The 72,089-nt window shown below is 46.4% G+C and overlaps 1 protein-coding gene across 1 annotated transcript; it reads right to left on the reverse strand.

Moving 5' to 3' along the window:
• Window positions 1-1,299: 1,299 nt before the first annotated feature.
• Window positions 1,300-48,764, reverse strand: SERPINI1 (serpin family I member 1). Its single transcript, XM_056850005.1, has 8 exons — window positions 48,500-48,764; window positions 41,692-41,922; window positions 32,631-32,825; window positions 30,758-30,962; window positions 15,328-15,425; window positions 6,531-6,617; window positions 4,563-4,652; window positions 1,300-1,634 (listed from the first exon to the last, which is right to left on the reverse strand). Exons 1-8 carry the CDS (start codon window positions 48,747-48,749, stop codon window positions 1,558-1,560), a joined length of 1,233 nt encoding a protein of 410 aa, XP_056705983.1. The 5' UTR covers window positions 48,750-48,764; the 3' UTR covers window positions 1,300-1,557.
• Window positions 48,765-72,089: the final 23,325 nt, after the last annotated feature.

Here is a 72,089-nt window from a genome sequence, read left to right on the forward strand (position 1 = left end):
GAAGTCAGTGGGCTTAGAAGGGTATACCTCATCTCGATCTTCTTCTGTCCCCAAGAAACAAGACAAGAAGCCCGTGACTCACTGTGGAAATGGGTGGCATAACAACTAACTTTTAAGTCCTACTGCCTGTTGGTGTAGCGAGACTCATGAGCACAAATGGCTTATGAAGGGGGCTAGACAGAGTCATGGGTAGGGTGGCCAACCTCCAGGTGGGGGCTGGAGATCACCTGGAATTGCAATTGTTCTCCAGATAACATACATCACTTATTTATTTATTTAAAAACATTTATTCCACTTCTCCTGGAGAAAATGGCTGCTTTGGAAGGTGGGCTATAGGGCGTTATACCCTGCCAAGGTCCTTCCCCCTCCCTAAACCCCCTCTCCCAGGCTCCACCCTCAAATCTCCAGGCATTTCTGAACCCGGAGTGGGCAACCCTAGTCATGGAGTCAATCAATGGCTACTAGCTATGATAACCAAGGGGAACCTCCACATTCAGAGGCAACAAACCACTGAAGACCAGAAGGCCTTGATGTCCTCTTTGGTTGACATATGGGACAACTGTTTGGCCATTGTATGAAATAGGATGCCTGACAAGCTGGACCACTGGTCTCATCTAGCAGGGTTCTTCTTATGTTCTTGTGGGGCTTCACTTGGATTAGGGCTATCTAGCTTTTTTATTTATTTAACTGGATCTAAACACCATTGCAATCATTATTCTATGGAATGTTTTTTTGGGGGGGGGGTTGCATGAAAAATCCATGGCATCGCAGAAGGAGCATGTCCATTCCCGTAATCCGTGTGCAGGAAGGAAAGCATTAAAATCTGATAAATTATTCACTTCCCCCCATTGATTATGAAACTGTGCCATTTACAACAGCAACCAATTTCGAGATGGTATTGCCTTCAGACGTTAGAGCCGAGGCTCTCGGACATTTTGATCAGAGTTAGAGCCGGAGGCACTCTGATGTTTATACCTGGGAAGGTCAGAGTTAAGTATCTGGAAGCGACGTCACAGCATCTTTCTAGGAATTCCCCCCCCCCAAAAAAAAACCAAACCAAAACCAACCATAGAGGTTTGGGAAATTCCTAGAGCATTGCTGTGACGTCACTTCCAGGCATGTAACCAGAAGTGATGTTGTGGCACTGTGTGATGCTGCTCCCCCCCCCATATTTTGCTCTCGCTGTTCCACCAGTTTCTTCTTCCTGCCACACCGTGTATCCAGGACGTAATTTGGAAATGACTGCATCAAGAGAGTTCTGCACTAGAACTCACTGAATCAGGAAGCACAGCCGCTGACCGGGAGAGGGCTTTTATTTAAAGGACCATCACAACAATTCACAAGGACAACAACAGTTACTTGAATACTGAAAGCATTTCTTCCACAACCACGGCCTGCAATTTCTAGCTGACCTTAAATGGAACGTTTTCTTCTTTTAAATGGTGTCTCAAAGGTAACATTGCAAAAACAAAAATACGGCAACCCTTAAATACATCGATTGCAAACTCAGTGTGCTTATTTTCTTTGTGTTTGTATCTCTGTGCGCCCCTGTGGAGGTTAAAGTTCTTCGAAGTCATGGGCACTTGTATTCATAGCTTCTGGGTGCATCACTCTTCCTATGAAGATGATGGTGCCTAAAGAGAGAGACAGAGAAAGAGAAACAGAGAGAGAGAGAGGAGAATATATATGAGCAATGCTTGCTTTATAATGGATCTGACTAGCAAGAGTCTATTGAGCTTTCTACGTATGTGTGTGTATATATATATATATATAATTTGATTCTAAGCTGCCTTGGACAGACAAGGTATACATTTTTAATAGAAGAAATCATTCACAACTATGAAAGACGGAGGGAGGGGGCAGTCATGATGCTGTCTCCCCCCCTGGTGTAAAATCCAGTTCAATTATTCACGACCAGATAACTCATGGAGAAGACTTGTATCTCCATAATAATTTATTTATTTATTTATACTCCACTTTTCTTCCCAACAGGGATCCAAAGCACACGTCAATAGCATTTTCCCCTCCTCTATTTTATCCTCACAACAACCAGCAAGTGAAGCAGGTCTGGCTGACAGAGTATGACTGGCCCAAGGGCACCTAGCAAGCCCTTGGATTGGATCTAGGATTGGATCCCACAGATCTATCCCACTAATGGTGGAGCATGGAGACAGAGGAAAGCACTGCAGCTAGTGGAATATTTTATGGGTCATCTTTGTAACTGGCCCTAAAGCACTCATCAATCTAAACATGATCCACATGCTTGTATGTAAAGCAGAAAATGGGTGGTGTCCCTTGTTTCTGGTTTTTTAAAAAGAATGTTTTGCAGAAAGTGAAGTTCCTTGTTGAGAAGAAGAAGAAGAGTTGGTTTTTATATACCGACTTCATCTCCCTCTTAGGTAAGAATCAAATCGGCTTACAATCACCTTCCCTTCCCCTCCCCCAACAGACACGCTGTGGGGTAGGTGAGGCTGAGAGAGCTCTAAGAGAACCGTGACTAGCCCAAGGTCACCCAGCTGGTTTCATGTGGAGGAGTGGGGAAACAAATCCAGTTCACCAGATTAGTGTCCGCCGCTCATGTGGAGGAGTGGGGAATCAAACCCTGTTCTCCAGATCAGAGTCCGCTGCTCAAAACCATTGCACTACACCATGCTGAGGGAAGTTGAAGCCAACCTCCTCTTTACCACATGCTACTTGATCAATTCAAATCAGCATTTTCTTCCAGTCTGGTTTAACGGTGGAGCCAAAGCCAAGCTGAGCAAAAAATAATTCTTACTATGGAGCACAGCAACAATAAAACCAGGGAGGAGGCGGGGTTCAGCTCCCCTCGCACACACGCTTCAGTTTCTGTCAAACGGAAGAATAGACTCACCCACAGCTCTACATTTGAGAAGGTGGACTTATGGAGAAAACCACAGTAAGTCCTATCTAATTGGGCCTTTAAGTGAGACCATTATCAGGGAATTCCCCGCCCCCCCAGGACTGGTGTAATTTGTAGATCTGAAGCTGCCTTATACTGAATCAGACCGTTGGTCCATCAAAGTCAGTATTGTCTACTCAGATTGGCAGCGGCTCTCCAGGGTCTCAGGCAGAGGTCTTTCACATCACCTACTTGCCTAGTCCCTTTAACTGGAGATGCCGGGGATTGAACCTGGGACCTTCTGCATGTCAAGCAGAGGGTCTAGCACTGAGCCACAGCCCCTCCTCTTCAGTTAGAAAGCTCAATAGACTCTCACTAGTCAGATCCATTATAAGGCAAGCATTGCTCATCGGTCTTGTTCAGCAGATAAAGAATTGATCTCGCTAAGGCAATGCTCTTGCAGCATCAAAGACAAGGGGTACCGATGAGAGAAGGGTATCAGGGCTCTTTCATGGAGAAGGATGTGTGGCTCTGATTAATTATTGCAATTTTACAGCCACTCTCACCATCCTGAGTTAAAAGGGTTTCTCAAAAATCATTTTCAAAATATCAGATAATTGCAACTTACTCAAAAGGAATTTCAAGGGAAGTGCCCATTATCCCAGGCCCATGTCGCATTAATATTTTTTTCCCACTAGGAGATATCTGGAAGAGCATGCCCTTCAGTATTGCGTGCACAGGTGCATGGTTGTCTGGATGCACACACACAGGTTGGAGGGGCTGAAATGTGCAACAGTTTCCTGATCTGCGCATGTGCAGCAGCAAATCTGTGCCCTCTTTCCCATTTGCTGCAGAACTGCAGTTTTGATTGCCACAGCTTTCCACCTTACTGGAGAACAAGTCAGGGGACCCAACTCTTATGGGCAGCACAACGGCCAACTCAACATGCACCACAGGCAGAAGGGATTAAAAAAACACCCAAGTAGCAGAGTAGAGCAGTCAGGCTCATGGCTCCTAAGGTCAATTTTGCCTATAAGGTTCAAAGCAACTCTTGCTCACAATTGCTTTCCAAGGGGAAGAAGAAGAAGAGTTGGTTTTTATTATGCCAACTTTCTCTACCACTTAAGGGAGACTCAAACTGGCTTAAAATCACCTTCCCTTCCCCTCCCCACAACAGACACCTTGTGAGGTAGGTGGGGCTGAGAGAGCTCTAAGAGAGCTGTGATTAGCCCAAGGTCACCCAGCTGGCTTCATGTGTGGAAGTGGGAAAACCAACCCTGTTTACCAGATTAGCATCCACCACTCATGTGGAGAAGTGGGGAATCAAACCCGGTTCTCCAGATTAGAGTCCACCACTCCAAATCACCGCTCTTAACCACTACACCACGCTGGCAAAGCCTACATGGGCCAGAATGGTAATCCACATCCCAGTAGCCTGTCCACACCTTGATTTTCCCCACGATCACCAATCAGATAGTAACATAAATAGTGGGAGAGAGGCTCACTGCCAACTGAAGCATCTCCTTGGAAAAGGAGATGCAGTCCTCTGCATGCATACTTGAAGGGGAGACCTACTAAGCTGAAAGAGACTCACTGACTTAGGAGTATCTTTGATGAGCTGGTTCCATATCGAAAGCTGGAAGATTTTCGGGAGGATTTAACGGGGGGGGGGAAACGTGGATGAAAAGGACCGTGCGCTCACCTGTTCTTCTGTTTCTGACCACGAAGAAAAATGGATGATCCACTATAACCTGGGGGTACAGAACTGCCATCCGACTAATGGCTATCATTCCTGAGGGTGGAAGGGGAAGGCAAAATATAAAACAAGCAGGCTGCATCTGAAACATCCCAGCAGTCATTCTCTCTCCTACCCGATCACTCTTCATGACAACATGAAACACACAAACCAGAATTAAGAACCAACAGCACTAGCAGAGGTTGACTAGACATGCAGCCAGAAACCTAAGTCAAAGAGAAACAGGCCCAGAAACACCGTGTTTAGTTACACTCCAGGCATGACTCACGGCTGGTAGGTGTGCAATTTGTTTCTACTGCTGGGGGAACAGCTTGTAACTTATGAAGGGGCAGAACAAAACGACCGTTCCCGGGGGTCTCGTTTGGCAGTGTGGCCACCCATTTATGCTAGACGGAGTCCGAGTGCATTGGGCGCGACGTCGGTTTGACCATAATAACCGTAAGCTCATTCGTGCTTCCTCGGAACGCTACAGTCTGTGTTCGAGCAGACCTGCAAAGTCTAAATAAGCTATGCAAAACTTTCACGACTTCTTCGGGTTACTTCCAACTAGTAAAGTCCGGTTCTGCTGGATCCACCCCATAGGCAGAACTAAGTACATTACAGAATTATGAACTGTATTACATTGCCGAGGTGTCGGTCACCAAGCCATCCTAGAGTAAGCTGATTTAAATTTAATATCTGGTGTACAAAAGACTACTGGGGGCCAAACATATTAGCAGCGAGCCAAGACGTGGTTTTAATTAAATTTGGAAATCTTTAACGGCTTCCCTTTAGACGTTTATATTTTTGAAGTATTTTTATTGCACCAGCGTATTTACAGCCCTCCCCCCCCCACACCCCAAAGCGCTAAGCATGCCCAGGCAGGAGTCTAATGGGAAATGTGGTTTTCCAGCCAGAATTTAGGGCAGCAAACAGACTCCCCACAAACGCGATTACTTTTCTTCTGATGGAAAAATAGTAATGAGGGAGGCTCAGTTCGTGATACAAATCAAGATTTTTTTTTAAATACTTTATTTGCTGGTGGGAAAAGGCAATATTTGCATGCAAGAAGCAAATGGTTCTACCATCTGGTCCTTCCATCACAACTAGACACTTCCCCCTCCCTGCCCGTTTCTCTGTTAACGACACATATTTATGCACCCTTATCAAAATGCAACTGTGTCTCCATGCTATTTCCAGCCTTTTCGGAAAGAAGGTGGTGCCTGGAGATCTCCTGGGATTACGACTGATCTCTAGACAACTTAGATCAGTTTGCCTGGGGAAACTGGCCCCTTTGGATGGTGGGCTCCATGGCATTACAGCCTGATGATGATGAAGAAGAGTTGGTTTTTATATGCCGACTTTCTCTACCACTTAAGGGAGACTCAAACCAGTTTACAATCACCTTCTCTTCCCCTCCCTACAGCAGACACCTGTGAGGTAGGTGGGGCTGAAAGAGATTGACTTGCCCAAGGTCACTGAGCTGGCTTCATGTGTAGGAGTGGGGAAACAAATCCACTTCACCAGATTAGCGTCCGCTGCTCATGAGGAGGAGTGGGGAATCAAACCTGGTTCTCCAGATCAGAGTCCACCGCTCCAAACCACTGCTCTTAACCACTACACAACGCTGGCTCTCCTTTAAGTCCCTCCCCTCTCCAAACCCCACCCTCCCCAAGCTCCACCCCCCGAATCTCCAGGTGTTTCTCAACCCAGAGGTGGCAGCCCTATTAAAAGGAGATGCTGGGGATTGAACCTGGGGTCTTCTGCATGCAAAACAGATGCTCTGCCACTTATCCTTGACTCTTCAATCTGAACCACGACTAAGCTGGAATCAGAACCAGGGACTTCTGAAGCCATAGCTCCTGCTCTTCGTCAGCAGACGGTTCCAGGCCGGCTGTTAACATTGCTAGTACACAATTTTTAGGCAACAAATACCTGAAGCAGCAGCCGCTTCAGCACCTTCTTCATTAACTTCTAGGAAAGCCTTGTGGACCGCTTTGGAAAGGTAAAGTTCTTTGTTGTCTGGAAGAAAGAAAAGGGGAGAGAGGAAAGCAAAGAATAAACAGTCAATTTAGAATCCCCCCCCCTCAAAGAGCTGATGGTTTCCTCTGATGAATGTTAGAGGGAAACATGCTTTGGGCGTGATCTATAAGGATGGAAACTTCTGGCTTTCAGGCACTTTTTAAGTAATAAAGGGTTGGATTCGGTGACCAGGACCTAAGACTTCTTTCCAAAGGAGACTACCACAGTCAGGGGCAGGCTTTTCCATTTGAGGAAGTGGAAGGGAATCAATGGGTCCAACTTGACAGAAAGGAGTTGCTGGATCGGATCCAGCCAGCTTTTTCACTCAGTGTCACCAGTTTAAAGGTAAAGGTAAAGGTCCCCTGTGGAAGCACTGGGTCATTCCTGACCCATGGGGTGATGTCACATCCCGACATTTTCTAGGCAGACTTTGTTTACGGGGTGGTTTGCCATTGCCTTCCCCAGTCATCTACACTTTACCCCCAGCAAGCTGGGTACTCATTTTACCAACCGCAGAAGGATGGAAGGCTGAGTCAACCTTGAGCCGGCTACCTGAAACCAACTTCCATCAGGATCGAACTCAGGTCATGAGCAGAGCTTGGACTGCAGTACTGCAGCTTACCACTCTGTGCCACGGGGCTCTTGTCACCCAGTTTAAACTATATATTATTTGTTTTCAAATTATATAATTAGTCATGACAATGTAATTATCTATAATATCCATTATTATTATTATTGTTTATTCATTCTAACCCGATCTGCTTGCTCCCAAATACTATATTATTGAATTGCATTAATTTATTGCATTGTATGGAAAGAGATTCTGGATGGAAACTAGGATTGCCAACCTCCAGGTAGTAGCTGGAGATCTCCTGCTATTACAACTGATCTCCAGCTGAAAGAGATCAGTTCCCTTAGAGAAAATGGCTGCTTTGGCAATTGCACTCTATGGCATTGAAGTCCCCCCCTCCCCAAATCCCGCCCTCCTCAGGCTCCGCCCCAAAATCTCCCACTGATGGCAAAGAGGGACCTGGCAACCCTAGCCCTCTACCTCGAATGCTTTAAATACGTGACGAGTGAGGCAATAAGACAGTCGCATGAAGACCTGTCTTTTTTCCTTGCCAGATCTGTCAACAGCCAGGTGGCAGGGAGTTCTCTGCGCATGTGGATGAGTGAAGGGTTACCCCAGCATGGAGCTCCTAATCGGCATCAGCTGACAACGGACTTAACAGGTGGGAAACTGGCTGTGCAATCCCACACAGAGTAACTCCAGAGTTAGACTGCAGTACCTCTGTAAAGTTTTGCGCAGTCAATTACGCATTGAGTGGGTCAGATCCCTGAGCCATTTGGTCCAGACGAAAGATCTGTGTTGCATCAGAGCAACAGATCCCGAATAAACGTGTGAAGACACAAATAGTCAATTTATGCAATTCTTATTTTGCATGCCTGTTTAGACAAAAATTTATAATAATCTTGCTCTTCTGTTCTCATTGTCTCAACACTGAAAAGGGAGAGCAGCTTTTGTAAGGAAACAAACAAAAAACAAAGCGCCGTATTCAATGTGTCAAGTCGGAACTCCAGTTTATTTAAAGACGGTGCTTCAAAAATATTGCTGGGTATTTAATTTAATAAAGCAAACTGTGAACAACCTTTCCGGCACCACCTGGGACGTCGCCTTTATTCAATGAGAAAAATTAAGAGCTCTGCTGCAGAGCCGATTAATCTTCCTTCCGTATGTTTAATGCTTGAGGTTCCTCCATAAACAACTTAAGCTTTAAATGGTAGAAGAGTTCATTTCGAGCACGTAAAATTAGGTGTGTGCATGGGGAGGGGGGAAGGCTGCTCTTTGTCGGTTTGGGCGAAGGTACGGGAGCATAAACTACAACTCTGCTGGAAAACGTTCGCCTCGCAGATGAAACGCAAACGAATTTCAAGGCATCTGCCGGTTTCCCGTGCTTTATGGCCCAGTCCTATGGACTTGCTGCCTCAGCATTCTGCTGGAGCTAAATAAGGTTTGCAGGTGGTACAAGCACAAGAATGGCTCGGCTGGATCAAGCCAACCATCAATCAGACGTGAGCCTCCTCTTTCCGACAGCAGACGGCCGAAGCGGCTGCCTTGAAGCTAGTGCTTTGTATATGGCACTGGCAGGGGAAGGCAGGCCTTTTAACCTCAGTACCACACTGGCAGGCTGGCTGAGGAAAGCATAGCTCTCACTAAGAGGGAGACAGTGTGGAGTAGTGGTTAAAAGCATCCAGCCAGAAGCAGCTGCCTCGAAGCTAGTGCTTTGTATAGGGTTGCCAACCTCCAGGCTGGAGATCTCCTGCTATTACAACTGATCTCCAGCCGATAGAGATCAGTTCCCTCTGTGAAAAACACTTTGGGATGTGGAATGGTATAGTATAACCTGATCTCGTCCGATCTCGGAAGTGAAGCAGTACTTGGGAGTCCTCCAAGGAAGACTCTGCAGAGGAAGGCAATGGCAAACCACCTCTGCTTAATCACTGGCCTTGAAAACCCACCAGGGGTCGCTAGAATTCGGCTGTGACTTGACTTGACACACATCACTCGCACTTTGAATGCCACGTACCTTTTTTGACTGACCTTCTCGACAAGGGTAACATTGAATTAGGGAACAACAATCGGAAATCAGGGCTGCAGCCCCGATCAAGGATACCGACACACTAGGGTTGTGCATATTGATAAACCTGAACCGAAAATAATCCTGAAATCAGCCAAACAGGTATTTGGCTTTTTTTTGGCTTCAGCTTTACCCAGGCTATGGGAATTTTTTTTTTAATGAGCTCCGGAGGAGGCTATTTTGGTGGTAGAATTCCCAAATTTTCCGGGTAAAAGTTTATAATGCTTCTCTATGGAGGAGGGGGTGACTCCTTCCTGACCCCATAAAATCAGACCCCTGACCCAACCTTAACCAAACTTTGAGGTTCATGCAAGGAGAGTCCCTTGAAGCTACCCTGAAAATTTGGAAACTCTACCTCCCAAAATGCCCCCACAGGAGCTTCAAAACATCCCCATAGATTACAATTGACCTGAATTTTTTGGTAAACCAGGAAATAAAGCCGAAATACAAATTTACCAGTATGGGTATTCGGCTAATTCTGGGTTTACCAAAACAAACAAACAAACAAAAAAACCCGTCCCAATAAACCCAAACCTGATATTTACCATTTTTTTTTGCACAACCCTAAGATACACTTGCAAACATTAAGGAAAGCTTTAGAGGTATTACAACTTGTGTGACAGAATTAACAAACCAATCCTAACTTCATACTGTTCTTTTGATTCCAGTGAATCCTATTTGTAAATTGATGGCTTGTATTGACCAGATGTGTGTGTATGATTTTCACTGATTCTCCTCACTGGCTGCAAACCACTGATGACCCCCTTATGCTATTCCTAGGGAGCCCCTATCCACCAGAAGCAATATTGGGGGGGGCATTTTGGGCTGCAGTGGGGTGGGGTTGGGGGAATCATGCTCCATTGATGGAAAGCTGATCTGTCAGCAGAAATTACCATCTATTCCAAGCCAAGGTGTTCATTAAGTTTGCCAACCTCCAGGTACTAGCTGGAGATCTCCTGCTATTACAACTGATCTCCAGCCGATAAAGATCAGTTCACCTGGAGGAAATGACCACTTTGGCAATTGTACTCCATGGCATTGAAGTTCCTCCCCTCCCCAAACCCCGCCCTCCTCAGGCTCTGCCCCAAAAACTTCCCACCGGTGGCAAAGAGGGACCTGGCAACCCTAGTGTTTATAGGATTGCTGCATAAGAGTGAATACAAACAAAGTATATAAAAATGATGAGTGGACTAGAAACAACTGAGCAATCATTCTCCTTCTCATAGACTGCCAGAACTGCACAAGCGATGAATTAAAATGACATGAACTTGATTTAAAAACAAAAGAAAATACACATTTACACAGCAGACAAGAAGATATGTGGGACCTTTTGGTGCCGCACACAGTAATAAATCAGCAGCATGCTAATAAAAGGTCTAGCACAATGTGTGGAAGAGAAGAAAACAAACAGTGATTAGGTAGAGCATGTAGGTCACCCGCTGTAATTCTAAAGAGTTTTCACAAACCGCATTATCATAAATTATGAGAGCTCGTGTTTACTGGAGAGGACAGTCAATGTGGTAACTGTGGAAATAAGCCTTGGTTTTCTGCATACCCTTCCCTTCCTCCTTTCTGTGCACAGAATACAAACAGTTCTGAATGTGGATCTCTCAGAACTGGTATCAGTTACCTTTTCTATCCAGGGAGAGAACGCATAGGCAGAGATTTCCCATTGTGAATTGCTCCACAGCTTTAGAGCTAGGGCTGCCAACCTCCAGGTACTAGCTGGAGATCTCCTGCTGTTACAACTGATCTCCAGCTGATAGAGATCAGTTCAGCTGGAGAAAATGGCTGCTCTGGCAATCGGAATCTATGACATTGAAGTCCCTCCCCTCCTCAAACCATGCCCTCCTCTGGCTCTGCCCCAAAAATCTCCAGGTATTTCCCAACCCAGAGCTGACAACCCTATTTAGAGCCTCTGGGAAGTTCATCACGTAACAAAAATCCTGTAAGGCATGATGGGATTGGAAAGCAAGGAGAGGGAAGCAGAAGAGAAGAGGCGGGGCTGCAGCTGGACCAACAAAGAAGCCAGAAGGCTCTTGAAGCAACTGGGAATAAAGCTGAACTGAGAGCTCTCCTGTACAGAGGACATTGTTCAGCAAACCAGACATCAAAGCCATCAAAGGCTGCTACAGACATGTCAACAAGAAGACTGTTTAGTTCCTTAGCAAGGGTCACATGGTGCCTGGGGGGACTTGAACACATGAGCACAGTAAACTTGGCTCATATATGGGTGGGGTTGCCTGTTACCTGGCAGTGGCCCTCTACCGGACTGTGTTACCTGGCCACCCCAAAGGTACGTGTCGCCACCGTTCCAGACAGGCAGCAAGCCCCAGACGCTAAAGGGGAGAGCTCACGCACCGTCCCGCGAGACAGGCACTAAGGATCCACAGGCAGGACGGCCCCTCCGAGCGAACCAGAGGGAATCCATTTTCCTGCAATCTCGCCCGAGTGTCCAGCAGATGCCATTTCGCAAGGAACAACTAGACACGTAGCCAGCCCCCCCTTCCATCTGCATGACTAACGATCCATCGGAAGCCCCCGAGGTATCAGCACCAAGAGATCGCACCTCAGGCAACCAGGAAGTGACTCACCCCGGACGCAGCTGTTCGTGCCTTTGTGTCAACTCAATAAACCCATCAACGATTGTCTCCCGGGTCTCCCGGAATTGCGCAAAGTCCATAGGTTTACGTCAGCCCGTCTAAATCACCCATCACCCCACCTTAGTAGCCGACGATTAATGCTATTATCTGCCTTTGTTTGCCATGGGAACCACGAGGGGGTAAGCCCATCATCCCCCACCCCAAAAAGAGTATAACTGGGGTCGCTTTCCCCTCTCATACTCGGTGTCACTCTGTCGGTGTAGGCAGCAATGCTCGAACATGCAGGGGACCCCCCCTGCCCCCTTTTTATTCCTCTCTGCTGCATGGAGCCTCGGACGTCCCCTCTACAGAATCAGGTGCAGTATTGTCACTCTTCAAAGGGAAACCGGCCACATTGGAGAACGTCTCTACTCTACCACCTTTTATTTTCTAGGCTCTGTGTGTGCTTTGTAAGAATCTGTTTTGTTTGTGTGTGAACGTATAATCAAGTAAACACCTTTTAATTTTAATTCCATTGCCTCCGCCTTATTCTTTGAACCTCGGAATGGACCCCCATAGACATAGGTTTAGATCCTGTGGTTATGCCCATTGCCGGTTAATGATTTGCTAATTCCCCCATATAAATATTCATAACCGAGCAATTTGGCTAACATGCCAACCTCCAGGTGGTGGCTGGAAATCTCCTGCTGTTACAACTGATCTCTAGGCGATGGAAATCAGTCCCCCTGAAGAGAATGGGGTCTTTGGCAATTAGACTCTATGGCACTGAAGTCCCCTCTCCAAACCCTGTCCTTCTCAGACTCCACCCAAAATCTTCAGGTATTTCCCAACCTGGAGCTGGCAACCCTATATGTGAGTCATGTGAAGTTGATTTATAACGCATCTGGGCTAACCAGATCTGGAGTCTGAGGTCTTTCACAACACTTGTTACTAGATCCTTTCCCCTGGAGATGCTGGAGATGTGGGACCTTCAACAGGGAAAGCAGTTGATCTACCAATGAGCCATGGTGCCTCCCAACATCCTTACTGGTCTGAAACCAGGATAGCCAGGAGAGTTTTTTCCATGAGGCATTCAACTAACTCATTTCCAGGGTGTGCTGACATGCTACTTTCCTGTGTCCAGAGGAATGGAGGAGGAAGCAATTGGAAAACAGTAAGCAGAAGAAGAAGAGTTGGTTTTTATTTGCCAACTTTCTCTACCACTTAAGGGAGAATCAAACCGGCTTACAATCACCTTCCCTTCCCCTCCCCACAACAGACACTATGTGGAGGAGTGGGGAATCAAACCCAGTTCTCCAGATCAGAGTCCACCGCTCCAAACCACCGCTCTTAACCACTACACCACATTGGTTCTCAACAGGAACACTGAAAGTCTTGCAAGCAGGTCAGATGTCTCCTCTCCAGCTGGGGAGCTCTGGAGCGTGTGACAGGACACAAGACCTCGATAGTTGCAGCCGAAGAAGCAATTCTGTCCCAGTGTGGCACTGACGGCATAATGATCTGCTGTTGCTTGGCTATAAGCCAGTTCCCAGCAGCGATCTTATTGCTCATTTGAAGCCCCCAATATAATCCGGCATCGAACCTCAAGTGCGAAGTGCAGGGGGGACAAAGGGTACCATAACAAGCATCGCAGCCAATCCTAATTGGAGACCAGAGATGGAAACTTTACTCCAGACAGGAATGACTAATACCTTGTTAAAACTTAAGGTGAGGTAGGCGGGCTTCTGTTGAAATGGAGAGCTCTTATGACAGCTACCCTTCAGGAATCAGAGCAGCTCTGGAAGGGACGGCACTCGCTTCGGGAAATGAAAGGATGCCCCAGCTCGTAATGAATTACAATTCAGTCCACACTCTGGTCATGAGAAACAGTTTTCTTACCACATCAATGCCTTGGGGGATCTTTTCAAAATGTTCTTTAATGGCTATGGTTATTTATAAAGCCGTAACTGCAATGGACAGTCACTTTTGATGAAGTTTTAATTTTGTGTGTGCATTGTAAAGCCACTTTGGAGCCCCTCCTGATGTGAAAGCAGTCTACACACGTACATTTACTGAAAAGCATAACTGTTTCAATTTATGCCTTCCTCCTGCACATTCTGTTTATTAATTAAAATGTTTACATCCTGCCTTTTCCAAGGTGACTAACAAATGTATCTCAAAAAGTGGCCAATGGCAAAACAATCAACAGCAAAAAAAAAACCCTTTTGTTGCCTCCTTTTAGAACATTTTTTTTAGAAATACACTGACTTTGAACATGAAGATTCCATGCAGTGTAATCCTAAGGAGGTAGGGTTGCCAACCTCCAGGTGGTGGCTGGAGATCTCCTGCTATTACAACTGAGCTCCAGCCGATAGAGATCAGCTCACCTGGAGAAAATGGCTGCTTTGGCAATTGGACTCTATGGCATTGAAGTCCCTCACCCCCTTCAAACCCCACCCTCCTCAGGCTCTGTCCCAAAAATCTCCAGGTATTTCCCAACCCAGAGCCCTGTCCCCATCCCCCTGATAGAACAAGGACTGTCAGTGGTGGAGAAGTAACTTGCCAAGGCTGGCCAAGCCAGCTCAGGTAGTGGTGCATCTTATTGAGCTGGATGGGCAGCGTTGAAGTTTGCCAGGGCCAGCCAAGCCCCCCATCCCATACTGGCTGGGCCTGGGAAGGGGACACAGGAGATACGGGCTGCGGGGCCATTGGCCCACTGGAGCTTTTCCTGGGGTCATAATTAGGTTTGCCAGCCTCCAGGTGGTCACAGGAGATCTCCTGCCATTACAACTGATCTCCAGCTGATAGAGATCAGTTCCCCTGGAGAAAATGGCCGCTTTGGTAATTGGACTCTATGGCATTGAAGTCCCTCCTGTCCCCAAACCCCGCCCTCCTCAGGCTCCGCCCCAAAAACCTCCCACTGGTGGCGAAGAGGGACCTGGCAATCCTAGATCTCCCAGAATTACAACTGATTTCCAGATGACACAGTCCAATTCTCCTAGAGAAAATGGGTGCTTTGGAGGGTGGGCTGTATGGCATTATACACCATTGAAGTCCCTTCCCTCCCCAAATCCCACCCTCCTCAGGCTCTACCCCCAAAATCTCCAGGTATTTCCCAACCCAGAGCTGACAACCATAGCCATAATGGCCAGTTTGCCTAGGACTGCCCACTGGCCTGTGAGGCCTGGAAATCTCCCAGAATTACAACTGATCTCCAGACTACAGGGATGAGTTCCCCTGGAGACAATGGCTGCTTCGTAGGATGGACAGTATGGCATTATACCCTGCTGAGGTCTTCCCCAGGCTCCCCCCTAAATCTCCAGGAATTTTCCAACCCAGAGTTGGGAACCCTAACTTCGCCCCTCTTTGTCTTTTAAAACCAGGGCCAGAGGGGTGGGGAAACCATCTTGCCTGTCCCCGTTTCAGCACGTTTCCCCACCCCAATCGGTTTCAAACTGAAATATGCAATAAATGTAAAATGCCTCTTACCAGACATTCCAGTGAGATCAGCACTTGGACTGAATATTTCTGTGATTCCCAGGCCCTTCAAAACATCCTTCATATCAATTTCCTGTTCTATTGTGAACCTAGAGAGCGCATAAAAGGATGAAACATAAAACACTCTTAAAAAAGAAGAAAGAATCATATTTGCAAGTTGTCACTATTGAAACAGAGAGACAAAAAATTGGAATTAATATAGAAACAGTCAGTAAGGTGAGCCGGTAGCTCAGCATGGAGAATAGCAATTAGGAACAAGATGAATAGTATTTATTGAATAGGCATTCATAACTAGCTTATTGTTATGCATTGTTTCATTTGCTGGAATACCCTAAAATTAACTGTTCTGTGCTTATACGACCCCCACCATTCCCAAAGTTTCCAGCAAAGGACTCTGGGTCAACAGATGTGGGGGGGGAACGTCTGTGTACGGAGCCAACTGAAATGTAGTCAGTTTTAAATAGCAGCTGAGAGCGGATTCAAAAGACCGAACAGGAAACAAAATTATTATTATTAAGCAGGAAAGCTGCACAGAGCAGACATTTAAATGAAAACATTTGCATCTGCCTAAGGGGGAAAAAACCCCTTCCTTTTAATAAATTAAAAATTTAAATAAATACAGCGTGGTGTAGTGGTTAAGAGCGGTGGTTTGGAGCAGTGGACTCTGATCTGGAGAAGCGGGTTTGGTTCCCACTCTTCCACCTGAGCGGCGGAGGCTAATCTGGTGAACTGGATTTGTTTCCCCACTCCTCCACACGAAGCCAGCTGGGTGACCTTGGGTTAGTCACACTCCCTCAGTCCCACCTTCCTCACAGGGTGTCTGTTGTGGGGAGGGGAAGGGAAGGTGGTTGTAAGCCGGTTTGATTCTTCCCTAAGTGGTAGAGGAAGTCGGCATATAAAAAACCAACTCTTCTCTCTCTTAAAGGCCAAATCTATCACAAAGCATTTTCTGATAAGATGGCCAAACCAACACATTGTCGTTGGAGGTTCTGAGAGGATGCCAGAAACGAGGTCTGGTGTTCCTGAGGACAAGTCAGTAGACTCTGAAAGTGGACCCTGAAAAGAGCTGGATGATGGGAACAGATGGTCAACTAATCCAACCTTCTGTCCCAAACCAACAAGAGCCACCCACAAATCAACCTACACTATCTGGACCACAAAGCGCTGCAGGCAGTGACTAGGTGTTTCACGGAACGGTGCTTTCAAGAGCAAATAGCTACAGATGCCGAAGTAAAAAAAAGAAAGACATAAATATACAACAGGGAAAAGCAAACAACCCAACTGTATTAAAAAACAGTTCCACTACCTGAGAACTTTAAAGAAGTATAACAAGGGGTGCACACTTAAAAACACATTTTAAGTTGGTTATCGATATGTTGGGAAAGGCACGGTTATCATTTCCACAAAAAATGGCAGTATTGTTATCATCTCAGGAAGTCGCTTTAACAAATATTGGAAAAATAATCCCAAGTGAAAACAATTGTCATGGCCTATTAAAATGATGTCGGGATGTGACATCACCCCATGGGTCAGTAATGATCCGGTGCTTGCACAGGGGACTACCTTTACCTTTTACTAAAATGATAAATTCTAAAGCCCCACCCCCAAGGCAGTAGGAGCTGGGACAGAGAGAGAAGAAGTGTGTCCGGGCCACCAGCTGGTCCATACCACTCCTGCCCATTAAACTTGAAGGGGCCATCATTGTCTATGGGTGGTGGACCTAGACTCCAGTCTCCGGAGGCCAGGTCTACCGCTCGTTGAAAAAATGGCTTTTTCAAGTTTAAAGGGCAGAAGTGCCACGGAGTGTCTGCTGCACGCTTCGACCTCCCTAACTTCTCCTGATGCTGCACTGGCTATTCTCAATTCTGATATTTTCAGGAGTGGAAACAGTTGAGATGGGAATAGTCGGGGGGTGGGGGGTGGGATTTCCAGAGTGCTGTAGTGGTTAAATGTGGTGGACTCTAATTTAGAGAACCAGGCAGAGAAAAGCAGGGTATAAAAACTAACTCTTCTTCTTCTTTTCACTGTAAGATATTGGACATTGCTGATCTAATTACAGAAATACTGGGCATTTTATTGGGTTGTCAATATCTAATTGCACTGCCCTAATTCTGAGCACTGAAACAAAAATGAGGAAATGAAAAGCACACATTCCCTGGTAGTATCATTGGTCCGATTATGTCCATACTATCTGGGAAGGGGCCGTAGCTCAGATGAAGAACATCTGCTGGGCATGCAGAAGGTCCCAGGTTCAATCTCCAGCATCTTCACTTTTGGATCTGGCAGTAGCTGATGTGAAAGACCTCTGCCTGAGCCTCCGGAGAGTCGCTACCAGTCAGAATAGTCAATACTGACTTGGATGGACCAAGGGTCTGATTCAGTATAAGGCAGCTTCATGGATTTATGTGTACTATTACTTAGGGATGGTGACCATTTAAACTGGTTTCGAACACAAATGGTTCACTTCTGGAGCTCTGTGCCATGTCAGAGTTGTGGATTCTCTTGTACCCCCATTCTGTTTACAGAAACGCTGTGCTGGAGCCAACTCATAGTATACATGGAGTACGCCATAAATAAAACTGGTCATATTGAAGATTATTATTATATCGTCATTTTGGACCCCGCCCCCCAATTAGGGGTGCCAGGTTCCTCTTCGCCACCAGGAGGTTTTTGGGGTAGAGCCTGAGGAGAGTGGCTTTTGGGGAGGGGAGGGACTTCAATGCCATAGAGTCCAATTGCCAAAGGGGCCATTTTCTCCAGGTGAACTGATCTCTATTGACTGGCGATCAGTTGTAATAGCAGGAGGTCTCCAGCCACCACCTGGAGGTAGGCAACCCTAATGGTGCAAAGTTGAGTGAGTGAGTGAGTGGTGAGTGTGTGTTTGGCTAGGCACCCATGTGCTTGGCATCTCCATCTTTTCCAGTTTTCCTTTCCTCTTAACACTTGATCAATGCTATTCACATGTATGGAGGCGAGCAGATAGGGTTGCCAGGTCCCTCTTCACCACCGGCAGGAGGTATTTGGGGCGGCGCCTGAGGAGGGCGGGGTTTGGGGAGGGGAGGGACTTCAATGCCATAGAGTCCAATTGCCGAAGTGGCCATTTTCTCTAGGTGAACTGATCTTTATTGGCTGGAGGACAGTTGTAATAGCAGGAGATCTCCAGCTAGTACCTGGAGGTTGGCAACCCTACCCCCCAATATACACTATGCATAGAGATGCAGATAGGCAGAAACCACCAATCAGCAGAAATTGTTTCTGGGAAGAAAGGCAACCAGGGATTTGGACCATTAGCACGACAAAATCAAACAAACAGTCTCGGCCATCTGGACTCCTGCAGCAACAGTGTCTGCCTGAAAGCAACGGTGAGAGAAGGTAACCGGAGCCAGATTAAAAATGTCCCGGAGGCACGCCGCCAGACAAAGCCCCGTTGCTGGAAACAGTGGAGGGACTTAAGGGCTTTTATTTGAACGACGGAACCATTAATTATGAAGGGTTTCCACTGCGCTGTCAGGAGCCGTAGCATGCAGCGGGGGAGCACGTAGCACATCGCCGTTACCTCGTGTGGTTCTTCCGAAAGCCAGATGGCCGGAGACTGTGGGTGCAGTTGGCAAAATGCTGCCTCTGCAAAAAAGGACTCTGAATTGAGAGGAAGCCTTGCCCTGGAAGGAGAGCGGAGGCTGGGTTGCCCCTCCTCCGCTCGGTGAAGACCCAAAGAGATGTTCCGGTAAACGCAGGGTAGCTGCTGAAATGGGGCCTCTGTGTGTCTACTTCCCACCTACCCCTGCCTATTGCTGGGTGCCATTTAGTGGCATCTGGGCATTGCAAATGATAAAAATTAACCATCGGGGAAGGTCCTATGTTAGAAAAATCATTGCAAAACAAAGCTGTTAGCCAGCGAGCATCCCCTGGCCTTGATCTTAACCACACAATTAAAAAATGTTAGAATCATTAACTGATAGCCAGCAGGGCACCATGGTGCCATGAGAGAGGTATTCTAATCTACTAGGCCAGGACAGTGGTTCCAAGACCACTTGGGTCACCCGGGTTTCCATCCTCACTATGCCAGAATCAGGTGATTGGCTCTGCCTGACCTACCTCATAGTGTTGTTGTGAGAATCAGATGGAGGAGAGAAGAAGCATGTCTCCAGCCCTGCGTTTGTTGGAGGCAGGATAAAATGTGCTAGACAAACAGATGCTATGTAAGGAGGTGGGAAAAACGAGGCAGCAGCATCTGGTTTGGATCTCAGTCTGCTGAGAGGCAGGGTGGTTTAGTGGTTAGAGTGTTGGACTGGGTTAGAGTGTTGGACTGGGAGAGTGTTGATCTGGGAGATCAAGGTTGGAATCCCCACTCTGCCATAGAAGCTTGCTAGGTGACCTTGGGCCAGTCACACACTCTCAGCCTAACCTTCCTCAAAGGGTTGTTGTGAGATAAAATAGAGGAGAATGACACATCACTTTGGGTCCCCATTGGGGAGAAAGGCGGAGTATAAATGAAGTACAAAAAAATAAAATGAAATGAACAACAAAGTGCCACGGATTACAAGAAAGTCAGTTCAGAGTAAGAAGGAAGTGGCTATGCTGTGCTTAAGCTGCATATGAGCTTCTTCTGTCTTGAATATGCAAGCTCTTAGGGAAAAGAGGCTCCTTCAAAAAGCCAAACTCGTGATCAAGCACAGTGTGAGAAAGTGTACATTTTCACTGCATGCACGGTGCAGAAGTTAAGGAATGAACTATGTACCTTCCACATAGTTATCCCACCCTTACTCCAAGGAACTCAGAGCAGTGTGCGTGTTTTCCCCTCCTCCATTTTTGTCCTCACAACAACCCTCTGAGGTATGTTCGACTGAGAGCAAACGACTGCCCCAAAGTAACCCAGTGAGGTTTGTGACTGAGTAAGGATTTGAACCCTAGCGCAGCACTCAGACCAATATATGACACTGGTTTCACTTTCCAGGTTTGTTGCCGCATTCGGGAACTGCAAGAGCCTGAACTCTTCTTAAATGGAAGCAGCAGTTTCAAAAAACCCAAACCCCCCCCCCCCCGAAAATGTTCAGAGACTCTGAACCATTTTTAAGAGGGTCAGCACTTTTCAGGAGAGACCTCAAACGTGAAAAGGTAATCCCCCGCTAAGAAATGAGCTGGAGAGCTCAAGCCAGAAGAAACTTTTGCAATATTAAATAGCCGAAGCAGCAGCTAAAGAACTTAACTGGCTGGTTAATCTGAATCCATAACAAGCCATTCAGCCCCTCCACTCCACGGACTCTGGCTTCTCCCTTTTCCTCCAGTGTCGGAAGACCCGCGAGGAAGCCGAGTCCAAGGCAGAATTCGTCCTTCCCTAGGAGAAGAAACACATTTGGGGATCTACCTTGTAGCACACTGTGAAGCCCAGAGGCTGCCGTTGACTGTTCAGTGTTTTTTTCTCCTCCTGACCTCTGCCAATTGGTCGTTCCATGGGGTCACTGAGGTGTAGGGCTGCCAGGTCCCTCTTTGCCAGCAGCGGGGGATTTTTGGGTCAGAGCCTGAGAAGGGCGGGGTTTGGGGAGGGGAGGGACATCAATGTAGGGTTGCCAACCTCCAGGTACTAACCAAATAGAATAACACCTGTGCTGTAAATCCTAGGAAATGTGTGAGTCTTCGTGCTGTTCTATTCAGTTCTCACCTCCAGGTACTAGCTGGAGATCTCCCGCTATTACAGCTGATCTCCAGCCGACCGAGATCAGTTCCCCTGGAGAAAATGGCCGCTTTGGCAACTGGACTCTATGGCATTGAAGAACCTTCCCTCCCCAAACTCTGCCCTCCTCAGGCTCTGCCTCAAAAACCTCCCGCCGGTGATGAAGAGGGACCTGGCAACCCTAGGTGTAGGAGGGGCTGGGGCTCAGTGGCAGAGCATCTGCTTGGCATGCAGAAAGACCCCAATTCAATTACCGATATCTCCAATTCAGAGTTGTTTCTTGGAATGCAGAATGCCCCAGGATCAATCCCCGGCCTCTCCAGCTAAAAAGGATCAGGCGGCAGGTAGACTGCTGTCTGAGCACTGAGAATAGACAACGCTGACTGTGATGGACTGACTCGGTATACGGCAGTTTCACATGTTCATGACGGGAAAAGGCTTGGCCCAGGGGTGTGGCCTCCTTGTGGGGCTGCCAGCTCTGAGCGGGGAAATACCTGGCGACTTTGGGTGTGTGTGTGTGTGTGTGTGTGTGGAGCCAGAGGAGGGCAGGGTTTAGGGAGGGGAGGGACTTCAGTGGGGTATAATGCCACAGAGTCCACCTTCCAAAGCAGCCATTTTCTCCAGGTGAACTGAACTCTGTTGCCTGGAGATCAGTTGTAATCACAGGAGACCACCAGCCACCACCTGGAGGTTGGAAACCCCGCCTCCATGGCATATATGGCCCAAACGAGATGTGTCCCTGGGAGATCTCAGAATGGATTTTGCCAGTGTTATTAAAATGGGAGCAACACCAGAGCAGCTCCCTAAGTGTAATCAAACTACGTAGGATCTTTGCACTAGCTAGATGCGATGTACTACCATCTGCTGTATTGGAAGGTAGATACAATAAGATTCTGCTTGAAAGAAGAATCTGCCCATGTGAACTTGGAGAAGTCGAGACAAGGGAGCATGTTTTCTTTAAATGCCCTATTTATAATCAGCTCCGACTCACCATATTATCCCCACTTATCGAAAACCTATCCGGCTATTCGAATAAATATAAACTTGAAAAATTACTGGCGGACGAAAACCCCTTGAACACAAGACAGGTTGCCAAATTTTGTGTTGCGGAGACTAAAGTACGCAGTAAATTAAAAAGCAAAGACCCAGTCAAAGTTTGAGCTTTAACTATTGGATTTCAAAAGTGGAGAAGCCTGATGGCTGTTCTGTTAATAGGAAAGAGATAATTGTTAAATTATTGTGCGGTAATCTGATTTTAATTTTGATAAATTTTTATATCATATTTTATCTGAAATGCTGTATGATTGCTACATATAGTGTGTATTTATTGGTCTTTGACCACAAGTAAAATTGATTGATTGATTGATTCATTAATTCATTCATTCAGAGCAGCTCCTTGTTTTGCATTGAAGCCACAGTGCAGGGAAAGCGGGGGTTAACTCTGACAGCCCTGTTGCTGTTAGCCCCAGAAGGGAAAAAGTGGGATGGAAGCTGTGCTTTTTCCTTTCCAGGACTGACAGCAGCCCAGGAAAGAGGATTGGTTCCAATTGGCAAAACAATTTGGGATAGGGGGCTTTCCCCCTGAGAATGGTGGATGTAACCTGAACTAGGTCTCTATGAGGCCGCCAATTTTCTTCGCATCTCGTTTAGAACATAAGAAAGGCCCTGCTGGATCAGACCAAGGCCCATCAAGTCCAGCAGTCTGTTCACACAATGGCCAACCAGGTGCCTCTAGGAAGCCACAAACAAGACAACTGCAGTGGCATTGTCTCACCTGTGTTCCAAAGAACCTAATATGATAGGCATGCTTCTCTGATCCTGGAGAGAATAGGTATGCATCATGACCAGTATCCCTTTTGACTAGTAGCCATGGATAGCCCTTTCCTCCATGAACATGTCCACTTCCCCCTTAAAGCCTTCCAACTGGCAGCCATCACCATATTCTGGGGCAGGGAGTTCCACAATTTAACCATATGTTGTGTGAAGAAATACTTCCGTTTATCTGTTTTGAATCTCTCACCCTCCAGCTTCAGCAGATGACCCTGCATTCTAGTATTATGAGAGAGGAAGAAAAGCTTAACCACCCTCTTTCCAAGCTAAACAGCCCTAAGAGTTTTAACCGCTCCTCACAGGGCAGTTGCTCTAGTCTCATATTGCTCCCTTGCAATACGATGGTGAAAGACATGATGGTGCTGCTGCAGTCGTCTTGCTTGTGGGCTTCCTAGAGGCACCTGGTTGGCCACTGTGTGAACAGACTGCTAGACTTGATGGGCCTTGGTCTGATCCAGCATGGCTTTTCTTATGTTTTTATGCAAATGAACTGAGGGGCTGGGAACCATACAGCTTCCATGGGTGTGCCCATAGGCTAGGGTATCCCATACTGGACTGTTTTTTTTTTTTTTTTGGGGAGGGGTATTTTAGACCTCTGAATGGTAGACACTCCTTCCATCCTAATCAATCAACTACATTTTCACTTGTCAATTGCCTGGTTCTAGGCAGGAGGAGGATGGTGGGTACCTAACTAGAGACCATGCTGTAAAATGCTCATGCGCCTGGAGAAAAGCGCCACCCAGCATGACACTGCCCAAAGACTGGTGAGGAGAAGCCTTTTTTGACCCCAGTTCCTACTTGTTTGGCATGAGCGACGCTGCAAAACGTCCTAGCGGTGCTAGGTTGCTACGACCGTAAACTAAGCATTTTATATTTCTTTGACAGTCTGAGATTTTGTTGTGTGCTCAGCAGGGAAGGAATAATTTCTGGCTGTGACAGGGAAGTCCTTGGAGCCTTCCCGTTACAATTACCTACAAGATGACAATTCATTTGGATTTAATTTGATCCAAATAGAAGCCCTTCTTACTGTCACCTCCAATTTCGCGGTTGAAATGATGATTTCTGCCAGTTACCTGGAGCAAGGGCAGAATGTAAGAACAGGTGTGCTAGATGAGACCAATGGTATATTTGTAGGGTTGCTGGACTTGATGGACCTTGGTCTGATCCAGCATTGCCTTTTTTATGTTCTTATGTTCTTAATATTGAGACAGCAAGATAGATTTCCCCTGAATGTGGAGGATCCACTTAAGCAGTCTGATTTAATAGTTTGTGATAACCTCTTTTCCTTTCTGTAAATGTACTGAAATGTATTAAGACAGCAAGGGAATAGCTTGTTGCTGGGCAGGATAACTCTCTGTGGGTGCTAAGGTAGTGGGGGAAAAGTCATGGAAAGTCATGTTGAACGATAACAAGAACTGGAACTAGAAAGAACCGCTGGAGTTCTTAAGGCTCCAGACAATGTAAAACAACCAGATAAGCACAGAATGCTGATGTGCCTTGTCAGAGTGTGGATTTTGGATAAATGTCTGTTCCCCAGTAGAATCGGGGCTCAGTGTTTTTGCTTGCTAGAGTAACTGAGCCGCAGGTGCGAATAAACTGTTTTTCTTGATAACGGTTTTGGGTCTCTCTCTCTCCCCCTCGAACCCTGGTTTCCACTACAATATGGATCTCTCAGCTACAGGTGGTGGCCTTCTCATGCCCCAGGATCATGTTAACAGAAAGACCTATGAACCAAACTAAACGTCACAGCATCCTTATGGGCCACAAGGCTGCCACAGCCATTTTGTAACACTACAAGGGAGCTGGTACCCCTGTGGCTGTTTCAGCACATGAAAAAGTGCATGGGTGGGGGGACGACAAGAATGCCACCTCCAGGTGGCCAACCTCCAGATGGTGGCTAGAGATCTCCTGGGATTACAACTGTTACCGTATGTATGCATGCTGTATGTGTAACTTAATCAAGGGAAACAAGTTCCTTGTAATTGCATCAGGGGAAAACAAGCACCCTGTGGAGCTTGGAGTTCCCCAGGGCTCCTGAACTGTATGCTCCCATTGGCTACTGGGTTCCCCCCCCCCCAATCATGGACTTGGGGGGGATTGGCCACAGGCGGCCAAGCAGGCATATAAGCAGGGGTCCGGTCACTGTAGGTTAGTTCAGTTCTTGTTCTCACAATAAAGCGCTGTTGTTGGAACTCCATCTCCGACCTTGTGCGTTCCCCCACCAGAACTTAACAACTGATCTCCAGGCAACAGAGAACATTTCACCTAGAGAAAATAGCTGCTTTGGAAGGTGGAAATCTATGGCATTATACCCCATTGAAGTCCCTCTCCTCCCCAAACCCCACCCTCCTCTGGCTGCACCCCTAAAATCTTCAGTTATTTCCCAACCCAGAGCAGAAAACCCTATCTTTGAAGCATTTTAAACTGTCTTTAAAATGGCACCCTCGCCCTTATGGCGGTGAGGACAACACCCCTTAAGTGAGGCCCCAAGCTGAGTTGATCCAAGCAACTGTGATTAGACAGAGCTACAGATATCTCCGCTGCCTGTTTCAATGAAATTGGCATCCAAATCATGAGAGATTTAATTTTCAAAGCAACACACAACCAAACACCAAATTATTGTCGAAGGCTTTCACGGTCAGAGTTCATTGGTTCTTGTAGGTTATCCGGGCTGTGTAAAAAAAAAAATACCAAGACCACGGTTACACAGCCCGGATAACCTACAAGAACCAACAAACACCAAATGTCTGTCACTACAGGACTCACTCCTAGGAGTTGTCTACTACTAACTACCCTAAATAACAGTACAGGATATGGTTCAGTTGACACAATGGTGGCAGAAAGGGCTTCCCAATGCTCTCTATAGCATGCTTTTTTAGATTGGCCAAGAGATTTTCACCAGAATTGATATAGGTGTCTCCCCAGCCTCTTTAAATGATATATCTTCAAGGTAAACCATGGGGCTGGGAGCCTACAGATGGGGTGGGGGTGGAGAGTGACCCTTGTCTGCAACTTGCCATAGTCTGGCCTTCCTAGCCCCCACCAAGGGCCCAACAGATTCACTGCTTACTAGGTTCTCAAAACCCTTCATGGCCTCTTGGAATCTCACAGAATCCATCGGGGGGATGACTACCCTGATCTGTTCACCACTCTTGAGGCCAATTCTTTTGGGAGCCGTATTAAAAACAAAGAAAGCCTTCATGATTTATCCACTCTGGTCAATTGTTCTGTTTTATACCCAGAACCAGAAACATGGGAGCACAATGAAAGCCTAACCTACCTTTTGGGTTGGGGTTTTTTTATTTATTTTATTTATTTACTTCATTTGTGCCCCATCTTTCTCCTCAACGGGGACCCAACATGGCTTACATTGTTCTCTGCTCCTCCATTTTATCTCCACAACAGCCCTGCGAGGCAGTTTAGGCTGAGAGCGCGTGACTGGCCCCAGGACTGGGGCTGCCAATCTCCAGGTAGTAGCTGGAGATCTCCTGCTATTACAACTGATCTCCAGCCGATAGAGATCAGTTCACCTGGAGAAAATGGCCACTTTGGCAACTGGACTCTATGGCATTGAAGTCACTCCCCAAACCCTGCACTCCTCAGGCTCCACCCCAAAACCTCCCGCCAGTGGTGAAGAGGGATTTGGCAACCCTACCCTGGACACCCAGCAAGCTTCCATGACAGAGGGGAGATTTGAACCTGGTAGAACCATTGATTCTGCCCTGAACGCTTTCCTCATATCCCACATGTCCCTCATGTCCCACAGTCAAAACCTGCTCCTGCCTACATAGACCAGTCATGGGTTCTTCTGACCCTTGGTCACACCTTAGCATAAGGCCAGGATGTGACAAAACCCTGTTGTTGTTTTTTAAACCTACCGAGAATATCCTTGAAGGCTCTGTGCCCAGCATTTGCAAGACTTTTCGTAAATATTAATGAGCAAAGTGGAGCCTAGTATGGATAAAATTAGATGCCATTTCTCTCCAGCATATTTTCGCAATCGGAAAGGGGAGGGGGAAAGGAGCCCAAATCTGAAGTGTGGTACTCCAACGCTGTAATTCCCTTATTAAATTCCAGAGATTAATTGCAGACTTCCAGGGTGAACGTCTCCAAGGATTTCACGCAGATCTGCTGGATGTTATCAACACACTTAATAAATACTTCATACATATTTTATGGCATGCCTAAAAAAGAGGGGAAGGGGGAAGGAAGGAGGGAGGGGGCCAGCATGTGTGGCCCGCAGGCCGTACACACTGAGAAACAGCAGCGGATTGAAATTAAATTTCCAGTGCTCTGAAAGATTCCATCCAATTATAAAGTGAACATTTTTTAAACTTTTACATTTGTAATAGGGGTTGGAACGACTCAGCAAGGCTGAGTTAATCACAACATTTTCCCCATTTTCTGCCTGCGCTATCTGCGTCCTACCGACACGGCCGTTTACTCGTCTTAATGGCAAACTGGAAAACGGTACAGGATTGTTAAATTATACTTCGCTTCATTCTCAAATTATTGTTTCTGAGCCAAAGTGATCAACATTTTTTAATCCACTTTTGTGTAGCGGTGAAACAGACCATGGAACTAATTTGCAAAAATGTCTCCCAAGCATAATTTAGTTGAAGAACATAAAAAGGAAGACATACTGGCTAATAACAGCAACCCAGTGCGAGGTATCCTCCTTATGAATTGTTTCACTCTGCAATGGAGTCTTGCTGCCTTGCGTGCAATGTGCGCATTTAATGGTGGCACCATGTGCACATGGATTGCACATCTTTCCTTCAATGTCGCACTTCGGGGCAAGGATAGTCACAGACCGGGAGCGGCTCTCCAGGGTCTCAGGGAGAGGTATTACATATCACCTGCTGCTGCTTAGTTTTTTTAACTGGGGATGCCAGGGACTGAACCTGGGACCTTCTGCAGGTAAAGCAGAGGCTCTTCCACTGAGCCACGGTCCCTCCACGAGCAGAAATCCTTCCACCTGTGGAAGTACTCGGATAATTCCCAGCCAGTGTGATGCACTAAGACAGGGGTGTCAAACTCATTTGCTACGAGGGCTGGATATAACATAAATGTCACTTGGCTGGGTCATGCCTCGTCAGCCCAGATCAAGAGTGTGAGGGGTGGCTGCCTCGGCTGGTGAGCCCGCAGTGGGCTTGCCAGCCCAGATTGGGGTGGCTGCCTTGGCTGGCCCATGGGCTGGATACAAGCTCTCAAGGGGCCAGATCCGGCCCTCGGGCCGTATGTTTGACATCCGTGCACTAAGACATTCTTCCCTTTGATTGTTCGGAGAACCCGCCATTTAATTTTACTGGGAGAGCCTAATTTGCTTTCTCATTTTGAAAAGAGAAATATGAGAATGATTTCTATTTACTTCCTCCAGGAAGGAAACACAAGAACTGATTTATGTGGCTGCCCTGACCACACTGCAATTGGCCGCCTGTGGTTAATCAGATCAGCAACTGCAACTTCCAAATTCTTACGGGGATCTAAAATTACAACACTCTTTGTCAGCAAAAAGAGCTTGCAGTCCCGCATGTCCCAGCAAAAGAAGTCAGGTCAGGAAGCTGCATAATTTCCCGGGAGAGAGGCAGAGCAAGAGAGACTTGCCTTTAAATGTACAGTATCGCTGCACATTTGTAGTGTTCCTCCAGTACACTGTACTTTAAGAAGAAATCTGAACTAAACACCAGGTACCTATCTGCTGGGTGAAGACACAGACTCCAGCTCTTATCAGAAGGAGCAGATTTCAGCACAGCTCTAGTCTCTGAATACTTGCTGACATATTGCTTGTTGACATATTGCTTGTTGCTGAGTTGTACCATATTCTGGTACAACTCAACACGAGACAGTTCATCATATAATTAACCTGTAATAGCCAACTTCCCAACTATGTTCTACACCAGTGATGCCCAACCTAGAGCTCAGGGACACCTTGGTGGCCTCCAATGTGTTTCCCTTCACCCACTTCCTTCTCCCCCAAAGCCTCTCTTCCCCACAGTAAAAAGCCAATCGTGGCTTTCCTCCAGCTCATGGCACCAGGAAATACTTCAGAAGAGTCTAGGAGGCATCATCTTTGTGTCTACCCATCTACCCAGAACATCCATTTGGGCTTCCTAGAGGCACCTGGGTGGCCACAGTGTGAACAGACTGCTGGACTTGATGGACCTTGGTCTGATCCAGCAGGGCTTTTCTGTTCTTAAGAAACAGCTGCCTCAGTCATAGAAGGACACTTGGCTTGAAACCGCCCAGCACTTTCTGATTAGGTCCATTCCCCATGGTAGCCATTCTGTAGGTGTCCATGAAGATATTTTTGGGTGGCACCCACTACCAGTTTTCCAAACTCCAGAAGATCTAGATTGGGGATGCCTGTTCTAGACAGAGATTCAGTGTGGGGAGGCAGAGCTGAATATCCCTAAAAAGAAGCAAAAACACCTTCTTGCCTAGCACAGAGCATTGTGCTTTATTTAGTTACTTAATAAATTAATTATATATTTGCCCCGCCCTTTCTCGACCTAAGCCGGGCTCAGGACAGCTGACAACATGAACAAATGCAATTTAAAATATAAATGACCATATAAAAGTCAATTAAAATCACAAAGATTAAACTAACACTAGCACTCTCTCCGTTGATACTGTTGATTCCAGTTCCAGAGAGAAACCAGTCAAATAGAAAAGCCGAGCAGATACCAATGGAGGGGGAGGCATAAACAGGGACAAGGAAAAGGACAAGGGAGCAGGATGAAAAGGAGAGAAGGGCGGAAAGAAAAGGAAAGGAAAGGGGGGGGAAAGAGGGGAAGGACGGCCAGCTTATGTAAAACGGTTGCTGTCCTCAACAGCCAACTGATGTAAAACCATTGCTGTCCTCACCAGCCAATTGATGTACAACCATCAGAGAGTTCTACCAGGCTCATGTAGCCATGGTGGTTTTCCTTTAATCAATGTTTCCTTTCATGTAAAGACCTGACCTGGATGGCCCAGCCTAGCCTGCGTCATCAGATCTCAGAAACCAAGCAGGGTCGGCCCTGGTTAATACTTGGATAGAAGCCCACCAAAGAATAGGCAGAGTAAAGCAATGGCAAACCACCTCTGTTAGCCTCTTGCCATGAAAACCCTACAGGATCAGCAAAAGTAGGCTGCCACTTGACAGCGTTTTACACACACACACAAACACACACACAAAAAGTCAAATAAAGAATGAGCTCTTCCATTTGGGCCCTTAAACTTAAATTCCCCAACCTTAACTGAATTAACTGAAACTTGGCAGCAAGGAGCACCTGCAGTGCTTTTTATATCCAGCCAAGAAGTGGATTCTTCTTCTACAGGGATAAAGGTTCAAACAGCACACCCAAACTGATCAGGATTTTCTCTTATCTCAGGGCCTTTTGTTTCTACACAGATGCAAGTTTTTTTTAAGAGCCTACAAATTAGAAACCGAGAAGACTCTAACAAGAACCTAAATAAAACATAGCAGCTAAGCCTTGATATCTTTTACAAGACTGATATAAATAGAAATGGCTCATAGCAGAAATAGAATATTGTGCTTGTATGACAACCTCTTGGTAGAATTTGCCCTTTGTCTGGCTGACTGACATGCCCCCCCATCCACGTCTAGCGAAGCAAAAAAAAACTGATGCATTATACACATACAGATTAACATTTGCCGTTCTTAAGAAAACGCAAAATGCTGAAACAAAAATAAAGAAAAGGTCAGGTTGATCTTATCTTCCCAAAACTACTCTGTCCACATCAAATTCTCTTCATATACGAACAAGGATTTGCCATGAGCAGTCTCCCTTTTCCTGCTATCTGACTCCCACTCTCCGTCCCTCTGACTGCCGCTTTCTGTCACCCACACACAATCCAATGCTCCATTCACCGCACTGCGCTTTCTCCGGTAAGAGCCGAAATAAGTTTCCTCACCTTGGTAGATAGACCTCCACCTTTTGTTTCTTCACAGAGGTGGCCCATTCCTCAATCAACTGGGGTTTGACCAGAGGCTCCAGTGTGACTAATGGGACTTCCTGCCTGGAAAGAACAATCATCATACTGATCTCATCCCCCTCGTAGGGTATTTCCAGAACTTGATAGATGCCCCCTGCTTCATTGGAGCCATCACTGAACTCCCCTAGAAGAAGAAAAAACACGGTCTTGTTGGATTTTTGGAGGGCGTTCCATTTATTTTAAAGAAAGCCTTCCTTGATATTCTGCTTTCCCACAAAGAATTTCTTCAAGATTGCGTATGAAGAGACAATAAAATCTTATAATAGCTTTGTATTGTCACATTGCTTCCCTTAGATGGCTGTGTGATATACCTATTTTTAATACTCTTCTGGATGTAGAGGAGTTGGGTTATCTTTTTGATGGTTCTCCCTACTTCCTTTAGGAGCTCCCTTCCTTCCTTTGTTGTGAAAAACGAATAGGAAACATGAAAAATATGGGTTTGGAGCTAAAGCTACTGCTGACATAATGGTACTTACAGTAGAAGCACAGCACTTCCGCTGGCAGAGACGGGGACAACTTTTGCCTCCTTCCCAATAAAGAACCCACACTTCACCCCACTGTTTGTGGGCATCCCCTGACTTCCCAGGAACAGCTCTCAGAAGCTAAATGCTTGGCAGCTTTCCAAAGAGGCACTCCCTGCAAAAGGCGATACCTACAGCACTTCTCCAAAGTAATTCTGACACAAATGATGTGGACGAAAGCTGGCCCTGATTCTTTGCTTTGGGGAAGAGTTGCTTGGACTGAGTTTCAGAAGAAAGGAAAGGGTTTGCTCCTTACATTGCTTCCACAGTAGGGTTGCCAACTTCCAGGTACTAGCTGGAGATCTCCTGCTATTACAACTGATCTCCGGCCGATAGAGATCAGTTCATCAGGAGAAAATGGCTTTTTGACGGCATTGAAGTCCCTCCCCTCCCCAAACCCTGCCCTCCTTAGGCTCCACCCCAAAAACCTCTCGCCGGTGGAGAAGAGGGAACTGGCAACCCTATTCCACAGGGGGAAGTTTCCAATCCCAGACACAACCAAGCCTTTGTCTAGGGCCAAGGAGAAGACATAAAGCCTGCCTGGGATGGGCTCAGTTTTTGCTAGTCAGCCAGGTGGTAGGGAGCACCTTGAAAATCCTTGTATTTTTCGGTTCCCTTGAAGACCTTCTGGATTTTATTCCTTAGACTCAAGAGACAAGTGGGTGCTAGGAAACACATCGGTGAGTGTCGTGGCACTTCCAAGTGACACATGACGGACCACGGGGTTTGCTTAGCAGACTACAAACAGGAAGACTTGGGGGTTCATCATTCAGCCATGAAGGTTGAATTTGGGCCAGGCCCGTTCTCTCGCTCAGGTTAACCTATTTCACAAGGTTGTTTCGAAGATAAAATGGTGGAATCGGCTATGTAGGGAGATGGTGAGCTCCCCCTCAATGGCAGTCTTTAAGCAGAGGCTGGACAAACACTTGTCAGGGGTGAGCTAGGCTGATCCTGCATTAAGCAGGGGGTTGGACTAGATGGTCTGTCTGGCCCCTTTCAACTCGATGATTCTATGATTCTATAATTATATTATATATGACCTTCTCAACAGCAGTGGATACACTACCTGAGAGAAGACCACATTCTATGATTCTACGAAGAAAAGCAGAACGGAGCTCCTTAGAGGAAGGACGATAAAACTGGGTGAGGTTAGTGAGGGAGGGGGGGGGGAAAGGAGAATGTGAACTGGCTTAAAAGTGAGTACCAACAATGTGGTGTGTAAATTCTATGCTGAAGTTGGGCCGCTAGATAATTCGGGATTTCTTGCTTACCATAATAAAATTCTCCTTGCTGATACATCATTGGGATTTGCACTTCACTTTCATCGTCTTTTGTGAATGAGAATGCCCTGGTGTTTTCCGGCCGGAACTGAGATTTCCAGTTGCCTTTAAAATAGACGGCATTCAGGAGGGCCAACTGAGTCAGAGCGCTGAAATCCCTCGCTGACACAAAATCTTTGATCATATCTGTCAGATAAAAAAGGGGGGAGAGACATAGCACATCAATCAGCATGACTAATTGAACGCCGGAATCAAAGCCTACCCAGTCTTCAGAAGGCAAGGCAACAAAACAAACAGAAGTAATATGCAATTTCCAATTCAAAACGTCTTTTCGGATCCTCAAATTAAACTGTCAAGTCTTTGGGGTGTAAAAATCTTAAAAGCTTCAGTGCAAACAGATAAGCCTGTACAATTAATCTACCGTTGTGAAGCGTCAACGTTAACCTGCACTACGGGGGGGGGGGGGGGGGAATCTAACCAATTCAATTTGTAGATTAATCAACTAAAGCAGTAATTACTGTTTAAAATCTCTCCCTCCGAAACGACGTCGGTCGACCTCATCTTGAAGGGTACAGTCATGTAGGATGCAAATGAGCCAACTCCTTCCTCACAAATGCTATTAAGAAAAAAAAGCCTTTCTAGTTTGAAACTTAGCAGTCGTCTTACATTTCTGAGTGAAACCACCATGGCTTTGTCACAGCTAGGGAAAAAAAAATACAGGAAATTGAGAGGGCTCCTCAGCAATACTACCAACATTACAAATTTCGCAGTCTACATTCCTTCTGCTCGAAAAGCTCGCTTCCCTCTGGAGCCCCTTGCAACATTCGCAAATGGCTGAGACACTTGCAGTTCGAGAAGCATTTCGAGAATGTGTGCTGCTTTCGGATTCATATAATTGGTGGTACACACCCAAGAATCAGATGTTGTCAGCTCATACCCAGAGCTTGCTGGATGGCTGGCAAAGTCATGGATGCCCCATCATTTAAACCAGTGGAGTCATAAGGCCCAGGGGCTGAATCTGGCCCCTTGAGAGATCTTATCCGGCTCACGAGCCAGCTAAGGCAGGTACCCCCCCCCCCCCACAAACACACACACTCTCGATCTGGGCTGGCAAGGCATGGCCCGGTCTGACTAAGCGACTTTTATGTCATATCCGGCCCTCGTAACAATTGAGTTCGACACCCCTGATTTAAACTGAATGCGGGGCCAAGTAGTTAGGGACTGCTTGGGCCCTGTGACCTTTGCCTGCTCGAAAGACACAGATACGACTCCTTAAAGCAGAGCAGCTAGGGAGGAGGGGGAGAGGAATAGGTCATTAGACAAACAGTAGGGAGTGAGACCTGGGGCTTGGAGAAAATGCATTCCATCTCCTTAAAGGCTACAGTTGTCCAACAGCAGCCATTTAGGAGCACTGCTGAAGTGACTCCTGTCTCCTATACCCAAGTGAATGGAAGAGGGACAAGCCAACAGCCACTTTGACATCAGCCTGTACTGGCAAAGGGATGACTTGTACCCTAACACTCCTCTGCTTAGATAAATGATTCTCTCTTTGACTATGGAGAGTGCCTCTATCTTAATCTCCATCCTTCTTTCTTGGCAGCTCCCCAGCCATGACCACTTCTCAGTCCCTTTGGCTTGCTTGCTCACACGGTGGTAGGGTTGCCAGGTCCCTCTTTGCCACCGGTGGGAGATTTTTGGGGCGGAGCCTGAGGATGGAAGGGTTTGGGGAGGGACTTCAATGCCATAGAGTCCAATTGCCAAAGCGGCCACCCTACATGGTGGATACATGAAAAGGATGCTGTCCTCAACACAGATGGCAGCCACATGTAAGAGTGGCTTACCCACCAGAGCGCGGTCACTCCTAGTTGGTTTCCCTTTCTTTTTCTTTTCTTCAGTGTGGCTTAAGAGTGATGGATGCTAATCTGGAGAACCGGGTTGGCTTCCCTACTCCTCCACCTGAAGCCTGCTGGGTGTCCATGGGCTAGTCCTAGTTCTCTCTGAACTCTCTCAGCCTCACCTGCCTCAAAAAGTGTCTGTTGTGCGAAGAGGAAGGGAAGGTGATTGTAAGCCAGTTTGAGACTCCTTAAAGGTAGAGAGTCACTGAAAAAGACAATCATGCTAGGAAAAGTTGAAGGTAGCAGGAAAAGAGGAAGATCCAACAAGAGATGGATTGACTCAATAAAGGAAGCCACAGTCCTCAATTTGCAAGATCTGAGCAAGGCTGTCAAAGACAGGACATTTGGGAGGACAATGATTCATAGGGTTGCCATGAGTCGGAAGCGGCCTGACGGCACTTAACACACATAAAGGTAGAGAAAAGTGGGGTATAAAAACCAGCTCTTCTTCTTCTCCTTCTCCTCCTTCTTTCCTCTTCTCCACTTCTGGGAGTTCTGATGGAGTGGAAAGCCCCCTAATGCCCAAACAAGGCACAGTGTATCTTGCTCGACACAGCTTGGGATGTTGGCAATAAGAAATCAATTGGGAAAGGTCTTTTGAATGTGGTGCTAAATAAGCAAGCAAGCAAGGGTTAGTGGTTGTGTACAACAACTGAGGTCTATGGGAATGGGCCGTTGGGTAGTGATTTGTATTGAGCATTCATGGGCTTCCTTCTCTGGTATTATTGTGCACAAGTGGAAATGCTTATCATGTTCTGGAAGAGCAGATACCTCTTTTTATTGATCATAAATATTTCATACTACTTTATTCTGCGCTCAAGGCCATTTACAGGAGCATTAGAACATAAAGCAAAGCCATAAAAACAATCAAAATGTCACTTCCGACAATGCCCAATATCAGTTTGGCAGACAAAATCAAAAGTCTGTCTCAAAGACCCACTGAAAGAGGAAAGTTACTCCATCTAAGGAATCTGAGAAGGAGCGCCGCGTTCCATGCTTCCTCTGGAAGAAGATTCCAAGAGGTAGAGGCTACCATTATAAAAGCTCAGGGTCTTTTCCCTACCTTCCTCTCTTGACATGGTGAGGACTCCACTATAAGCCCTTTTGAGCTGATCTCAGCTGACATTACCTGGCAGGCATCCCGGGTACTGCATGCAAGGTTGGCAGCAGAACCTGGCGCGAGGGTAGCTGATGCCATGAATCCAAGTCAGATCAGTTCTCTGTGAAACCAGTGTTTAACAGGCAAGCATGATACCTGTGGACCTCTCAGCAGAGAGCCGTCTTTGCTTAGCACAATGCAATGGCCATAAGACTGAGCTGTGAGACAGGAAAATCCCTGGTTCACATCTTGCCTCCACTTTCTCTGGAAGTCCCCTTATGGGGATGATAATACCAACCTATCTTTACAGGGCTACTCTAAGGTTTGGTGATGGAAAGTGCTGTCACACACATGAAGCTGCCTTATACTGAATGAGACCCTTGGTCCATCCAAGTCAGTATTGTCTACTCAGACTGGCAGCGGCTCTCCAGGGTCTCAGGCAGAGGTCTTTCACATCACCTACTTGCCTAGTCCTTTTAACTGGAGATGTCAGGGATTGAAACTGGGACCTTCTGCATGCAAAGCAGATGCTCTACCACTGATTCACAGCCCCTCCCCTGTCAAGTTGCAGCTGACTTATAACAACTGCATATGGTTTTCAAGGCAAGAGGCAAACTGAGGGGGAGGGGCTGTGGCTCACTGGTAGAGCATCTGCTTGGCATGCAGAAGGGTCCCAGATTCAATCCCCGGCTTCTCCAGTTAAAGGGACTAGGCAAGTAGGTGATGTGAAAGACCTCTGCCTGAGACCCTGCCAGTCTGAGTAGACAGTACTGACTTGGATGGACAAAGGGTCTGATTCAGTGTAAGGCAGCTTCATGTGTGTTCATGTGTTGTGTAAGGTCATTTGCCATTGCCTGTTTCTCCATAGCAATCCTGGACATCCTTGGTGGTCTTCTATCCAAGAACTAACCAGGGCCGACCCTGGGCTAATCTGGGCCATCCAGGTGAGGACATTCTAAGGTTTACTGAATTTTTCTTTTTAGTTCATTGACACTCTAAAGGAGGGATGCAAACCACCAACCAAGTTTGGATGTAAACCATCAACCCCCACCCCACCTCCATTCTTCATATATGGAGTACAACTGAAGACTTCCTTACTTTTGGTAGTGTTCAGTCTGGCTCCATTTTGTCGTGATGTCCAAAAGTGGGCATCTCGACAAACTGGAGTTTGTTTCCTAAGACCCCTGATGATGATGATGATGATGATAATGAAGAAGAAGAGTTGGTTTTATATGCCGACTTTCTCTACCACTTAAGGCAGACTCAAACCAGCTTACAACCACCTTCCCCTCCCCACAACAGATACCTTGTGAGGTAGGTGGGTCTGAGAGAGATTGACTTGCCCAAGGTCACCCAGCTGGCTTCATGTGGAGGAGTGGGGAAACAAATCCAGTTCACCAGATTAGCCTCTGCCGCTCATGTGGAGGAGTGGGGAATCAAACCTGGTTCTCCAGATCAGAGTCCACCGCTCCAAACCACAGTTCTTAACCACTACACCACGCTTGCTCTGACAAAGTGAGCTTTGAGTCATGAAAGTTCACACCCTGCAAAATTTTATTGGTGCTTAAGTCACTATTGAACTCAGGCACCATCATTCTAAACTGGGGTGAAACTCTGGTTTGCCTGTGATGTCTGAATGCAGGCTACCTCTCAGTCTATTACAAACTCAAATGCTAATACAGGGAAATGCAAGCCCAGTTCAAGCTTCTCAGTACAAGCACACTGTTAACACAAAACACAATAGCTCTGATACCAAATGTGTGCACGTAAAGTGCTGTCAAGTTGTAGCCTACTTGTGTGGCAACCCCAGCAAGGGGCTTTCAAGGCAAGCAGAGGTTGTTTGCCATGGCCTTCCTCGGCAGAGCCTTCCTCGGTGGTCTCCCTTCCAAGCACTGACCCTGCTTAACTTCTGAGATCTGACGCGATCTTGCTATACCATGCTGCCTTCCCTCCTCGATATGAAAGACAGCACTAAAAAGGATTTGCAGGGAAATCCTAAGTGGAGTTATGCCCTTATAAAAATACTCTCTTCAAAGGACATAACTCTGCTTCCTTAACTCTAGTTTCTGTCTAGACATGAGGACAAATTTTCTAGCAGTTAGAGTGGTTCCTCAGTGGAACAGGCTTCCTCGGGAGGTGGTGAGCGCTCCTTCCCTGGAAGATTTTAAGCAGAGGCTAGATGTCCATCTGTCAGTGATGCTGATTCTATGACCTTAGGCAGTTCATGAGAGGGAGGGCATCTTGGCCATCTTCTGGGCATGGAGTAGGGGGCACTGGGGGTGTGGGGGGAGGTACTTGTGGATTTCCTGCATTGTGCAGGGGGTTGGACTAGATGACCCTGGTGGTCCCTTCCAGCTCTATGATTCTATGATTCTATGCTTAGGATTGCACCACTATTCTATTGGCAGTCTCACCTTTTTCAAAAAATAGCACACTCAGACATAAAACATGCAGCTCATTCTTTACAGCCCCATCTTATTAGTCCATCTTACACCATAATCTCCTGCAGAGTTTTAAGGATAATGAGAGCCGCGGAAGGTGCAAGCATTTCAGCATCGGACCCGCTGACATTTGCTCAAGGAAAGGAAGAGACATCTTACATCTGTTCAAGTCATGAGAGGCTTGTTAGCCAAGTGCAGCAGCTGCCGTGCCCACATTTCCAAATAAATCACTCCACTCTGAAGAACGTTGTCTACTACCTGGCATTGCCAACTGGGAATGGCTTGCTTTCAGCAGAACAATTTTGGGTTTGGAATTCTGTACAGACAGTGATGGATCGAATAAACATACCAGATTTCATGGGTTGTTACAGATGGGTCCCAATGTTTTATTGGGCAATACGCAAGCTTCTCGCATCACAACAAAAGAGAGAAGTCCTGAATCCAAAATGCTGCACAAGCACCCTCCCCATTGCTGCATCCCCCTCTGTTCCTGAGGGTCTCTCCCCCCACCCAGAATCCCCAAGGAGCTTCAGGGGGATGCCAAGAGAAGGGAAAAGATCCACATCCTACAGGAGGAGGAGGAGGAAGAAGAAGAAGAAGAAGAGTTTGTTTTTATACGCTGACTTTCTCTACCAGTTAAGAAGGAATCAAACTGGCTTACAATCACGTTCCCTTCCCCTCCCCACAACAGACACCCTGTGAGGTAGGTGGGGCTGAGAGAGCTGTGACTAACCCAAGGTCACCCAGCTGGCTTCATGTGTAGGAGTGGGGAAACAAATCCAGTTCACCAGATTAGCCTCCGTTGCTCATGTGGAGGAGTGGGGAATCAAACCCGATTCTCCAGATCAGAGCCCACCACTCCAAACCAACACTCTTAACCACTACACCAAGCTGGCTCTCTTATTGACGGTTCATGATGTTCCAGTTTAAAGTGTTCTCTTTCTTTTCCTCTTAACATATACACACGAACCATGGGGTGGTGAGCATGAAAAATGTCTTTTGATGCACAAACACAGATCCACAGAGAAGAGTTAATGGGATTTACACAAGTGTTTCGAAATGTGAAGCTGTTGCGTCCCAGGGATGAGAGCATCTAAACTTCCTTTTGTTGAGAGAGATGCCCCTTTGAGCAGAGTCGAGGGCCTTGGTACCAGGAGACAATCAAAGCTAGTTTCTCACTTACAAAAACAAAACCCCTCTTCCTTTTCTGTGTTGGAAATTTCTCTGATTATCTTTTAGACTGCCTTTGCTGGCCTTGATTATGAACAGAAGCGCTCGTTTTCCAATGGAAGAGAAGATAATTGCAAACACCAAGTTAGATGAATACTTTGCCTATGAGTTTTACAGTCAACAACATCAATGGAACTGACATAAGAGGGGTTTTTTTGGGGAGGGGGAGACAGTTTTTACATGATGCGTCTGTTGAAAGCATTGTCCCTAAGACTAGCAACCAATTTAGAAAGTTGGCTCGTTTAACACATTGTTTAGATTTGAACCAAACTGCATTGTATGAAGAGCCAGTTTGGAGGTTACTGCAGCTAGATAACTCCCTCTCATAAGATGTGGATCATGGCCATCCAAAGACAGTGAAATAGGCCTACATTCTACTGAAATCAGTAGGCAGGTACCGGGTGTGTGGCTCAGATCCTGCAGATTTCATTATCTTAATGAAGTCATTTTTTTTATCTCTGATAACTATTTTGATTCTATTTTGAACAGTAATAAATCAAGTTCTGTCTTCCTAAAAATAAGCATAGATCAGTAGTTAGTAGCTGTTTAACTGGTACAACAGAAGGGTTAAGAGAATGAACTGTGCGTGATCCAGAAAACCCCTGGTTCAAATCTCACCTCTGACACAAAGTCTTAGGTGGCCTTAGACAAACTGCTCTCTCCCAGCCTCAGCTCATTCCTCTACGATATAGGGATAATAATCTTGGCCTACCTTACAGGGTTGTTGTAAAAAATTACTGGGATAAGGTAATTTATGAAAATATTTATATCACACCTTTCCTCTCTGCTCAAGGCAGCTTACAAGTCATAATGAAAACATTTCAAGTAAGGCCAAACAGAATTTTGAAAAGCTCCAACTATGAAGTGCTTTCAACCCTGAAGGCTATCTAAATGCTAAGTATCCAAGATGATCTTCAGAAGAGTTCTCTGATTTGCCGTTCCAAGAAATGCAAACTTAAAATAGGGTGAATTGGTCACAGTGCCCAGGTAATTTTTCAAATTGCAATACGGTTAATACAGAACCTCACATCAGCATTTCCATAAGACAGGTCCCCGCATATGTTTAAGATCAGGGGCAGAACCGGATGCTGAATCTTCACTCCGGCACAGGCGATGCTGCAGATGGACCGGGTCCTCAGCAAAAGAATGGAGGGAGGCAACCCAAGAGCCTGGCCTCACTGTTACTGTCCCTGGCTGAGTCCAAGTCAAATGACCCCGTGGAGAAGATAATGACATCACATGGGTTTGGACCTGGACAAGGCAGTATAAGAGGTGGTGACAGGAGAGCCTAAATCTGTCATCAATCATCACCGTATGGGTCCAAAGAGAGCAGAACTTCTGGCTCTACCTGTCCTGCTAAGGCTTGGTTTGATCCTGGCTGTCAGCAGCCTTCCAGGGTAACAGCCCACCAGGACCTTTCCAGGTAAGCTAAAGGGCCTATTTGCCCTGTCTTTAGATGAAGAGGTCATTGACATAAACTGTGCAATCCTGAAGGGGGTGATGGAGAGAAGAAGAAGAAGGAGAAGAAGGAGAGGGAGGAGAAGCAGAAGGATAAGGAGGAGGAGGAGGAGAAGAAGAAGAGGAGGAGGAGGAGGAGAAGGAGAGTTGGTTTTTATATGCAGACTTTCTCTACCACTTAAGGGAGATACAAACCAGCTTACAATCTCCGTCCCTTCCCCTCCCCACAACTGACACCCTGTGAGGTAGGTGAGGCTGAGAGAGCTCTTAATAACTGTGACTTGCCCAAGGTCACCCAACTGGCTTCGTGTATAGGAGTGGGGAAACCAACCCAGTTCACCAGACTAGCCTCTGCTGCTCATGAGGAGGAGTGGGGAATCAAACCTGGTTCTCTAGATCAGACTCCACCGCTCCAAACCATCACTCTTAACCACTACCCAGCGCTGGAATCTATGCCAATTGCACCATCCAAAGTGGCACTGATGCCGGTGCAGGGCGACTTAGGCCCTTTTTTTGCAGGCATCGAGTTACGCCTGCAAAAAGGTGGCGTAGCCCCATGGAAGTCTATGGGGAGCTCCACAGGGTTTTCTTTCAAAGTGTCTTTTCCGGCTCGCTGTGCTGGCAGCAAGCTGCTCTAGAGATGGCGCAGCTGCATCTTCCCCAGTCGCCGTCCAACTACCCCCCTTCAGGATTGCTCTGTAAGTCACTCAAAATTAAGAAAATGAAGCAATTTGGCAGGAAAAGGAAAACTTTTGCTACAAGAAATCTGAACACACTGAACAATGTCAGATGGCTTGACAGTGCAAAAAAGAAGGGAAATGAAATTAAAAAAAAAAGCCCCACCCCAATGAGGCTTAGAATGGCAATTATACAGACATGAAACGACAAGCATTTACTGAGAAAAGGAATTTTAAAATTCAAGAACATACTGTTAGTATGGTTCTCCACCCATCTATTGATTTGGCTGGCTACCGCTAGGTTTTGACTGAAGTCTACGTTTTCCACTTCAGCTTTAAAGTACTTTTTCATCAGCTGCAGAAATTTGTCACTGACGTGATATCCATCCTGAACATAAAGGGAATTGGCAAGCTTCATCACGTACTGGCTGTCCTCAGCAGTTGCCATGTCAGAAAGGTCCTTCAAGAATGAAAATTCTTCACCTGAAATCAGAGAGAAAATATGTCTATCAGAGCAGGTAAACAGAAGGAGGGTTTGAAGTATCCCACTGCCTTCCCTGGAGAATATCAAAGTGATATGTTAACCCTCAACAGAGAAGGTCACCATGAAATACTTTATAAATAGTAGGACTCTTCTTCTGAGACCTGAATGGAGAAAATATTAGAAACAACATCAGCTACCAAAACTCCACAGTGTGAAAATGCTGCCACTCTAAACCAGACCAGCAGCCATTAACTTTGCTAAGGACTACATAGGCTAACCTTTTTTGTTAGTCTTTAAGGTGCTACTGGACTCTTGGGGAAGGGCTGTGGCTCAGTGGTAGAGCATCTGCTCGGCATGCAGAAGGACCCAGGTTCAATCCCCAGCATCTCCAGTTAAAGGGACTAGGCAAGTAGGTGATGTGAAAGACCTCTGCCTGAGACCCTGGAGAGCCATTGCTGGTCTGAGTAGACAATACTGACTTTGATGGACCAAGGGTCTGATTCAGTATCCGGCAGCTTCATGTGTTCATATGTGTTCTACTGCTATAGGCTAACACTGCATGGTAAGTTTTTTTAAAAAGAAAACACATTATTTATATTATTTGTGTCTATTTAAACAACTTCATGCCGTGCGGAGCAGCATTATAGCACAGTGTGTGGGGATGACTAGAATGCCTTCAGGCTGTATCTGAACATGTGCATAAAATATTCGTTCTGCTGTACTGTACTGTTAGGAAGGAATAGTTGAAGCAACCTGCTGAATAACCACAAAGGGGTCAACAAACAGACGAACGGCCCACCATAAAAAACAGCTCCCTGCCTGTGAGCGGTAAGCAGAATGTGAGCCAAACTGACAGGTATTCCAGCATTCCTACATGCAATCAGGGCCAATGAAGTTTTTTTCTGCGCAGAATGTATTTATTACAATTACAATATAGAAATGTCTTTCCTAATAGCATGCTTCGGTTGACAATCAACTGTGTTTTTTTTATAAACATCCATTATCTGCCCATATGTTTCTGATTTTAATGGGAGGTTCCCAACCATTTTTGCTAAATATTTACACTGCTATACCAGCTGTTTAAAATTTGGTCTATTATTCTAAAGATTTCCATTGAGCGCTTTCAAAGATTTCCTCCCCCCACAAAAAAAGATGTACTAATGATGTTTACATAGGATTAGCGCATGCCACTCGCATGGAAAAATAAATAAATCTCAGCTTGTTGTAAATGTTATTACATCTTATAAATGCCATCAGCCTGTCACAATGTCTCTAAAATAAGGATGTTTATTTTTAATTCCTCCGGCTTCAGAGTGTTCTGCCACATTTGCCAAATGTTTCAGAGGTTCGCTCAGCAATGTGAGAAAAGCTTAGGTCTGAAATAGAGATTGACAGCAAATTCAGTGGGAACCTTGAGGCTTGTGGTGGGGAGCACTGTCTAGCCAGAGAATTTGTTTGAATTGTGGAGATGGATGTAAGAATGCAAAGATTTCTACAGTTCCATCCCATTTAGGGGTTGATACTTTACCTCATCCCAGGTTTCCACATGAAGAAGAGTTGGTTTTTATACCCCGTTTTTCTCTACCTTTTAAGGAATCTCAAAGTGGCTTACCATCGCCTTCCTTTCCCCTCCCCACAACAGACACCTTGTGAGGAAGGTGAGGTGGAGAGAGTTCAGAGAGAATTGTGACTGGCCCAAGGTCACTCAGCAGGATTCATGTGTAGGAGTGGGGAACCCAACCCAATTCACCAGATTAGAGTCCACTGCTCATGTGGAGGAGTGGGGAATCAAACCCAGTTCTCCAGATTAGAGCCTGCTGCTCTTAACCACTATACCATGCCGGCGGAGATCTTCCACAGAAATTCAGAAACTTTAACAGTGTAGAACACCAGGGGTGGAGAGGGCTTAGAACCCATTCCTGAAAATTGGGCTGAAACCCTTTAAGAGGCGGCGTGACCTCGCTGCCAGTGTAAGTACGTGTAATAGCGCTATTACATGTACTTACGCTGGTGGCGAGGCCAGTCCCGCCGGCGGGCGAGCGCTGCAGGGCCGTGCCTTGCCCCTCCGCCGGCACAGCCTCTCCGTGGCACCGGCAATGGTGTAGAGAGGCCGCGCTGGCGCAGGGGGGCATTCGGGGAGCGGGCCGGGGGGAGGAGCCGCTGGTTAGGAGGCTTCCTATCCCGGTCCAGCCGGTTACGCCGGCAATGGGAGCAGAGTTGCTGCGCCTGCTTTTGAGCAGGTGCAGCCTTGCTGTTTTTGATGGGGCTTTTGGCCCCAATGGGAAAAAAAAGCCTTGAATTGTTCCTGCAGCGTGCACGAATCGGCTTAGGAGGAGGCGCTGCTGCGCCTCTTCCTCGCCAACTCCGCACGCCAACTTTTCAGGAATGGGCTGTTAGTCTATATCTTGCTTCCCCCTCTCTAATTTTACCCATCTACCCATCAGAGAAGTCTGCAGACACTTTTGGGGAGGGGACTTCCAACCCAGATACTTCTACTCTGTTCTGAAGTTCCTGGATCAAGTCTCAGAGTTCAACAATGTGTTCTTCTCAGCTCTTGGAAGTGATCCAGACACAGAGAACCTTTTCTGGATAACTTCTGAAGATGTGATTTCAAGATTTTATCCTGGCACTCAGAGAATCAACTCTGAATGCCAAGGTTGAGTCTTGAAACTATTTATTTTTATCTTGCAATTCCTCCAAAAAGATGACAGTGACATACATTGTACTCTCATCCCCATTTTATATCACAGCTTTATGCGAGTGTCACATGTGCATTTATTGCCAAAATCATAATCTTAGCAGTAATAAAAAGAGGACTTTGTGTTTTTAAAAAGTAGAAAATTACTCCACAGACTGTGTTTGTGTGGCATCCTTTGTGTCAACCATTCAGCACCATGGACAGTTCCTTTCAGCTGAATGCTTTGACAAAATATTTTGGGACGAAAACGCAGGGGAGGTTTTGCCTTGGATTTGCCGCTCTCTAGATGCATTTTCCCAATCTGAACTCTCAGAACTCTGCATGGGGGCTTGTTTTTTGAGTTTTGAGAATCTGGCTGGGGGAAATGTGCACTCAGAGAGTGGCAAATCCAAGGCAAAACCTCCCGTTCGTTTTCGCCCTTTGTCTGCCAGAGTTCCTTTCAGAAGAGGAAAAGAAGGTCTGATTGAATGCACTGAGGGCGCTTCCAAAATGGCCCCACTATTCTAAAGGCATTTATTCCATCTTAACCCATAAATTAAAGGTTTTAATTAAACATGCATTCAAATAAACATTTAAAAATTTGGAATGGCCCACTTTCTCTTCTGAAGACAATCCCTTTAGGCACATGAGGTCTTACCGCCTTATTAAAATTTAAATACAAATAGGTGGTCAGCACTGTCTAGAATGCTGCTAATTTACTAGCATTTCACAAAGAAGAACACTTGACAATTTCAAGGTCAAACACTCCAAAGGGGAAGCTATCTTAGTTACAGAAAACACTAGCTTTGATCCTGTGTAGCACTTTTAATGACAGAAGGTGGGACGGTTTTTGTGAATTCCCACAGACCTCTGCCTTTCCCCTTATGCTGTTTCTGGGAGTCCCTTTCATCCAGGAGCAACATGAGGATTTACTTACCTGTCTTAATGTTCTTCTGACTCAAAGGTCTTTAACAGGTCAAAATCCAACACTCTTACAGGCAATCATTGCAGATAACTATTTAGTGACTACTAAAGTGGTTTTTCAATCCTCATCTGGGAGCCAGTGTGGTGTAGTGGTTAACAGTGGTGGTTTGGAGCCGTGATCTGTGATCTGGAGAACCAGGTTTGATTCCCCACTCCTCCACATGAGCAGCGGAGGCTAATCTGGTGAACTGGATTTGTTTCCCCACTCCTCCACACGAAGCTAGCTGGGTGACCTTGGGCCAGTCACAGTTCTATTAAGAGCCCTCTGGACAATTTTTCAAGATGATAAATTCACATAACCTACTAAGAGGGAGGACCATACCTTTCTCTCAGATCGGACCAAATTTCGCACTCCAATAAAAATATGTTCTAAGGACTCCAGATGACCAGATCCACATTTATAAACTCTGTCCAGATTCACTGTGCCAGTGAATTGGTCTTCCAGTATAACCAAGGGGAAATAATTGAACTGAGCAAGCATGAATGCTCTTCTATAATGAGGGATCATTAGGTCTTGTAAATAGCTTTGGACAGCATAAGGGGGATGTGAACCTGAAGAACGCTGGTGAACATACACGCAATGTCTTTAATAAGGTTACAATGTCTGTATTTTTATCATCAAAACCTAGCCACTGCGGTCTATTCTTAAAGGTCACCATCCATGGTCTTCCATAAAGTTCTTCCTCAATGAAATTCAAACCCCCTTTCCTCACATTGGAGATATTTTGTTTTAATTTAAATGTCAAGATGCACAAGTTTCAAATGAATTCTGGGTCAATTCAGCTCTGAGAACAGTACCTGAAAGCCAGCTTGGTACATGGAAAATCTTGCGGATAAATTGTAACAGAGGTTGATCAAATGATTCAGCCACTGCCTCTATCAAGACCCCGATTCCTTATAACAGCTGGATACTATCTTAGCACTGAAAACCTGAATAGTACCTGGTATGTAATTACCACCTTGGGTGGGGGGGGGAATTGAATAATTGGATTATTGGTAACTCTAACTTTTCCCTTAGCACTAGTCAGATGGGCCTTACAGCTCAGATTTGATTGAAAAATGACCCCCAGATACCTCAATTGTTTTACCTGTTCAATCGGTTGTCCATTTATGAACCACATATACTGGGGGGTATAGGATTTAAAGGGCATTTTCTGCTGCAGTGGGAAAGGGGAGCTGAGGAGGTCCCACTCCGCTAAAATCTTTCCATCAGTGGATATTCTACTTGAGATCTAACCCAAAAAGAGATATGGCTTTTTAAAGAATAACTAAATTTATTCTGGCGTAAGACACTGTGGACTAGTTTTTTGTCAGATACAAGATGGCATGGGGGGGGGGGAAGCTACGCAATGGGGTTATAAGAGTGAAATGCACTGCATATATTCTGCAACATTATTTGCAAAGTTCAAACGCACACAGCCGAAACATAGTGACTACCTACAACAGCAGGAATAGATGACATTACAGTCCTCTTAGTCTTGCTAAGGCTAATTTAACAGCTATAAATGTGAGAGGAAGCCATCATCACAATTGAGGTCTAAATGGATAATAGTAAATTCCTCAATGCATTTTACTCCAGCTATTTAATGCAGCAGTCACTTTTTGATGTTCTTTTGCTGAATAAATATGATACCTTCAAGGGCTCATTCTCCTGTGCATCACCCAACATTTAATATATCCCATTCTATGCCAACAATACCCAGAAGCAAGTGGGAGAATATGTTAATCTCCCAGAATGCTTAAGAAAAGCCATGCTGGATCAGACCAGTGGTCCATCTTGTCGAGCATCCATTCTTATACAGTGGTGAGCCAGTTTTTCTGGAGGGCCAGCAACAGGGTAAAGAGGCCAAAGTTTTGCCCTAATGTTGCCTCCTAGAACTGGTATCCAGAGGTTTACTACCAGCTTAGCACCTAATTTGAGTTATCACTATTCAACAATAGCACTTCAGAGGGGGATTCCTGCATGAATTGCTCAATTCAATATCTGTTTAGGCCTTAATCACAGAATCATAGAATCATATTGGAAGGGGTCATACAGGCCATCTAGTCCAACCCCCTGCTTAATGCAGTATCAGCCTAGAGCATCCCTGACAAGTGCTTGTCCAGTCTCTGCTTGAAGACTACCAATGAGGGGGAGCTCACCACTTCCCTAGGTAGCTGATTCCACTGCCAAACAACTCTTACTGTAAAAACGTTTTTCCTAATATACACCTGGTACCTTTCTGCCCACAATTTAAACCCATTATTGCGAGTCCTATCCTCTGCTGCCAACAGGTACAGCTCCCTGCCCTCCTCTAAGTGACAGCCCTTCAAATACTTAAAAAGAGCAATCATGTCCCCCCTCAATTTCTTCTTCTCCAGGCTACACATTCCCAACTCCCTCAGCCTTTCCTCATAGGGCTTGGTCTCCAGGCCCCTTAGAGGCACTTAACAGGCTTAATAGTGCCATCCTAAGCAGAATCACACAATTCTAAGCCCATTTTAAAGAATGGGTTTAGAAAGGACCGCCCAGAACTGCACTGTTATTAGGAAGCAGAAGACTGTGTGATCACCTGTTACTTTTGTGCAATCACATCTTCCTTTTTACTGTCTACATATTTTCCTCTGTCTACATATTTTTCCTCTATGTCCATATATACACATTTCCAAGTACTTGCTTCAAGAATCTGATTAAGGGGGCTCTAGTTCACAAAAGTGCCCAATCTGTTCACCTTTAAGTGACCGAAGACTCTTCCTTTTTTGTTGTTGGCATCTTCATATACCCTTGGTAGGCAGAAGATGCAATCCTACGCACAGCTGCTTGGGAATAGGTCCCATTGATCCCAGTGGGGCTCACTTCCAAACAAAGATTCATGGAAACCTTGGAGCTCAACAATGTTATCAAAGAAGTGCTGATTGATTTAAACACACATTACCGTTTTTCAAGCCGTCGTATCCCATGGAGTGTCGAATTTCTTTCAAGGTGGAACCATGGGCTCCAAGTTCCACCATTCCCATGGCAATTGCAATTCCCAGCGGGGAGAATATAATGTTTTCGTCTTCCCCTGTTGCTCTCAGCTGATTGTAAAGGTTCACTGAAAATTCGGCAATGGTTTCATCGGGAAAACTAGTGCTGAAGGCCTCACTTTGCAAAATGAACAGGGACAGCAGCCCAAGAAGGAACATGTTGCAAGAGTTTCTCATCTGCAAGGCAAGTTACAGAGACGGCAAATGAATCTTACGTTGTACAGTTGGGATCGTTAAATGCTATTAAACCAATATATGAAAAATAGGGGTGTTGTTCTTTAAAAAACAAACACGATGTAATTAAAAACCACAGGCACACAATTAGAATAAATACATTAATATCATGATTTATTTATATACCACCATTGCTGGGCACACTAGAGCACAAGATGACAGATCCCTCTCCAGAGGAACTTTTAATCTAAAATTTGACACAAGGGAGATAACACAGGCAGGCAAGGGAGAAGGAGGCGGAGAAAATCAGGATGAGAATATAGATTTGTTCTGGTTTCATTCACTTTAGATTCGGCAGGGAAGGGGAACCGTGTCAAATCTTTCGTGAAAAAACGCGAATGTTGAGGTGGGATAGGAGGAAATGGATACATAGGTGAATGCTAAGTGTCTCTAAAAAGCAACTGGAGTGGGGAGATAGATGGAACACAGCACAGCATTAGGGAAAAGGGTAGTTTAATGCTTTCCTCCACACCATTTTACCAACTGAAATGCTGCCCCCCTGCTATAAGCCTTGGTAGGGAAAGAAAAAAGACAGACTCCCATATAGTGCCTGTCTTTTCCCCCACTGGAGCATAATTCAGTTGCGGGAAGGCATTTTCATCATAGCCTTGATTCATATCAGCTTCCCTCCAGCTGCTCTATAGGGCAAATAACACATCTGGAGTTCCAGTCATGGCAGTCCAGCATTAAAAACAGTTTGGTTCTTACAGTTGGCTGGTTCACCCCCAGGCAGTCTGAGAACAAGCCCATCGGCTCTCCTTCAGGAGGAGTTTCTTTCTCCAGATACTGTCAAAGGAAAGTAAGGTTTTCTATTTCTGTCCCTTGGATCAATGCAGAGATGGGCAGTAGCTAGAAAGGATGGAAGAAAATGACCCAGAAGAAGAGTCTAATGGTCAACTAGAAAATTAGACAGCAGGAAACTGGTAAATGCTAAAAGCAGCTGCCAGGGGGCCAGTCTGGTTCAGGACCATGGTATGTAGGAAGCAAGCATTTAACCCTTCCCCCCTTTTCCTCCAATGTCATATCTAGAACTGGTATTCATTCTCAGAAAGAAACATACAGGTTAATCAGCTGCCTTGGGAGATGGAGAGCTCCCCCTCACTGCCAGTCTTTAAGCAGAGGCTGGACAAACACTTGTCAGGGATGTTCTAGGCTGATCCTGCATCAAGCAGGGGGTTGGACTAGATGGCCTGTATGGCCCCTTCCAACTCTATGATTCTATGATTCTGTACGAACATAAGAGAAGCCATGCTGGATCAGACCAAGGTCCATCAAGTCTGTTCACACAATGGCCAACCAGGTACACACAGCTGCTTGGAAATAAGTTGATCCCAGAGGGATCCCAGAGGGACTCACTTCCAAACAAAGATTCAGAGACATCTTGGAACTCAATAATGTTATCAAATGAGTGTTGATTGACTTAAACAGATACTATTATTTTTCAAGCCATCATATCCCATAGAGAGCCAGATTTATTTCAAAGTGGAACCATAGGCTCCATGGGTTTACCCACATGCTGGCTGCACACTTTCCTAGGAATAGGTAAAAAGGTTAAAGTAGCCCTCTGTCATGGGGTGACATCACATCACAACGTTTACTAGGAAGGCTATGTTTATGGGTTGGTTTGCCATCACCTTCCCCAGTCATCTGCATTTTACCCCCCGCAAGCTGGGTACTCATTTTACCAACCTCAGGAAGATGGAAGGCTGAGTCAACCTTGAGCCAGCTACCTGAAACCAACTTCCGTAAGGATCGAACTCAGGTCGTGAGCAGAGCTTTTGACTGCAGTACTGCAGCTTACTACTCTGTGTCACGGGGCTCCTTTTTTCCTAGGAAAAAGCTCTATTGAATAACATAGGACTTCTGAGTAGGAGGAAATATCCTCTCTTTGAGGGATTTTCAACTATGAAAATGACACAGGGGGAAAGAGTATAACTCCCTTTCCAAATCCGTTTAGCCCCCCCCCCCCCGCAACTAATTTCAGGGCTTAAAAAAAAAGGAAGTTCATCACCATTATTTCATGTCACATTGAACCCATAAGAGCCTCTATAGCACCTCCAGATTGAATTATCCCCTTTGTTTGACATCAAGAGACACCCATCCAAAAGGGTCTCAGACGCAGATTCCGAAAAGTATCACATTCTTTTGCCAGGGAGACTTTTGGCAGCAAAACATTAAGCCAGGGGGGAAAATGCAAGAAGCGTAGAAATTTCTGCAGTGCCCCAGTCTAAAAGTTCAGTCTGGCATCTCGTTTGACCACAACATGGCTCATTGCCTGTTTAATAGGTCGTTCGTGTTCCTGTTTGCAGTGACCTTCTGAGATAATAGCACTTAACATTTAGACGGTGTCTGTTATTAGCACAGTGCTCTGCAAACATTATCCAATTAGCTCTTGTGACAGCTCAGAGTGGTGCATAATTAAATATTATTAAGCCCATTTTATAGATGAAGAAACACAGAGTAATAGGCCATTCTGTGTGTTTTGGCAACAGGACAGAAGGCCAACTTCACATGGTTGAGGTGTTCCTGAAATGTAACGTTTCAGACTGCAGGTGGGGGGGAGGCCTGGTTGAATGCTTCCCATGAAAACAGTGCCCGACAAGGACAGAACTAGCATCATAATAAGAAGGCTAGGCTAAAAGCATTCCCTCAAACATCTTGTTTTCTGTACGGGCAACATTTTTTTTTAATGGAAGGATATCTCAGAATTTGATTCTTCTCCTGTACTCCAAAAGTGTGCAGTTTAGGAATTGGTTTACAATTCAGTCGCTAAGGGCCAAGCAACAGGACAGCAGGAATGAGATCACAAGCCCCCACCCTTTTAGGCTTAAAACCCACAGGGAGGGCAGAGTTTGGATCTGGTCCCAGCAGGGGAAGGTTTTTAAACCCTTTCCTCCCTGTGTAATTTCCCTGACACAAATCTCCTCAAGACTTGTGGGCTTCCTAGAGGCACCTGTTTGGCCACTGTGTGAACAGACTGCTGGACTTGATGGACCATGGTCTGATCCAGCGTGGCCCTTCTTATGTTCTTATGTGCAACCCAGGTAGTTGGTATTTACCTCACACGATGAGAGACTTGAAGGTGGTGCCTGGGGAAGGTGGAGTTGAGGGGGGGGGACACATTGAGCTCAGCAAAGGATGTGATGCCATAGAATCCACCTTCCAAAACTGCTTTTTCTTCTCTGTAGTCTGGAGATTCCAAGAGAGTCCTGGAGATTCCAAAAGAACTCCATATCCCCATCTTGAGGTCAGTAAGCCAATTTGTGAATCCTGATGGAACTGTCATCATCATCATCATCATCACAATCATCATCATCATCATCATCATCATCATCATTATTTTGAAAGATCTGTTGCTAATGAGCATAGAAAAACCAAAACCAGCATAGGTCGACCAACACTCACCAATTCATATAATCATACACAAAATATACAGGACACAACAAATCATACAATGTGCCCAAAAATTCACTCTATTGCAGGTAAATCATGTACACCTGTCATGCTTATGCACAATTATTGAAACACTGATCACGACAACGTTGGAAAATGCAGGTAAGTCATATATATATACAAATCACACCTATGTGTAAACACTGCAACAAGCAGTTTACAACAACATTTCAAGAAGAGCTTAAATACGGTAAGTAACAATATCAAAACACAGATATCTTCAAGAACGTCAGCGCTAAAACAGCAAAGGAAACAATCCCAAGGAGACGTATCTGTGTAACAGACGTCTTCCCAAAAATGCTCACCTCAAAGAGGAAAACAGTCTTCTAGAATTGACTTGTTTCGGCTCTCGACTTAATCAGTTCCATCTACAAAAACCCTACAGTAGCAACCAGCTTACACTCACTCACAAATTCTTCTCTCATTGTTCTATATCAGATACTGATGCTAATGAGCATAAGCACAGAGTGCCTCCTGCTCCTCTCTTTCTCTCTGTGCGCGCGTGTGTGTAAAGTGCCATGAAGTTGCAGCCGACATGGCTTTCAAGGCAAGAGATTAACAGCTTGGAAGGCTTTAAGAGGGGAGTGGACATATTCATGGAGGAAAGGGGTGTTCATGGCTATTAGTTAGAATGAATACTAGTCGTGCTGCATACCTATTCTCTCTAGTATCAGAGGATTATGCCTATTATATTGGGTGCGGTGGAACACAGGCAGGATGGTGCTGCTGCAGTCGTCTTGCTAGTGGGCTTCCTAGAGGCACCTGTTTGGCCACTGTGTGAACAGACTGCTGGACTTGATGGGCCTTGGTCTGATCCAGCAGGGCCTTTCTTATGTTCTTAATAGAGGCGGTGTGCCATTGCCTTCCTCTGCATAGCGACCCTGTTATTCCTTGGCGGTCTCCCATCCAAGTACTAGCCAGGACCAACCCTGCTTAGCTTCTGAGATCTGGCGAGATCAGGCTAGCTCGGGCCATCCAGATCAGGGCCCTGCTCCTCTATAGCACATGCTAAAAGACACAGCAGGATGGTAAGAAGTGGAAACTCCGCCCGCATGTCCTTCTGGGGTACAGACTGCCTTCCATTGCCTTGCTGTGTGTTGTTAAACAGAGGCACACCTGGCCAGATGTGGCCATCGGGCCACATATATTTGGGCATGTTGATGCCCTGGGAGTTAAAGTGAAGTGTGAACAGCAGGGATTCCCAGAGTTTTTGTGCACCTAAGAAATGTTTCTGCAGTTTGTTCTTGGCATGTGCCCCTTCGTTTCTGAAGGAGAATAGCTATGGTAATGTGCTTCTAAACTCTGCATATCTGCAGAAATGTTTTCCTAATATTTAGCAAGCTAAGGATCAGTGAAAAAACAAACCTCGCCAACCCAAATATCTAGTATTTGACTTGCTTTTGCTGCAGTACGGTAAGAAAAATAAATAAACGAACTAAGCCTGAACCCCTGTTGGCTTTGAACATTACTGGAGGCTCGACTACCTATTTCAGCAGCATCGTAAAGCGGTTTAACATTTTCCTAGAGGAGATGGAGAAAGATTTTCCACTCTCTGACGTATGACTGTCATTATTTCTTTCAAGGGCTGTAAGGCAAACAATTCATCCAAATATAAACAGATACCCACATTTATTCATTCCTTGCCTCTTTTCAATTTTATTCTTTAATGAGAGCTAGTGTGTGTGGGGGGGACTCTGCTTAGGGGATTTGGATCAAGCCCTACTTCTGCCTGGACTACTGTGTATCCGTGGACAATATGGTTGCCAACTCTGGGTTGGGAAATACCTGGATATTTGAGGGTGGAGCCTGGAAAGGGCAAGGTCTGGGGAGAAGAGGGACCTCTGGTATAATGCCAAACAGTCCACCCTCCAAAGCAGCCATTTTCTCCAGGTGAACTGATTTTTGTAGCCTGGAGATGAGATGTAATTCTGGTAGATCTCCAGGCTCCACCTGGAGGATGGCAACCCTAGTGGACAACCAGTTTTCAGGCTTCATTTTCTGTCTATGAAATGAGAATAACAGTGACCCGTAGGGTTGCCAACCTCTAGTTGGTGCCTGGAGATCTCCCGGTATTACAACTGATCTCCAAACTACAGAGATCAGTTTTCCCTGCAGAAAAGGGCAGCGTTGGCAGGAAGACTCTAGGGCATTATATCCTGCTGAGGTCCCTCCCCTCCCTAAACTCTGCCCTCCCCAGGCTCTACCCCCCAAAAAAAGTCTCCACAGGTATTTCCCACCCCAGAGCAGTGGTTTGGAGTGCTGGATTCTAATCTGGAGAACCGAGTTTGATTCCCCACTCCTCCACTTGAGAAGCGGAGGCTAATCTGGTGAACAGGGTTGGTTTCCCCAATCTTACACATGAGGCCAGCTGGGATTCCTTGGGCTAGTCACGGCTCTCTTAGAGCTATCTCAGCACATTCTGAGCTTTCGCTGTGGGGGAACAGTGGGGAGGAGACACCGCTGCAGCGCCTCCTAACCCGTTTCCCTGGCGCTGAAAACGTAAAAAAAAAAGCTTTTTTGCAGAGCCTCACTCTTTTCACTACTGGCATACCCGGGGCGAACAGGGACAGGAGGGTGCCTAATGGCAGCTTCTCTCCCCAGAATGCCCTGGGAATGCCTCCCAGGACACCCCCCAGAATGTCAATGTGGGCCTTTATGCCAGCAACCGGCATCCAGGTCTCCATGCCGGCACTGGGGCCACTAATGCCAATTTAAGTAGCCCGAGCGCCGGAGTGGGGGGGCTGAACGCCGGCGTAGCGACTTTCTCGCCTCCTAAGGGCTTTGGCCCCAAGGCTCAGGAATGTGCGGTCTCTGCCCCACCTTCCTCACGAGGTTTCTGTTGTGGGGAGGGGAAGGGAAGGTGATTGTAAGCCGGCTGGATTTTTCCTTAAGTGGTAGAGAAAGTTGGCATATAAAAACCAACTCCTCCTCCTCCTCCTCCTCCTCCTCCTCTTCTTCAGAGTTGGCAACCCAAGTGATCCACAACGAAGTTTTCAAGTCACTATGTCAGTAGTAATAATGCCACTAGGTACTTTTTAACCCACCAGCTTTATCATTGTTAAAATGAGTAAATTTCCATATTTGAGAATACAACGCATTGATCTGATGCACAAAAGACCCAGCATAATTAAGATGTCCAAATAGAAAAAACTGCTTTGCAGGCTAATGCTATCATCACTCTACATCCTTGCCTTTTTTTTTTTAAATTCATTTTCTCAGCATCCTTGAAGATTATAAATGCAAGGTCCATATCACAGAGATGCTTCGCAAAGCCCCCCCCCATTGCCTCTCAAGATATGTAGGCATGCCTCCACATACACCCCGCTAATCATGATGACAGGCACTTTGTTAGTTTTATGTAGATACGACTCAGTGAGAGAGCATGCCCAAGAGCAGGCTACGATATATTAGGTCTTCACAGTGCAATCCTATGGAGAGTTATTCCAGTGTAAGCTTGCTGAAATAAATCTATCCTGCACACCATTCCACTGTTCGAAACCATCTCCCAGTCATAAGATGCTGGAGATAGCATCCCAAGCTGACAATCCTTACGGAAAACAATAAAAAGCAATAAAACATGGCAGCAAAGAACAATTTAAAAAACAGCATCATGCACACTACATTTTTATCCCTGGCTGGAGCCCTGGAGGGATCGCCGGGATCTCGGGTTGGAGCTAAGAATGTGCTCCCCGAGGGTGTTTTCCCTGGCTGGAGCCCTGGAGGGTTCGCAGGGAAGTCGGGTTAGAGCTTTGGGTCAGCTCCCCGAGGATTCTGATTTACTGTGTGCTATCCTTGAGGAGGCACAGCGGACTCAAGCCGAGTCCAACCGACTGACTGGGTTGGTCGTGGAGCAGTGCTATGGACTGGTGGCAGCGATCCCTTGGGAAACGCGGGACGCTGATCTCCGTGCCCAAAACGAACTTTGGTGGCTGGAGACTTTGCTGGAGGAGACGCAACTGGCACAAACAGATTCTACTCTCCTGCAGCGACTGGGGACCGACTTCGGAGCGTTCCCGATTCCCGCTTCCCGCTTCCTATCCCCTCATGGCAGCCGGAGGAGGCCCCTCGGATGGGGAACAATTCACCTCGGAGGCTCAGGATGCAGCCGCTCGGACACTCCTGTGCCTCGTGGATCTACCGCCGGTAATGGCGACCGAGGAAGAAGTCTGAAAGTTGCTCGAGCCAGAGTATGGCCCTTCCTCCACGGAACTCGCCCAGCAGGTTAGACCGTTGCTTGCCAACTACCCGGAACTGAAATTGCTGCTGCAACAAGCAGCTGAGCCGATTGTAGCAGCCGCAGCAGTGGCCCAGGCCGTCGAACTGGGGCCGGCTCAAGCGCAGGCCGCCCAGCAACAGGCGACGGAGCAACTTTTGTCGGAGACGGCGGCCAGAGTACAAGCCGCCCAGCAACAGGCTGCGGAGCAACTGCTGGTGGAGGCAGCAGCCAAGACTCGGGCCAAGGAACAGGCGGCCGGAGCATGACCGAAGGGCAGCGGGGCGGACTGGACCTCACTCCCATTGTTTCCTTCGTTCTCTCCAGACACCTACCCGTCACGGACGGTGGCCCATCAGCAACGGCTCGCCGGAGTGACCTCCCACTACACCTTTGTACCCAAGGGACGAGGGTACATGGAGGAGGATTATACGGAGGAGGAGGAGGAGGACAGAATACAAATCTCCAGATCTGCCATGCCCGACGGATTGGGGGGGCTGAGGAGGAGATACACATTTTGAAATATCAAAACCGAGAACTGTTGGAGCGTATGGCCCAAATGCAAGACCAGATGGACGTGTTAGTGCGCGAGTATGGAAGTTTGCATCAGGCCCAAACTGTACCTCCACCCGCACCGGATCCGGTATCGCCACCACCTCCAGGGCAACAGGCAGTTCCGGGACAACAACCGGTACCCAGACAACCCATACCCAGGCAGCAGCTGGTTCATGGACAGCCACCACCAGCGCTGCCTCCAGGACCGCCTGCCCAGCCAGCGGCTCCACTCCAACCGGTGGTACCGGTTGTACCCTGGCAGCAGCCCGGACTTTGGGTGAAAACGCATGGTCGCTTTATCCTCCTTTAATCCCTGTTTTAGCCAGGATCGAACTCACATTAGGCGAAACGCATGCGTTCGATCCAGGCTGAATCCTGGCTGAAACAGGGATTAAAGGAGGATAAAGCGACCATGCGTTTTCGCCCTTTGTGTAACTTTTGACGGCTCAGCGGAGGTGCTGCCCTGCTTTCTACACCAGGTGGAGTTACATGAGAGAACAGGGGCATGCTTTCCCCACGGAAGATAGTCGGGTAAGATTCGTCTCTTCTCTTCTGACTGGGAGGGCTGCAGAGTGGATGATCCTGCAGTTTGATACCCGGGCCCGATCCGTCCAATCGCTCTGACTTTATGTGAGCGTTAAGATGATGTTTTGAGGACCCGTTCCAGGGGGAGAAAGCCAAGGCTGCCCTTTTGCAACTCCGGCAAGGATCTTCTTCGGTCGGAGTTTGCTGATGAGTTTCAACGACTCGCTAGTAAAATCGTCGATTGGACGGAGGCTACACGGGTGCATTACTTCCGAGAAGCCTTACACCCCAAGATTTTGAACTGGGCTTATATGCAACAGGATCCAGCCACCCTGGAGGAGTGGATCCTACTGGTGGAGGAAGTAGAAAGCCGCCGCCAGTTCATCTCTCTTGCCCGACGTCAGGCCAAGGAGGGGGGAGGCCAGAAAAATCCTCCCAAGGCCACAGCCCCTGCCCCACGGAGACCGGCTCAATCCTCGCAAGACTGAGTGTCGCGGTTCCAAAGGGGAGCCTGCCTTGTTTGCGGTGCCATGGGTCACTTCGCTGCGGCCTGCCCATTGCGTCTGGAGCAACGGGCTCCAACTCCCGGGCCGGAGGGGATGCCTCGCGAGAGAGGACACGGTCGGAGAAGAGGCGCCATGCCTGATCGTAGCATCGCTCCAGGACAGAGAGCGCCTCCAGCCCTTCACATCGAGGAGTCTGCAAGTGAGCCGTCGCCAGCAGATCCGCTGGGGTCCCGGATTACAATTGCCCCGGGAGGGGACAGCTCTGCTTCGTCGGAGGAAGGCAGCCACTGGGACCCTCCTGCTCTGTACTGTGCTTGTAGTTTTCATTAGTGTCCATTTGATTCTTAGCTTCTGCTAAGCTGTGGATTTTCCAATAAATCAACTCTCTTTGGACTGCTTGTCTGTGGATGTCTGTTTATGGGATTATCACGGGGCTAGAGCTTACAGCAACTCTGTAGCCAGCAGAACTTGATTCCATGACCACACTGTTAATATGGCTTGATTTAGTTGGGATCATTCCAATTGTTTTTCAGTGGAATTTCAATACATTTCACATTGAGGGAAATAGCCATATTGGCCAAAACCAAAATCTCAAACCAAAACTAACCAAAAAGCTTTTGGTTTTTGGATTTCACATTGACAGAGTATTCAAAATTAGTGGAGACAGGAGATTTTTTTTTCAAGTACTTGGAAACATGACCCCCCTATTTGGGGAAATCGTAATGTAACCGGTTTTCAACAAAACAACACACCAGTGTCTCCTTCTTCTCCACCACGCAACTGAACTTGGGTTTGCAAGGAGATACTCTCTAACAGTTAGAGCAGTTCCTCAGTAGAGCAGGCTACCTCGGGAGGAGGTAAGCTCTCCTTCCCTGGAGGTTTTCAAGCAGAGGCTAGATGGCCATCTGTCAGCAATGCTGATTCTAAGACCTTAGGCAGATCATGAGAGGGAGGGCATCTTGGCCATCTTCTGGGCATGGAGTAAGGGTGACTGGGGTGTGTGTGTGGAGGGGGGAGGTAGTTGTGAATTTCCTACATTGTTCAGGGGGTTGGACTAGATGACCCTGGAGGTCCCTTCCAACTCTATGGTTCTATTATTCTATTCTATGATTCTATACTGATTTCCCCAAATTCTGGGCTGCCTTCCTCTTAAAGCAATAAAGGAAAGCCATTACAAAAAGGATGGAAACAATACTAGCAGGAATAATGGAACTCAGCTGCTCACACCTGGGGCATGGAAGGCTGCTACAATAGCCATGTGGCTTTGGTGTAACACTTCACAAATTCTTCTACTGCGTAAGTGACTGAGAGGCTTCTTAGTCTCTGAACAGATTATTCATGTTTGACCACCTGCACTAGAGCTAAAACTGTAACTGGTGGCTTGAGATATGGCCCCACACCCCAAGAGTGGAATTTATCAGAGCTGTGTCGGGGAGCAAGGAATCCCGATTGTGTAACACACTGAAAAATGTTTACAGGTGTTGGAAGTGTTCTCAAGGTAAAAACGACCTGTAGGGAAATGGTTAAGGGCTGTTTAGCTTGGAAAGAAGGTGGTTAAGGGGAGACACGATAGAGGTCTATAAAATTATGCACGGTATGGAGAGAGTGGACAAGGATAAACTGTTCTCCCTCTCTCATAATACCAGAATGTGGGGTCATCTGCTGAAGCTGGAGGGTGAGAGATTCAAAATAGATAAAAGGAAGCGGTTCCTCAGTGGAACAGGCTTCCTCGGGAGGTGGTAAGCTCTCCTTCCTTGGAGGTTTTTAAGAAGAGGCTAGATGGCCATCTGTCAGCAATGCTGATTCTATGACCTTAGGCAGATCATGAGAGGGAGGGCACCTTGGCCATCTTCTGGACATGAAGTATGGGTCACTGGGGGTGTGGAGGGGGAGGTAGTTTGGAATTTCCTGCATTGTGCAGGGGGTTGGACTAGATGACCCTGGCGGTCCCTTTCAACTCTATGATTCTATAAGTATTTTTCACAGAACGCATGAATTGTGGGACTCCCTGCCCCAGGATGTGGTGATGGCTGCCAACTTGGAAGGCTTTAAGAGGGCAGTGGAATCGTTCATGGAGGAGAGGGATATCCATGGCTACTAGTAAAAATGGATACTAGTCATGGTGCATACCTATTATCTCCAGGATTATATGATGATAAGATGAGCATGCCTATTATATTAGTTGCTTTGGAACACAGGCAGGACAATGCTGCTGCAGTCATCTTGTTTGTGGGCTTCCCAGAGGCACCTGTTTGGCCACTGTGTGAACAGACTGCTGGACCTGATGGACCTTGGTCTGATCCAAATGAGATCAGACCAAATGAGATCAGACCTGATTGAGGATCATCTGTATATCTCGAATTATGGCCTTCGTGTCTCTTCACATTTATCGTACGTATACGCCAATTAAAAAAAAAAAACTCACTGGGGGGGGGGGAACGCAAAACATTCAAAAATCTAAAAAATGCTAATTTCACATTTTGTAGATCTGAGCAGAAAGCTCTGTGGAACGAGACGGAGGTCTCCGCGGGCTCCTGCCGACACTGCTGTGATGCTGTTGCTGCAGCGGAAATTAAAAAAATCATTAGATTTGCCCTTTGAGTCTGCTCAGCCCGGGTCAGACTCTCAGCTGCTAAGAAGATATGTGATTCCTTCGGGGTGCTTTAACAACTGCAGAGATGCCATTTCTGTCTTCTCTCCTTTCTCATTCAAGCCTACATCCCATTTCATTCCATCCTCATAGATTCAGTTCTACAAAAAACCAAAATAATCCAGCAGGTGTTGTGTTCTCGACATTAAGAACATAAGAAAAGCCATGCTGGATCAGACCAAGGTGATCGACTGCAGCAGAGTTATCCCGCCTGTGTTCCACAGCACGTAATATAATAGTCACGCTCCTCTGATCCTGGAGAGAAGAGCTATGCATCATGACTAGTATCCATTTTGACTAGTAGCCATGGATAGCCCTCTCCTCCATGAACATGTCCACTCCCCTCTTAAAGCCTTCCAAGTTGGCAGCCATCACCACATCCTGGGGCAGGGAGTTCCACAATTTAACTATGCGTTGTTTGAGTCACAGATACCGGGGTTCCCTGTAAAAAAAAAAAAAGCCCGGATGGAAGCTCATGCCACAAATTAACATGACTCAAGCCACAGTCATCTTTCAGTATTGTTGCCTTAACATGCCTAACCCTTATGAGACTGTTCCTGAGACAATCACCCTTGTTTCTTTTTTGCGAAATCACCTATTCTTTGTTAGCTTTTTCCAAAATGGTGGGAATAAGAAATTATTTATAGACAGTGGCACCTGTCAAGCATTTTGTGTTTGGTTTGCTTTTGTTCTCTTATTTCTTTCAAGATGTTTCAAGCAACAGGAATCCCTCAGAACTGTAGAAGGATCATGCCAGGAAGACAATGAAGCGGTTGTAATTACTAATTCAAGCCATCCACCCTCTCAAGAAGACACTGGCTGGATCCCTGCTCTTTTCAACCCCCACTGTTAACAGCAAGAGAAGAACGCTGGAGAATCCAGAACTGCTGCAACGGCAGCAAAACAAAAAGAGACAGCACGGTTAATTGAGAATACTTCTACACCCCCAGCAAAATGTGGAGTTGCCAGTCATCAAACGGCTGTATAAAATGAGGGCCTTCTAAGCTCACGAGTATAGAAAATACGCTGCTCAATTTGCTTTCAAGGGTTTTTAGACAAGGAGTCTGCAACATGACTCTGGAATCAAAAGTGGCTCAGCATGGGACCCAATATGGCTCTTATGGCTGAGAGCCAGCGTGGTGTAGTGGTTAAGAGTGGTGGTTTGGAGCGGTGGACTCTGATCTGGAGAAGCGGGTTTGATTCCCCACTCCTTTACATGAGCGGCACATGCTAATCTGGTGAGCCGGGTTGGTTTCCCCACTCCTACACATAAGGCCAGCTGGGTGACCTTGGGCTAGTCACAGCTCTCTTAGAGCTCTCTCAGCTCCACCTATCTCACAAGGTGTCTGGGGAGGGGAAGGGAAGGTGATTGTAAGCCGGTTTGATTCTTGCTTAAGTGGTGGAGAAAGTCGGCATATAAAAACCAACTCTTCTTCTTTAAAAAATAAGGTGTTTTTTTTTTGATAAAGTATATTGGAGGAGTAGGTGAGATGTTAGAATACCCAGTGTGTGAGCAGAATGGCAGGTAATGTTTTTTAATGGGACTAAGGGGCTTGTTGCTAGCAGGAAGGCAGGACGCTACAGCCTCATCTCCTCAGATCTCAGAAACTCAGCAGCCTCTGTATTGTCGGTACTTGGATGGGAGACAAACAATGAAGACTCTGCAGAGGAAGAAAATGGCAAACCACCTTTGCGTCTCACCTGCATTGAAAGCCTCTTTGCTATGGCCGCCGTAAATCAGTTACCGCTTGACAGCACTTAGGTACATAATGGACTTGTTATAGAAGCTTTATAGAAAGGGAAATTGTAGAGGGATTTTTAAAAGAAACCAGTAACTGGTATAGTACTATAGCAATTATATATTTTTAAGCCCTTCAAAAGCCCTGAGGTGGTGCAGAAGAGGAAACGGCAGCTGCAAGGGGCTGGCAGAAGTAAAATGGCCCTGATGTGGGTGGGGGCTTCCAAGGTGCCCACCCTCCCATCCAGATAGGTTTGCCAACCTCCAGGTGGGGCCTGGAGATCTCCTGGAACTGGTCTTTGACTACAGAGATCAGTTCCCCTGGAGAAAATTGCCACTTTGGAGGGGGGACTCTACGGCATTACACCCCACTGAGGTCCATGCCCTCCCCAAACCTTGTCTTCCCCAAGCTCTACCCCAAAGTCTCTAGGGATTTTTCATAAGGTTGCCAGGTTCCCCCCCTCTCCACCGTTAGGAGGTTTTTGTGGCGGAACCTAAGGAGTTTGGGGTTTGAGGAGGGGAGGGACTTCAATGCCATAGAGTCCAATTGCCAAAGCGGCCATTTGCTCCAGGGGAAGTGATCTCTATCAGCTGGATAGCAGTAATAGCAGTAGGGTTGCCAACCTCCAGTTACTAGCTGGAGATCTCCTGCTATTACAACTGATCTCCAGCCGAATGAGATCAGTTCACCTGGAGAAAATGGCCGCTTTGGCAATTGGACTCTATGGCACTGAAGTCCCTCCCCAAACCACGCTCTCTCTACAATTGTATGTATCCCTACATGGAACTTGGCAACTATCCTGAATGTCTGAATGCAGTCATGAATTATTGAAGCTGGAATAATATAAGATTGATTGTTTAGGGGACTGAGGAAGAACTGAACAGAAGAATTTTGAAACGGCCGTATCCCCTTTCTACTGTCACTTTACTCCTTGAAGAAACCAGCTGGGTATTTCTTTATGCATATTTTGGAATAAATGTACCAGGATATGCCACGAACTATGGATATTGATTGATTGATGATAGATTGTCACTATGTATGATGTTATGTTGGTAGTACTTGGAGGTTGGCAACCCTAATTTTCCAACACAGGGTTGGAAACCCTGCATCCAGATGGCGTGCTAACATGCTCGGGCTTCATTCTGTCAGAAAAGATCACAGTAAACCAGGTTTGACAAAGTGTGTGCTGAGGATGGGGAAGACTTGAGGAAGTGAATGGAGTGGAGATGCTCCCCAAACAGTACTCCAGTTTGGAAGCAAAAATTGGGGTGGGGGGAACCAATCTGTGTGGTAGCAGTTTGAGTAAATAAAATAAATAAATAAATAAATAAATAAATCTTGCTTTCTGTACCCAGACAGGTATAGAAGTACAGGTCATTCTCTTCTCTCTTTTGAAACACCAACTTTGAGAGGAAAAGCAAAACAAAAATGTTTTCTCTTCACTCCAACAGCTCGGAACCCAACGCGGGAACTGTCAGTTTTTAAGAATAAAAACCTAAACCGGGAAGGTCAAGGCCCCGTCAGCTACCTTCAATACAGACCTGCCAAATAACACATCAGGCGGAAGACAAGCAGGAGCAGAACACCGTAATGCCTGACGGCGTTACCTTACTCGAAGGTGAACACGGGGAACAGATTGGGAATGCAAAACCGGAAAAACAGTTTTTCTGCTGTAAAAAACCTTTTATTTGATGCCCCATGTGGGGAAAAGTTCCACTGGGGGAGTATACCCTGCTACTCAGAGAAACACAGACATTTTCTCCCTCTCTGCCTTCTTCAACAGCTGAAGATAACAGAATGCAATCATTCTCCCATTTCAAGGTCACGGGAGGCTTGCCCGAATTCTTGCCTTGCAGAGTTCAGCAGATCAAAATAATGTCCTCTTTATAAGCAGCTGCAGGACACAGCAGATACCAGGAAGATTATGTCCATCTCAGTCAATATATTCCTTGTCACTGGAACGACACCGCAACATCAACACAGCCGAGGCATTCAGGTAAACGGCCAAAATACAACGAAATTACTATTATCTAATGGTTTGTCATTCATGCTGATCACAACTGTAGCCAAGACAGGCCCTTCACAATCAGAACAGGTGTTTCTACATACTCAGGGGACACCCTAAATATATTAATTTATAAATTAACCCCAAACAGAAAAGGTATCCAAGGTCATTTAAGCATGGGAGTTTTTTTTACCTGAGGTTCGTTGCCGGCTGGACCACACTTTCCTGTCGGGAATCTCCGCACCAGCAGTCTCCAAACCCAAATCAAGTCCCGCCACTTTAAATGCTGCTTTGTAATTGGCTTACTTTGCAGTGCTCACTGTGAGAGAAGACCCCACCCCAAAAAAAATAACCAATTGCCACATAAAAAAGCATTTTAAGAACAAAAAGCAAAAACCGGAGCAATTGGAAAGGAAGCGGGGAGGGGGGGAGAAATCCAAGCCTCGATTTTGAAAAGACTTTCTTTTGCTCAGAAAGAGCCTCGAGGAAGCAGGAAGCATTTGAATCCCCACCTCTTTACATGCTGCTTCGTGATTGGCTGTGAGAGAAAGCAAGCTTCTGTGTCCAGTGCTTTGCCTTCTGCACGGAGATTTCAGCCGGAGTGGCACAAGGAGGAAGTGGCACCCTGGAGCTCCGGGCCTCAGCCCGGGGGCCACAGAAAATGACCTCGCGGGCCATAAACGGCCCAGGGGCCTGAGGTTCCCCATCCCTGCCATAAGGGGTTGCCATAAGTCGGCTGCAACTTGACGGCACTTTACTCACACACAGAGAGAACAATATTGTAAGTTGATTGCATCCCCATTGGGGAGATAAGTGGAGTAGTAATAAATCTACCATTATGCTGTCCCTGCTGTGATGACTAGGCCGCCCACTGTCGAGGGCGATGATTCTTGTTGAATTTGCCGTCTTGTTCCATGGTGGTGTGGAATGTACATTGAGATCCCCCAGATACAGTGTTTTCTAATTATGTCAGGCATCAACTTATATGGACGTATCACTTGGGAAGACGCTTCTGGATCTTAACCATGCTCCCTATCGTTGGTTCCCCAGCCATTAAGGATCAAACCTGGATTTATCAGCTTAATTCCATCCTGGCTTCTGTTTCTTGGTAGTGTGAGGGGATGTGGAGAGCAGGCTTTTTCAAACATCAATTGTCGGATAAATTAATTAACATCTTGGCAGAGGTCCCGAGAACACTTTATTTACATAGCTTTATCCAGGCTTCCTCTAAATCTGAAGTAGCACATGAAATAGTAAAATAGACACAATCTCCCTTTATGTGAAAAAAATTGACAGAGAATTAATAGGTAGGAAATTTCAAACCAAACCCAGTCATCAAAGCTCAACAGACCAACTGTCCAGCTACCAGCCAGCAATTAATTAAAATCCTTTTCTAAACAGAAAAGCCTTTAGGCCTCGCAGAATGATAACAGAATTACAAGGGAAGCATCTTTCTTTATTTAACAATCTGATGACCCAGGGGTCTTGGGCAGAACCAATCTCATAAATACCATCCTCCATTTCCATCCTTGCATTGAAGCCACTGCTGCCAGAAATTTAGCCATGGCCATAGTACTACCAGGGTTAGTATTGAGAGCCAGCATGGTGTAGTGGTTAAAGGTGGTGGTTTGGAGCAGTGGACTCTGATCTGGAGAACCGGGTTTGATTCCCCACTCCTCCACATGAGTGGCGGAGGCTAATCTGGTGAACTGGATTTGTTTCCCCCACTCCTACACACGAAGCCAGCTGGGTGACCTTGGGCTAGTCACACACTCTCAGCCCCACCTACCTCACAGGGTGTCTGTTGAGGGGAAGGGAAGGTGATTGTAAGCTGGTTTGATTCTCCCTTAAGTGGTAGAGAAAGTCGGCAAATAAAAATAAACTCTTCTTCTTCTTCAATCCCTTCTACATGTCCCTGCCAATCCACTCAGGCTTGCTAAGGATGCCAGCCTACAGGTAGGACTTAGGGATCCCTCAGAATTACAGCTCATCTCCAGACTACAGAGATCAGTTTCCCTGGAGAACATGGATGCCTTGGAGAGTGGACTCTATGACATCAGGGCTGTCTTAATGCATGGGCACACTGGGCAGTTGTCCAGGGCACCCACAAGCATAGGAGCCCCATGCTAATCTTTGTATGTTGTGACTTGCTGTCACTGAATAAACATAAGAACATATGAACATAAGAAAGACCATGCTGGATCAGATCAAGTCCAGCAGTCTGTTCACTCAGTGGCCAACCAGGTGCCTCTAGGAAGCCCATAAACAAGATCACTGCAGCAGCATTATCCTGCCTGTGTTCCGCAGCATCTAATATAAATGGCATGCTCCTCTGATCCTGGAGAGAATAGGTATGCATCATGACTAGTATCCATTTTGACTAGTAGCCATGGATAGCCCTCTCCTCCGTGAACATGTCCACTTCCCTCTTAAAGCCTTCCAAATTGGCAGCTTAAATAAATTGTGTGTGTGTGTGTGTGTGTGTGAAGAGCCTTCAAGTCGCAGCCGACTTATGGCGGCCCCTTTTGGGGTTTTCATGGCAAGAGACTAACAGAGGTGGTTTGCCACTGCCTTCCCTCTGCACAGCAACCCTGGTATTCCTTGGTGGTCTCCCATCCAAATACTAACCAGGGCTGACCCTGCTTAGCTTCTGAGATCTGACGAAATCAGGCTAGCCTGGGCCATCCAGGTCAGGGCAAATAAATTATATACTAAGCTATAAATATTTATTATTGGAAAATGCATATTTAGAATGTGTTTTATTAAAAATAATGAACAATATTAATGTTAATTTGGGTTTGGACTAAGAATAAATATTGAAGTATAATGTGAGAAAGGACTTGTTCATTATGGAAGCAGAAATAAATATTTAGGCCTTGTTGCAAACAGGTTGATATTATTTTTTCCAGGTGAATAACCCTTTGAGCAGAAATGAAATGTAATGTTTTGAGTGTTTTGTGTTGATTAGTCTGCACGGCATGTTTTTTTTAATGTTTAACCACTGGGTTTTTTTTGGAAGTATCAATAAATACATCTTTAATTTTATGGACTATTTACATTTTTATTCCTGTGGGTGGTTGTGTAGGTAGGGGGCCCCAGTGCACTCCTTTGCCTGGGGGCCTATAATGATGTTAAGATGCCCCTGTATGACATTGCACCCCACTGAGGCCCCTGTTCTCCCCTGGCTGGCAACCCTGCTCCATCCCCACATCTCTAGGACTTTCCCAACCTGGATCTGGCAACCCTACCCTCCCATCCCCTGCCAGTGGCCAGGGGGGACCTTGAAACCTTAGGTTTACTTTCTTTCATTTCGAAATCTGTGATTTGGCCTAAATTAACACAAAAATAGATCTTCCCATTCCTTCACTCTCCCTTTCCCCCCCTTGCCTCCCTTCCCATGCATGGAACCCACTTCCTCTGCTTGCAGGAAATTATTTTCAAAAATGGAAAAATGTACAACTTCAACCTTGGGTAACAGAAATGAGGGACATGCATACTGGATGAGGGATATACTTCTGGACAGCAGTGTGTGTGAACAAGATCTTGGGGTACGGGTGGACCGTAAGTTAAATATGAGCAGCCAGTGTGATGCAGAGACAAAAAAAGCTAACACAATCTTGGGTTGTATAAACAGAGGCATGGCATCCAAAACACAAGATTTGCATTGGTCAGGCAGGACCTGGAGGATTGTATGCAGTTCTGGAGGCCTCACTTCAAAAAGGATGTGGACAGAATCAAGCGGGTGCAGGGGAGAGTGACAAGGATGATCAGGGGCCTGGAGACCAAACCCTATGAGGAATGGCTGAGGGATTTGGGAATGTTTAGTTTGGAGAAGAGGAGGTTGAGGGGGGACACGATTGCTCTCTTTAAGTATCTGAAGGCTTGTCACTTAGAGGAGGGCAGGGAGCTGTTCCTGTTGGCAGCAGAGGATAGGACTCGCAATAATGGGTTTAAATTGCAGGCGGAAAGGTACTGGCTAGATATTAGGAAAAATATTTTTACAGTAAGAGTTGTTTGACAGTAGAATCAGCTACCTAGGGGGGTGGTGAGCTCCCCCTCACGGGCAGTCTTTAAACAGAGGCTGGACAAGCACTTCAGGGATGCTCTAGGCTGATCCTGCATTAAGCCGCCCTGAGCCTGGCCTTGGGCTGGGGAAGGTGGGGTAACAGTGTAATGAAATAAATAAATAAACAAAAAGGTTTTGGACTAGATGGCCTGTATGGCCCCTTCCAGCTCTATAATTCTATGACCTCTAGAGGCACTCCATACATGCTTGTGGACACTGAAGTGGGGCCAGCTGGTGGTGCTGTGGAAGGAAAAAATGAAGCTTCCACTCTGTTGTGGATTTAAAGCTGCAGCAGGGTTGGGGAATGTCCCCAGAGCGATTGCACTGGGTGGAGTTGGAGGCCATCTGTCCCCCAGAGGCTTCAGCACAAACAGCTGTAGCACGCTTCTGCTCACAGACATGGTTGTGGGGACTCTCTCCAAAGGAGAGAGGTGATTTCTCATGGTTTCCACACTCCTTTAGAGAGCCAGGGTGGCGTAGTGGTTAAGAGTGGTGGACTCTAATTGGGACAACTGGGCTTGATTCCTCACTCCTCCACATGAAGTCTGCTTGATCACCTTGGGCCAGTCACAGAACTCTCTCAGCCCCACCTACCCCACAAGGTTTCTGTTGTGGGGAGGGCAAGGGAAGGTGATTGTAAGCAGTTTTGAGACTCCTTAAAGGTAGAGAAAAGTGAGGTCTAAAAACCAATTCTTCTTTTTCTAAAGGGCTATGTAGGCAAGACGCAACACTTTATATTCAGTGAAGAAGCAAACTGACAACCCATTTTTTTTCTCAATATAATGTGAGTGCATTCCCCAATCCCAGAAAATAAGCAAGCAGCCACATTCTGTACCAACTGATGTTCCCAAACAGTCTTCGAGGGGAAGCACCAGGTACAGCCTGTTACAGCAATCCAATGAGAAAGTTCCAGAAACACCGGTTCTCTTTAAGGTTCCTCTTCTCTTGAGTAGTTGTCAATATGTTACATTGCTTTACAACTGTTGAAAGTGACCTTGGGAATCCTAGAGATGGCTGAAAGGCAGCAGGAAAATTAATTAAGCTACTTAAAACAAACGGAGCAGTATGGCTAGGTCAAATGAGTTTAGGAGGGAGGATAATCTACCAACCACACGCAAATGGAAGGAAACACTTCTGGTACCCTACCAATCTTTCCCTCCAATAACAGCACTGTGTCCAAAGTACTTGCAGGCTCTATACTTAATGGCAGAGGGCAATTTGCATAGTAAATCAATAGTAAATCTGTTCCTTTATTCCCAATCCACATCACCTCTGTCTGGTCTGGCTTCATCTTTAGCTGGTTCTTTCTCAGCCCTTTGTCCTACTGCAAACAGATGAATGCTATCTGAACTATGCAATTTGGGATCCCACTTCCTTCAGCAAGGTCTTACCAGGAATTTCTAGCCTCCTGAAGCCTTGAGAATGTTTTCCCCTTCAGCAGTGAAAAGGATATAAATGATCTTTTATGAATATACATTGATCTGAACTCCTTCCTGTATGCTGCATAATAGCTACTGATGAAGAAGAAAAATCAAAGGTTTGGTGGCTCTTATTGGACCAAGTAGTCTTCGAAGACTGAATAATTTGGGACTGTTTGAGTTGTAAATTATTGCTTCAAACATCAGCTACATTTGGAATATTTCCATTGACTTGACAAGTTTCATTTTGTTTCAGTTGTCTGTTTGCATAAATTTTTCGAAGATAGCTGGCTGATTTGACCGAATTAGCATTTGAGATTGGATCAACTTTCTTTGAACACAAGTCTAAATTCTCAGATTAGGGGCTGGATCCCACATAGAATTTTATGCCCGGAAGGGGGGGATGATTTTCACAGCTTTCCCCATCCCTTAGCAGACCTCCAACAGCCAGAAAGGTATTCATGTTCCCCAAGATAAGCATTTGGGGCTGCCATGGGAAGAGGATGCCGGGAAGTCAAGCTCCATGGATGGAAATCTCACCTTCCACTCCCCGCAACAGACACCCTGTGAGGCTGACAGAGCTGTGACTAGCCCAAGGTCACCCAGCTGGCTTCATGTGGAGGAGTGGGGGAAAAAAATCCAGTTCACCAGGTTAGCCTCCGCAGCTCATGTGGAGGAGTGGGGAATCAAACCTGGTTCTCCAGATCAGACTCCACCGCTCTTAACCACTACACCAGCTAGACAGGATCCAAGCCCATACCCTTAGTTTGCAAAGTGTTCGCACAAAAGAAATGGCAGGCTGTTTAACTGTGCCCTCTGGAATACTGCAGCAAATGCCCGCTAGCCTTCCTGTGCTCTGCAAGAACATTCTGTCCGGGTCTATAATATTCCAGAGGGGCGAACAGAGCTGTCCAAGCATGTGACCTTGGCACACAAAGTGTCCTGATGGCCATATGTCACACATTACATGGTTCTAGATTTGCTCCGCTTCCCTTAGTGCTGCTTAATCGTATGCACGCTTCCATGGGCAATGAGTGCCAACAACCAAAACTGCAGCATTTGAACACCAGCTGTTTATCCGCCTACTCGCTTGTCTCCCAGAACCAGGGAATTTTGATGTCGATTTCCATTTTGTTGGCAGCATGCCGTCCGATTGAGAAGGCTAAATAAAACGACGGCAAAGATGCCACCTCGGAGATTAGGGAGCGACGGCCCTTTATGCAAGCAATAACTGCCTGCTTACACAGGACTCCCCAAAACAAAAAGACTTCTTTTGGAAGGAGGGCTCCGTGGCAGCACCACAAGCCATGGTAAATGAAGCCTGGCAGCCCATGAGTGGCAGCCTAGTAAGGTCTCGATAACCCTCCTTGTTTTACTGCTTGCATGGGTCTGCCAGCAGCAGCAGCAGCAGAGTTGGTTTTTATATGCCGACTTTCTCTACCACTTAAGGAAGAATCAAACCGGCTTAAAATCACCTTCCCTTCCCCTCCCCACCACAGACACCCTGTGAGGTAGGTGGGGCTGAGAGAGTTCAGAGAGAACTGCAACTAGCTCAAAGTCACCCAAGCTGGCTTCATGTGGAGGAGTGGGGAAACCAACCTGGTTCACCAGATTAGTGTCCCCCACTCATGTGGAGGAATGGGGAATCAAACCCTGTTCTCCAGATTAGAGTTCACCGGTCCAAACCACCACTCTTAACCACCACACCACGCTGTCACCGAGGAGGCTGTCAAATACTGAACATACTGCATGCACGGCTAGCGAGTTGTGAGTCACCTCAGTGGGTTACAAGTGGGGCAGGCTTTCCGTAAACAAGCACACTGTAATGTATTGGGTAGTAATCTTCAGCCTTTCCAGACCTGGCCCATCTTGAACCCCCAAGTGGAAGCATGGCATCCACGGAGTTGCATGCATGTCACATCACAGCGATAGGGTTATGACCTCATCAATGTCAAGGTCAGGACCATGGACAGCAGACCAGGAGAGGCAGGTACAGAAAGCACTAGTTAAGCACCAGGAAGTGTTTGGTGGTTATTTAAGCCAAGGAACAGGACAGTGGAGGAATCCTCTCCCCAGCTAAGTGACCCTTCTTGTTCTTCTGTTCTTCTCAGTATGTACACACAGAGAGGTGTGAT

The sequence above is a fragment of the Euleptes europaea genome, chromosome 5 (assembly GCF_029931775.1).
Source record: "Euleptes europaea isolate rEulEur1 chromosome 5, rEulEur1.hap1, whole genome shotgun sequence".
NCBI classification, from domain to species: domain Eukaryota; kingdom Metazoa; phylum Chordata; class Lepidosauria; order Squamata; family Sphaerodactylidae; genus Euleptes; species Euleptes europaea.

Coding starts and splice junctions, on each gene's coding strand:
- SERPINI1 (XM_056850005.1), bottom strand. CDS start 48,749: ATGTTCCTTCTTGGGCTGCTGTCCCTGTTCATTTTGCAAAGTGAGGCC. Junction 30,963..32,630: donor GCAAGGAGAATTTTATTATG/GTAAGCAAGAAA, acceptor TTCTTCTTCTAG/GGGAGTTCAGTGATGGCTCC. Junction 1,635..4,562: donor GGTCAGAAACAGAAGAACAG/GTGAGCGCACGG, acceptor CTCTCTCTTTAG/GCACCATCATCTTCATAGGA.